Source organism: Stenella coeruleoalba (assembly GCF_951394435.1).
Source record: "Stenella coeruleoalba genome assembly, chromosome: 15".
NCBI classification, from domain to species: Eukaryota; Metazoa; Chordata; class Mammalia; order Artiodactyla; family Delphinidae; genus Stenella; species Stenella coeruleoalba.
In genome coordinates, this window is record NC_137161.1 from 4572109 (window position 1) to 4643090 (window position 70982).

Genomic DNA, 70982 nt, shown 5'->3' on the forward strand with positions numbered 1-70982 from the left:
CGAGCAGAGGCTCTACACTCCCGCACCAGCACCCTCATTAGTTCTAACACCCATCATTTCGAAGGGGGTTGTTGTCTCCCAATTTAAAAACAAAACTAAACAAAAACATCAGGCAGCAGGGTTCGAGGTGGCACCTGGGTGGTGCAGGGAACTTGGAGAGAGGAAACTAGGAGTTTTTAAAGGGCTCACACACACAGGGATCTACGCCTCGGGCCCACATGTCCCCGTGTGCACAGCGCTGAGTTTCAGTGTAGCTAACATCAAACAAACCGAGTGTGCCCCTCTAAGTCTTAGGAGGAGAGGACACTTAGGATAACCAGACGATGAATTAGCACCACCCCATCCTCCCTACACCCGACTAATGAGTGTCCGATCTGCGGAGACAGCGAGCCAGTTTCTCTGCATGGGTCCCACATTTGACTAGAACAGGGGGTCCTGATGACCAGAGTTAATAAGCCAGCAAGTAGAGAAACACGCTACCCAATAAATGCAGAAGCAGATGATGGCAGGCTGGGTGGGTCGTTCTGCTGTGGCTACACAGGTGTGACGGACAAACCAGGCGGGATTCTAGGCTGCTCCGACTCCAGGTTACCATCACAGCTCTGAGAAGGCGCTCAGGACACTGACAGGGGCAACTACTCGCAGCCTGTCCTCCTACCGTCAGTGTGTGTCCCTGAGAGGAACCACCCAACGGCCCACACGCGACACAGTCACGCCTGAGGGTCGGCACCCAAGGAGCTCTCTGCCCAGCAGGCAGTGTTTCCAATCACTGTACCTGCGCGTACCTGGAGCACCACCTCAAGAGAAGGCCACCAAAACCTCAGCGGGAACACGACCCACGAGGCTACCGCTCAAGGAACACACGCGTCCGGCAGAGCCCACGCGTGTGGCCGCTTCTACCGTGGCCCCATCAGGATGGAGCGTTTCTTCGGTGTGTATCCTTGGAGAGTGGACTTGATCGTGGACAGAGCCAATGGCTGATAAGCAAGCTGGGGGGCTGTGGTTCTAGTCCAAAGACAAGGTGAGCGCACAGGAAGAGGAGGTTGCTTCTTCCGTGTGGATCAGCGGGCTCCAAAGACACCGTGTTGCCTGGGGCACCAGCGACCTCCAAGGACTGAATGCCTGGCGCCCAAGGAGACCGCCTGCAGAGTCAGCTCCCGCTTCCATGTGTGCGGACCCTGGGGTGCAGCTAAGAAGACACACGCCCGGCGCGCCCCGATGGCATCTCTCGCCAGGCATACGTGGGTGAGAGTCAGCGATGAGTTTACAGAGAACCATCCCGGCCTTGGAGGAGCCCAGGACGTTCGAGGGGAAATACGGTCCTGGCTTTGAGTTCGACTGGCAAACACCACCTCTGAAATTTTCGGATTAATAGGATGGGAAACGTTCAAAATCATTTAGAAGTTCAAGTCTCCCGGAGCCCTTGTGTACGAATTACTTCTCAAAAAGGCACACGTAACTACAGTTTTATCTAAGATCTCCAGTGTTTCTTGGTATGTATAGAAAGCATACATTTTCATAAGGAAAGTAATTATCTGTCTTTTTGTATAGTGGATAGCAAATCGATTGGTCCCCTTGAAAGCATCCATTAGACAGAAAGATGGACTCTCAGACACTGAGACAAAGGCCTCGGCACAAAACAAACAGTCATCAGCCCAAACGATCACAGAACAGGCCAGGCTCTCCCGAAACACAGACGCACATGAAGAAAACATGCACCCCATCGTTAAAATTAATACTAGGATAGCAGGATGTTCTTTAATCTGCACGACTGCTTTATTGTACAAAAAGTTTCCAGTAACAGTAAATTAGTTTTTAAAAAAGGACAAAAAAAGTCATTTTAGATAGAAGCGCTTCACTAATTGCTTTATTTAAGCACACAAGAAAAAAAGTCTTATCTGACCAATTAGGTTGGAAGGGTTTTATTACTTTTAAGAAGCCATTAGCCAGGATAAAACACTGAAAGCGCTTGTGTCAAAACAAATAAATAATGCTTTCTCAGTTAGCAGAGAACGCAGTAAATTCGTTAAATTAGAGACGTATGCGGCTTCACACCCATGGTGGGCGAGCCAGCACCTCCCCGCAACCCCAAATTAATAAAACAAGAGACAGTAGCTTTCAGTTACGATCTCCTGGGAAAGATCAGGAGCTTTGGGGAACTGACAGTCAATGTCTACGTTTCCCCTCTCCAGCCCTGGTCAACAGAGCCACCCAGGGCACGTTAACAGGGGGCAGGGGTCCGGGCTGCGCCCAGGGGAGCCCTCCCTGTGGGTCCTCTTCTCGGGGCGCACTCCAGGCGAGGGGAGAAACTGGGCAGGCCATCACCGCCACCGGAGCTGCCGGCAGGAAAAGGAGGGCGGGAAGGACCCTCAGGTGCCGGGATGCTGAGTACTAACGTGCTACCCGCAACGCTGCCGCGCTTTCCGCAAGTGAAGGCTCAGCAGAGCAGGACAGCGCTTTGCGGTGCGTGGGCTCAGGGCCACTTCCCCACCTGGGGCCGCAGTGGTGGCAGCGGACGGCTGGCCTTTAGCTGGCACTGCACCGGATCCGGCCAGCTGCCCGGATCCCACACAGGATCCTTCAAACCATTCCTAGTCAGATTCATACTTTTACCCCAATGAGTTGGGTAAAAAACCCAACTCTAGTCACCCTATTCACTGAAAATAAATACAAATGAAGAGTGATCCTTTCTTAATGGGTCACTTTCCTTCCAACTTGCAAAGCCTCAGCAGTAACCCATATCACCACCGCAGACCGTCTGGGAGGGAAGCCCCTCATCTCGACAGCCCCACTCCTAGCAGCAGCTTGACTCCATGAGGTCAAAACCGTTGAGACGAAAGACGCCTACAGCTACTCTCGAGGACCGCAGAAGCCCCCCGTTTCAGGGGCGATCGAGGAGCGGCTGGCCTCTTATCCCCTGACCTTCTTTCCCAATAAATAACTGTCAGGGAATGCCGTGCTATTTCCTGAAGTGCCAGGGGCACCTTTAGATCCTCCTACAGCCACATCAGTAATAAGAAAACCAGTGACTGCCCGGCGTCGTAAACCACTTGGGAAGGGAAGGCTGGGGCAGGGGTCTGGGTTTTAAGCCCATGATCTGTTTGGACAACTTGAATCTCGGGACTTGAGTTTAAATTTCTGGAAATGACTTCAAAGTCAATCCTAGAGAGACATTTTATGTGACTGGTCCAACTAAACGGCAGCACATTTAATGAGATCATGCTCTTTTAAAACACTTTAAGAAAGGTAAAAATCATGGAAAGCCATTGAAAATGATGCAAAGACCATTAAAACAATACTGGTGTCTCAAGACCAATTAAAACATGAACAACTTCAGTTTTCAAAGTTATCATCACTTTCCACATTATTCCACAGGTCCAGGGATATATTCAAGCACCATATTGATAATAGGTAAGTAAACAACGAAGTCCTACGTTGGCGATCTGATTCACGCGCACACAAACGAGGGGCTTTTCTAGGCAGGATTTTCACAAATTGCAAGAATAGGCCCACTTTCGGGGCATGGTAAGTGGCAATGGAAAGGCCAATAAATCAAACCACTGGCGGAATATTTTACTTTGAAATGGAGTGATGTGTGGTTAATAATTTGAGACCCACTAATCCTATATGGGGTGACCCATTTAGAATGGCCTCTGTGTAAATTCACAGTTCATTAAATGGTGTCTGGTTTGAACAGGTCATTAAGTAGTGAGTACATAAGCAGTGCGTTGAGCAAGGATGGCTGGGGACGAGCACAGGGACACACCGGCTGCTTCTGGCGACTTTCACAACACTACCGGGCTTCCTCTCAATGTGAGGTTATTTCAAATCACCAACTTTTAAATTTAGGCGGTTTTGCTTAGTAACCCCTTTTGCTTACAGGAGAACATGCCGTGCACAAATTTTAGATGAGGAATACTCCATTTACAATTAATTTAAACTTATAAAGCTGTTTTAACTGGCCCATCTAAATGTGTTAATTAACATCAATGATGGTTTCTTATTTTTCACACTTTGTTACTCTGATCATTAACAGTGATGGAAAAGCTAAATTAAGTTAATGGGGAATGGATTATAAATTCTTAAAGGACTTCTCAGTTTGTTTTCAACTGGAAAATATATCGAGAAAAATGAAGAGGCATTTTTGCCTTTACTCATAAATTTTTGGTACCAAATTTCTTAAAAACCAGATGGTTTAAAAAAAATTTTTCCAAAAATTATTTTAACATGCTGCTCAGACGTGACTGCTAAAAAAAATAGCACATACAGATATAATATATTGAACAGCGTGAGGAGGCCTGTGAACCTTCAACTCGTTTTCTCTTTCTAAAAAAAAAATATATTATAACTGAAGAGAGAACTCATCTCTAATCTGCAGCAGTATCCAAGGTCCTTCAAGTGTTGACAGTGAAGGAAAACCAGAAGCCCCTTCCCCTCGCGTGAGCACGACTGTGCGGCCGAGTCCATGGAAACGCTCGTGGCCCCGACGGGCCCGGGGCCGCGCCTCCGCAGGAACCCGCGGGCGCCGGGCGCGCGCACCCGGGTCCACGCGGGCCTCACACACCGACCCCACGCTGCTCAGTGCGACTTCACGCCGACGAGGACAACAATGAGGACAATGATGATGACAAATAATATTAAAATCACAAGCATCTTCCGATTCTTCTTTTGATACTGCTCTGCCTACAGAGAGAGGAGGGAAAAAAGGCCGTCATTTTCCCCAAAATCCCAAATCGTGTCTCGCTCACTTCCAGTCCTAGGCCTCTGGCTGCACCCACACACCCGACACCTCTGCCACCGGCTCCATCACCACGATCCCTGCCATCAGCTCCCGCGGGTTCAATCCACGCGAGTCCCAAGACCCCGGAGCTCCCTATTTACCCGGCTTCGCTAACGCCCGCGCTGGGGACCCGCCATCACACGGAGGCCGCCGGAGAGGCAGAAGGCTCTGCTTTCAGATCCCTGTGGGCCGCTTCTCCTTACTTCTCCTTCCACTGACCGCAAGGACCCACTCTTTCAACAGAAGCCTCTCACTTCCGGACACAGTTCTCTGGATAAACGCACAGCTCCTTCACTAAGAAATCGAACACCTGGCTAAAGTTACCACAGCCAGCAGGGATGGAACCGAGGGTCCCAAAGAAGCTTGTTTTCTACCTCCTCTGAATTTGGGAACAAGAAGAAATTCAACCTTTGAAGTAGAAACAGGAAAGTTGGCCCTGTGGTATCAAGCGCAGAAACAACCCACCGAGTCCAGTGCTGTGCGTCCGGTGACACGCACGCCCGTGGTGCAGAATGTGACCCACAGAAAGGAGAGGGGAGGAGAGAGTCGTGAGGGGGTCACTGCCCACGTCGGGGAGAGCACGTCCTGCCCTTCCGTGGACAGTGCTGCTTCACAGTGAAGGTGAAAGCAAGGAGACAGCCTGAGGGCCGTACCTGCTCAGAACGTGCAGCCTCCTCTGCCCTACTTCCCCGTCCCCACCAACCTTCTGACCAGGACGTCTGTTTCCTAAGCGAGCCTGCCCGCCCACCAGGAGCCACTCAGCCACAGGAGGAAACCTCAGCGCAGACAGGTTCACCCGTCTGGAGAGCCCGGCCCGTGTGGAGCAGCTCCCAAGGCTCCATCAGCCTCAGATGAGCCGACCGCCAAGGCAACGGCCAGCCGTGCCTGGAGAAAGAGGACGGCGCGTGCTTAGTTTTCTAATAAGTAACCTGCAACACCACGGAAGCTGACACCAAATGGTATACTTCGAAACCTCTCAAAACGGTTTATAAAGCAGAACCTTAAACAAAATTTTTAGTTCCCACTAGATTTGTACACTTGCGCGGAGAAAGCTTTTTCCCTTTATCTGTGTTATATCAAAAAACAAGTTTCGCTAGTTTTTATTTAAGAAACTTCAAAACCGATGCGTAATTCAACAGCATATGAAAGGCCGGGCATTACAGAGTGACAAACTAAAGTTAGTTTTCACTCTTTTAATATACAAAGCTTGGCAACCGAATGAACCCAACGCTTAAAAAGCCCTCTGCATGTACAAGGCCAGCCTCTTTTTCCTCAGTCTATGCTGGAGCGCCATTCCCCGTCCGGCATGTGGTGACAAAAGCACGTGGAAGAGGCAGTGAAGGGCTTCTGGTCAGACCTATGCGAGGTCTTTCTGTAAACCTGACACTACCGTCAGATACGGCCATCTCTGCCACAGGAAGTGGCTGGCTTCAGAAAGGTGATAGAGAAGTACATTAGTGAATGTACTAGGAAAAATGACCATTATATACGGCTAGGAATACTGCTAGGTCTCAAAGACATGAGGAAATGGACACAATTTATTTTATTTGTGAAGTATCACATTCCTTTTAAAGAAAACATGCACCCAATTATATATGAGAGTCACTCAGCAGCGTATGTGTATGTTTCTCATAACTCATTACAGGATTTTTAAGATGTTTTCCATCTATTTTTAACAAATATCATGAAAAACATTCCTGAAACAGCCACTTTACTATTAGCCAAGAATCAGAGAGCTAGTACTCTCACTTCAACAAACTACTCTTTCCTCAAGGTAGTACACAGATACACTGCGGTAATTAAAAGGGAAAATTAGATTTTTATCTCCTCCAGAATGAATCCCCACCAGCAATTTATCAGAAAAGTATCACAACAAAGAGAGGCCTGAGTCAGCAGCAACAAGCAGATAGAATGCTCAACACATATTTTAACAAATACCCACTCAAGTCGATTTCCTAAAACAAGAAGACCTAAACAAGGAATAAAACACTTTCTAAAAGGGAGAAAACCCCAATTCCTTCAGAATTCCCTGTCACGAAAGGGGATTCTCGGCAATTTCAGACCTGCGTGTGAGGTACACCCGGAATCATTAACTGCAGGAAAATGGCAACAGTGCACGTGGTCGGCTCTGAATAAAACGACATGGTGCATTTTTACAGTCCTATCTCGAGCCGACGGCAGACGAGAATGCCGAAGACAGTTATGATGGAAGAGAAGCCTCTCATGAATTCTTGATATCTCATAATAGTTCTTCAAATTCTCAACCACTGAAAGATATGGCATTACCTTGTGAAGCTGTTTCAAGCCATCTTCAGTTTTGATACAGGACTGTTCAACATTATAGTCGATTCTATCAAGGACGGTACCCTGAGTAATAAATGACAGTTACAGACGATCAACAACCACAACTGGGAAAACGGAACTTCAAAGATAAGAGATGCAAATTGCAGACATCATTATCCACAGAATTATCTGTTTTACTTAACTGTGATGAAAAGGTACACACTGCCAGGTCTGGAATCCATCACCGTGCGATATTAGGCACTCAGTGGCAGGCTGCTGCACTAGTTGCAATCAAAGTCTAGCTCAGGAGAAAGAGATACTGACAAATTGAGGTTTCTTTTTTGGATTTAGCCACTGCAGGATATGCCATATTCAGACTTACTGGGGCTTTAAAAAATATACGGTTCAGTGGAAATAGGCTCTGAGTGGTGAAGGGCTTGCGTCTGTGCCCGTTTGTTGCTTAAATACTTGGATTCAAGCAAGCAGAGAGGGCCAGTTAAGCCAGGCCTGGTTACGATGAGGTCTGGAAATTGACTATCATGTCCATAAACGTCAGTCACCATGTGGCTCCACGGGTCAGAACAAACACGGTGGGCTCCAAGCCACATGTAAAATTACACACTCGCCTCAGGGAGAATTTTGTTTTTAATTGTTTAATCTCTTGGTTCAAACAGGAAGAAGGGACACTGGGCTACGCAGAAGGACAGGGCTGTGAATGGAAACGTGCTGTGTTAGGAGACGACAGCAAGAGCAGTTCCGTGGGAGCCTCGGGAGTAATTAATGTAACTAGATCTCCCAGAGCCTCGCCACTCCATTCTGAGGCTGGTTTCAGGGGGATCAGGACCCAAATCCCTGCTGGCAAGATAATAAAATACCCTAATCAGATTGCAACAGCGAACAAACAATTTAATTCTACTCAAGAGCTAGTGGTTCCAGTTGCCATTACACAATAACCTGCCAAAATTAGAAGGGAAACCTTATCTATTGGCAGAATCACTGCTGAGCATGGGCAGACCAACCAGGCCCCCACCGTGGGGTGCTCCCATAAGCACCCTTGGGGTAGAGGCAGAGACTAGGAGAACTGTCACTGACATTTGTTTTTTATCTAAAAAAAAGTTTATTAGTGTTTTTATGGGGAACGATAGCAGTATTTGTACACAATCCTTCCACACACATATACATACGTTAGGGGAGTAGGTTCAAATCGCTTTCCTGACGGAAGTGCAGAACCAGAAAAGTCTGGAGAAGGACTAGATACTATGGCAGGAAAGCCCGGTGGGGAGGCAGGTAAGTTCACGTACCTGTTCTGCAATCATGGCCCCTAGGTCCCTAAATATCTCGTTTAGGTCGCAAATAGACTGCACGATGCGGCCAACCTCCCGCTCCCGCGCGTCCACCATCAGCGTGCTCTGCCCCACCAGCGCCAACTGGTCATCTGTGAAACCCTAGCAAAACAAAAAGGACGAAATGTGTGCGTTAGCTTCCACTCCCCTCAGGAAAGCTACAGTGTACCATTTCAGATGTCGCTGAAAGGAGATAAATTCTGAAACTAGTGCTATAAAGCACATAAACCACAGATAAGCGCTTATTCTTCCCTAACAGGAAAGCTCCGAGTTCCCCAAACAGGCGGGCTCTAAAGCGCCAGCGGCCAAAGCAGGGGACACAGAGAACCCCGCGTTTGCAGCTACCCAAGGGCTAAGGAGCAAAGCCACCGGGGAGAAGCCTGCGCACCTCTGGGTTCTTCCCAGGAGTGGGGTGGGCAGACTGCTTTCCGGAAGGTTCTGGAAGGCAGATGACAAGGTCTCCCTGCAGCCTTTGGAAAGGAAGAAACAGTATGGCCCCCATGACCGTTCTTCCGCCGGCTGCAAAAGCCACTTGATGGATGTGCACGTCACGCAGGGCTGATCCATTTGCATCGCATGGAAGTTAAAGGTCCACGAAGAGAAGGAAAACAGACCGGCGCGCAAACGCACAGCAGTCAATTCTGCAGCCCCTCACGTACCCGATCATAAAGAGTATTATCGTCTCCATCGTCCATCAGTGGTACTGATGTATCAAAAAAATGCTGGGATCTTTCCTCTCGATTCTTCAGGCCTATCATGGATAGGAATTCACTTTACTTGAATACGTAAACCATCCTGGTTACTGTCCCACCATTAAAAAGGGGAAATCTAGAGTAAAACTCAACAGTCAAAATGGAGACATTCTTAGCAGCTTTAAAAGAGCCCTATCTCACCTCCAACAGAGGTGGGGGGGACAGTAAAGGACTACAAACATGCAACAGTATGGAGTACTTGGGGTTATCTAAGACAAAAGTCACACCGTAAATGTGTATAACTCACTGGATGCCAAGTGAATGACAAAATGACACAACCATGTGAGAATCTCTAAGAGAAGCAGAAATATTTAATCTAACTGCTGTTACAAAACATTAAAAAAAAATCAACATCTCTCCCTAAAACCATCTCTAGTAGAATTCCAAATGGCCCTAGTCAAATTTTAGAAATAGTAAAATTAAAACACAAATATGCCAGTTGTCAGGAGGAGGGAGAACTAGTTTTGGGGGAGCATGTGGGGATACTATTGATTACAATGGCAATAAAGGAAAAACCAGTTTATAGGGTAATCAGAATGAGGGTGTAGCTGAAGGCTGACTTGGCACTATTCAGGAAGGAAGGGAGGCCGAGTGAATCACTGTGCCTGGGGAGAAAACGTTTGTTTAAACTACTCCCAGGAAAGGTGTTGAGACGCTCTCTCAAATACTTCTTGTTGTGCAAATACGAAGCTTTAACATGATTACAACTGTTCTTTACCTACTTAGCAGCAGCTCTTCCACCCCTAACATCTAGAAAGCTACAAGCTTTTAAAATGTGCCAGACTGATTTTCAAATACTTTAAACTTGACACGGCCTATGTTTCTGTTTTGTTCTTTTTTAGATGAGAACGATTAGACACCCTGTCGCCGTGGTTTCAACCTGGGCATGGTTTCCCATTGGGGGCGGAAGGCAGCTCCTTTCTGTTCCGTAAGGTGGGAACGTGCTCAAAAGCTAACAACGAAAGGCACAGGACAAAATGGAGACTAGTAGCAAAAGAGAAGGGTAAAAACACCAAGCTGTTGCAGGCTCTAACGCCGGAACCCCCGTTACTCACGAGGCCCTGCACGGGCGGACACTCACGCTTGAGGTAGCCCGACTGCGCGCGCCGGAAGCGGGCGGACAGCTCCTGCAGAGTCTGCGCCAGGGAGCCCACCACGTTGCGAAGCAGCCGCTCTTCCTGCTCCGAGCAGGCCCTGCGGGCCTGGCTGGGCAGTGCCTGCACCGCACGCTGGCACCTGTGGAAGAGCTGGGAGAACAGGTGGCGCTCACAGCAGGCCGGCGGGTGTGTGTGGGGATGGCCCAAGGTGCCCCTCGGCCTCTTCGCTCACCGGCCAGAGTGAGACACACAGCGCTCTGTCCAGACCGGCTGGCTCCGAGAATGGTCAAGAGATCAATGCTGAACCGGACCTGAACAAATGGGGCGTGTGTGCGCGTGCGCGTGCGTGCGTGCGCGCGCACGCTGTGTGCATCACTCCTTACGGGCTTCTTCTCATTTAGTCCCGACAACCACCCTAAGAGGCAGGTATTATTATTATCACTCCCATTTTACAGACGAGAACACTGGAGTCCAAGGGATTAAATGAGAATCATGCCGTTGTTACATCGCTAAAAGCCAGGATCCAAACACTCCAACACCCCAGGGCTTTCCCACCCACCACACCGCTTCTCTGTGCATCAGCCACACAGGAGATTTAACAAATGAAAGATGTAAGTGCTAGTTTACACACTAGTCACATTATTTTAAAATTATTCAAATTTAACATGTTACAAGAAACATTTCTAGGATGCTGAGTTTCTCTAGGATACTAATATACTCAGTCTGGGGCAATAGCTCTCCATCCTTTCAGTTACAACCACCATTTTTTTTAACATGAAGAAATTTTGCACACTAGTATACAATAGAACTTACACATCTTAAAACCAAATGATTGAACTCAATAATGTTCTGAATTTAATTTTCAAATCAATCCACAGTAGCATCTACGAACAAATGAAAAACAGTCCCCACTCCTCCAAGGCATGGCGCAGATGCTGCCACCTGGAGCAGCTCAGGGCCTCCTAGAGTCCCTCTGTGAACCTCCGGTTGGGAAGTGGAACTCTGGGACTAATCTGCAATCTGATTTAGAGCCGGACCGCGTTCTGGATTTTGAGAGGGGGAGAAGGCTGGGAAGCGCAGGCTCCCGCCTGCGGGCCCCTTCCGTCCTCACCTGCGTGATCTCTTGGGTGGTTATTTCGATGGCATGCTCCTGCTCGAGGCTGTCATCCAGGGTGGGTCTGTTTAAGTGCTGGTCATGAAGGCTGGCTAACTCCTTCATCTTCTGTTTAATCCGGCCAACATCGTACTGTATCTAAACAAATGAAATCACAGAACATCACTGCTGCCTGCCAGGTATCTGTCTGCCTGCCTCTGAGACAACTGGCTACACTCACAGTACGGAGCTCAGTCTTCAGCCAACTTGTAGCTGCCTGAGCAACTTTTAATTCAAACGACCAGACATTCAAATAGCACTCCTCCTGGTTACACAGTTCTTCAGTTTATTTCTATAATTCAGGTAGTTAGTACTAAAACCAAAATCACAAGCGTGCACACACACACACACACACACACACACACACACACACACACCCTTTCTTGTGGTATGTGAACAGAATAATCCTAAATCTAACGTACTTCCAGGGACACTCATTCGAGTCTTTCTGGCAGGTATCTTAAAATACGTTAATGTCCTAATTACCTCAATAAATAAGAGAGTGTGAAACCAACATTCAACTTACTTCATCCACTCCATCCACCCATTTAGGAGGTAACCGCTTTGTCACGCCAATTGCTGCTTCTGGGTCTAAGCTAATGCCCGACACCAGAGCCATGCGATCATCAGCAAGCTACAGGGAAATAAAGGGACATTAAAAAATTATTCAAATTCAATTTAGATAAGCACAGTCTTACTCCCTTTTACTGCTGCTCCCTAAGAAGATTCAGAAATGGAGGAATAAATGCACTTCCCTGTGTTACAAACTTGCTTCTGATACTGCTAGGGTATGCAATGGTTTTCCTGTCTCTTCATGCACCACTTCTTAATTTCCTTGGGCATACTTGTGAACATGCATTTGACTTGCTCTGGCTATGGAAATGTAATGAAAAAGTCAACAAAAGATCCTTACAAGAAAAACCTTAGTACTATACTATGATGGGATGGCATGAACCTCAGCAATTAATTTGATCAGACAGATGCAAGTTAAAAAAAAATTCTAGGCTGTAAATGGAACTAACACAAAAAGGTCACAGTTTACTTACATACACTTAGCTTATTTTGTAAATAGGGCTGATCTAGTTATCTTAGTCACAAGATCATTAACCATGTGTTAAACTGTGTGAAAGAATTGCCTAAAACAGTCAGCAAATTATCCACCATTTGGCAAAAGCAATCCTTAAAATTTCAAGGCACTCTTACACTGTCCTTTCCTTTCTTTGGTTAAATGTCCACGGGCAACATTTTCACTTATTTTGAAATGATCTCGATAGTTCTTGTTTACTTTACCTATATAATACCCTGCCGGAGGAAGCTTTTAAGAATGGGAGGGAAATCATGGGTTCAGCATGCTGAAGCTGCCCTCTGGCCTGGAGGCAGTAAATGCTGAAAGGGTCCCGAGGTACCCTCTGGAGCCCAGCGCTTACAAATGCCAGTTTCAAAAGATGCAAATGATGATCAAAATAGAACGGAAAACAGCACATGAAAGTCCTTTACAGGTAACACTTTGTAAATTTTCTAAATCACACTGCAGAATTGGGTGAAGAATTTATATTGCTTTTCTCCCCACCTCTGCATTTATCTAAATTTATTGTTTTTCATTCATTCGGCAAATACCTGTTTGCTTTTCTAACAATAAAGGAACAAGGCAAAATGTTTAACATCCTCAGACGAAGGGGAAGATAAATCACATAAGGAAAAGCCTAAATTAAAAGAACTCTTCAAGTAATAAGCCCTAAATCCCGAGCAGAGAGATTGTAGCAAAATCCCTAAAAGCAAATGAGAGTCCTGCGTCTGCCACCCGTCATGCCTGGGGTGGCGCTGCCCCCACTGGCTCAGGGGACCAGCAGCCCCAGCAGTGCTCCCAGAGTGTCTGAGTCGTGATCAGGGCCAGCGCATTCCGCCGCCGCGTGGACCCTGCAGGGCCGGTGTCATTTCAGGTCTTAAAGAAATGGTGCGTCATCCCACCTGCACTATCTGGGGCTCTGCGTCTGTGACATGGTAATTCTCAACCAGAGCCACCTCGTCTGTTTTTAAGAGTTCACTAACAGGAAGTTTACATTCTCTTTATTATTTTAATCCTCACAAAAGCTAGGTGAGCTAGGAACTATTATTCCAATCTATAAATGAGGAAATTGAAACTCAGGAAAGTTAACTAGCTTGCCCAAGGTCACAGCGTATTATGTGACAGATTAAAACCTGGATCGGCTACTCCAGGAGCACCGTCCACCCGGATTGGCAGGCGCGTGAAATATAACTGTAACTTGCTAAACGCACCAGGACAACAAGCCCTCAGACTTAAACGATAACACCAGACACGGTCCTCGGATCCACTCCCTACCAACTACACCAGGGACTACGGGACAGGCTCTGGCTGAGCACAGAGGCATCCACAGAGCAGCCTCTCTCGAGGACCAGCTGCAGATGCAGCCCCAAGGTGCAGACCTCACTCCACACAGAGCTGTGTATTCCTCAGAAGTCCTGCCCCAAAGTCACCAAGAGCTATGCAACTTTGTGGAGGGCACGAGGACCAAAACGGAAGGGACAAATCACACATCAGCACCCAGCGTCTGCCAGCTATACAGCAGGCACTGTAGAGTTGCCCGAGAGCAGAACTTGATCTTTAATCTCCAGCTGTTCATACAAAGCCACACCTACGGGTCATAGTTTCTACTACGCCAGTTGATCACCTAACCCACTATGTTCTACTATGACACCGTATCTCAATAAAGTAATAATAGGAATTTGTTTTATTTCGAGTTTTTAAACTCACGGTTTTGAACTGCTGTTACGGTTTACTAATATACATTAAACTAAAAAGGATACAGAGATGGCATTCACCTGAATTTATCTGCACGATAATTGGTATCAACTTCTCTGAAACAAATAAGAAATTATAAACCACATATGAAAAGTCAGTTGAAGTGGATTCAACTCTTTTTTAAGCAGTACTTGATTTTACACCATAGATGCGTTCCCCCAAAAAACGCATGTAAAAGAGTGTGCGAACACACCCTCTTCAAGTGTCCTAAGGAGGCTTGCTAATCGAGAGATGCCCACGTGAGGGGGACAGATGCCAGCCCATCTAGCTGGCCCTGGCTTTCCCACATGCTGTATCACGATGTTGCCAATAAGACAGAAGAGCTGATTCTTTGAGACTGAGAGCTTTAAACAGGGAAGAATTTGTCCCCTTTATGGTATAATCTGCAGCAATAGCTCATCATGATAAAGAAATGCAGCCCGACTCAGAAGAAAAGTGGCACTTATTTTATCAGTACGGATTTGCAATATATTTCACAGTATGTACTATTTTTTTTTTAAGACTGTTTTGGGAAGGGAAAACCTAATTGAAGATAAATGTCCCTTAAAAATGGGAACAAATATGGACATTAAAAAAATACATCTTAAATGCAAAACAATCACCCTTTCAACTTCAGAAACCTCACTGCCAATCTCAACACGTTTTCTCATTTTTAAGATCCAGAATGTATCAGTTTTCAAGTTGCCATCCAAGTCGGTTCAGACCTTAAAAAGCTGCCAGACTTCATTCTCTTTACTTGTCCCTACTCCATTCGGTGTCCCCCTCCCAAATAGATGGTGTTGGTCATTAAAGCTTTTCTTAATGAACTTGTGCTTCTGAAGTAAAAAAAAAAATCTTTCTTACTTTTTAAATAAGAACATTTTTTTTAATAAAATTGTATTTATGAGGATTAAGAATTCTTGTCTCTTTGATTTGTAACTCTTGTCCTCCAAGAACTCTAGGGTGCACGACCACAACCCAGTCATCCAGCTCAACTCCATCAAGGCAGGAAGATTGAAATGGGTGCTCACAATGGCGCACCCAAAGGCTTCTTGTTCAGCTCATCAAAATTACCTTCTGTTCCTGGTCCACTTTAGACACTGACAACTGTCCCTTTAAAGAGTACCAGACAGTATGCACGAGTGCTTGATCTATGGACGGAACACACACACACACACACACGAGCACAGTCTTGTAAATCTTGCTGTCCCAAACGTACAGCCTTCCTCCTCTTAGCGAACCCTGCCTTTACGAGAAGGCTGATTTGGTGTACCGTAAGATTACGGAAATGGCAGGGCCCCTGCAGGGACTAGGAAAGTCAAACACAGCCCCTCCCACCCCCCCGCCACACACCCATGTAAAAAAACACACCAAGTTCAGCCATAAGGCCCTGGTAATAAGAACCAGTACTGACAATTCTGGACTTTTTAAATGTTCTGTGGCAACGAACGTTTAAAAACAGTCCAGAAGGGACGTGGACAATTACAGCCTGGCAGCTCTGGTTTCCACCTGAGACAGTGTGGGAGTGTGTATGATGCAGTCAGACCACAAGCGTAACTCACTGGGCTCGGAAGGCTAATTGAGACAATTAGGCTGAAGAAATCTCAGTTCTTTGAGGGAGTGAATAAGCCTGCTGTAGAAAAGAGAATCAGGGACTGTCAGCCCTACAGTTCTGTTTTCTTTTAATCTGTGATAGTTTTAAAAGTGTTTACTTTCTCTGATTATGAAACAATAAATGTTCAAAATTGACACTTCTTTAAATGTGCAACACATATAGAAATTTTAAAAATCTGACAATCACACCACCCAGATACAGTGTTACTAGTTTCACTGATTTTCCTTTTTTTCTCAACTCTTATATACATCCTAAAAAAAAAAAAAAAGTAGGGAGCAACAATTACCTGCGCTCTGTTGGTACTGGACCCCCACTGACTTGGTCATTTTAGTCCCAACAACAAAAGTGCAGAGGGGACTGCTCCCTGTTCTACAAATACAGACACCGAGGGGCTCACAGACTTTCCTTCTCAATGCTGCCCTCAGCAGGGGGACCAGTGAGCCAGCCTGTGGCCCCCACGTCCCTGCTACTTCACCCTGCCCTTCCCAGGCTATATGGTTTGGGAGCCTGATTTTACACCTTGTTATTTTTTAATAGTTCCTCCTATGAATTTTAAAACCCAACAACTTGGGAGATGACTTTGTCCTAGGCAGGGAGTAGATGAGAGCAGAGAGCAGAGGACAGGGCCGTACACTGGGCAAAAGGGTGAACGGTGGGTGGGCTTTCTCCCTGGGCACACCTTACTTAGTATTCCTGGAGAACACAGCCTGCTATCCCCAAGGTGCAGCAGATTTTCGAATTGGTTTGAGTAGGATAAACGACAAACCAATGTGAACACACTGCAGGAGGCCACCCGTGACGCAGTCAGGACAGTGTGCTCAGGCCTCACCTACCCAGGGGTGGGCTTCCATCAGACCCAGGCCAGGATCGATTCGAAACTCTACCGCAGCCTTGGCAAGGTGAGGCTCTGGACACCGTTCCTAACACAGCCCCAGCTCCTCGGCCAGTGCCTAGCACTTCGCGGTAATAAACACGCAATTATAATTAGCTGCGTGAGACAACAGTAAATGGAATGAATGAATGAAGTCAATAAAAGACAGGTCACATACAATTCACTTCACTGATACAATGGTTCTGGACAAAGGACAAGAAGGGGAAGTGAGTGGCTCGGGTGGCCGAAGGGCCACGTGGCCCCGGAATGGAAAGGCTTGGAGCTCAGAGGGCCTCTTGGCACGTGAGGTGCGTGTGGCTGGGAAGAAGCTCTCCACTCGGGGTCTCTGCTAGAGATCGTGGCAGAGAGAATTTCTGCGGGGGGAGCCAGTGTCTGGAACTTGCTGCCTGAAGAGGAAGTAGGAGAGACTGGAAATAGGTTCAGACGGCGGAGCCCTCAGGAAAGACGACCCTTGACAGGCCCGGTGGGAGAAGTGTTCAAACTTAAGCTGTTCTGCTGTTTGTTTTTTCCCCACGGCCCACTTCCTTTTTGGGGCCACAAGTCCCACATTTCCAAACCGTTCAGTAAGCGGTAGCATCCATTCTTAGATGGATGGGTTTGGTTTTAAATACTAATTGTTTTTTAATGACTCAAGTAATAGATACACATGGTTTAAAAATATATATCCAACCTACGGAAAGGGTTTGCAACAGAAAGGCAGTTTCCCTTCCATCCCAGACTTTTCCTGGAAGGTATCCACTGTTAATAGTTTCTTCTGTCTCTTTTCAGAAATCTAAGTACACACAAGCCTGAATGTTAGTTATTTTTCTTAAAAAAATAAATATTTTTTTTTTTTTTTTTTTAAGAGTAGGAATCGCGGTGTCCAGTGTTTCGCATCAGGCTTCTCCCCCACTTGGCCATGTGTCTGGGAGCTCATTCCCTGCAGCCCTCAGAGACCGGCTGCACTCTTTTTAACAGGTACAGTACAGGGAATTAGAGTTGCTATATAATTTATTTAACCAGTTCTCCACGAAGGACCTTTAGGTTGTTTCCCATCTGTTGTTATTATCAACTAGTAAGGGACCCCACTGGTTTTGAAGACAGTGGCCCTAACCCCACCTCACCGTTCATACTTCTAAAATTAAAACAAAAACCAATGACACTCTCCCACCCCCAATTTTAAAAGGACTCTTTTAAAAAGGTCTACCTTTAGGAAAAATATTTTCAACCCCTTCATGGCTGAAAAGATAACAGAAACACAAAACCAACAATCACAGTTCAATCCCCTTTTTCCTCAACGCTTTTATTCACACGACTAGAATAAAGTGCTGTGAACACGTACCCTCTCCATCTTCTGGGAGAATTGCTAATAAGTGATGAAAAGGCCAAAATCGTGCTGCTAGGAAGTCGGGGGGGGCACGTAACGATTAGTCAGTCAGCACAACCGGAGGGCCACTCGCTCGGGGCCAGGGACACCTCAGCAGACATCTCAACAGGTCTAGTGGCTCCGGGTCCTGCTTCCTTAGGGCTTTTGCCAGACATCACGTCCTTCTACACCTCTGAGCAACCTCACTGCACAGTCTCAGGAATCAAGGGAGCTGCACGCATAATCCTAAAAACAGTCTGGCTTATTTTAAGTGCAAGAAATTTTACTGCTTCCAAAGTTGAGACACTTTCCCGACAGTAGTAAATAATGTTCCTAAGCCCTTCCCTAGATCATCAATTCACCTGGCGTGAAAATACATTAAATAAATCCTAAGTATTAAATTGTAAAACACGACAATTAGAAGTAATCAAAACAAATGCTAAAATATGTGTACACTCTTAGCATTTTACATATGACCAAAGATTTCAGAAAAACAGGCATAATTTTATAAACTAACATACAAAAATAGTCAAAACACAATACCTCATCCAGCTCCTGAGAGATATGTTGTTCCCATCAGCCCATCCAGTTAGGGATAGCAAAAAAAAAAGAGGGATGGGGACAGACAGACAGATAAGGGATGGTCAGTTGAGAAAACACTGAGATTTTACGCAACTGTAAAGTTGACTAAAAATAAAGATCCACTAACCAAAGCATTTAAAAAAATCTCCCCCTTCTGATTCTTCCTTTTTTTAAAAAAAAAAAAAAAGCTACGTCAATATTTACCTTATTATGTTTTTTATTTTTATTTACCATGATTGTTGTTTTGGTAAATGAGATAGGATACAAACAATAAATAGTTGTAAAAATTAAAATACAATAGAGACAAATAAAACACACTTGCTTTAGTTTCAATAAAATATAATGGTACTGTTTCATAAATATCAAATATCATACACAAGATTCTAAATTTCCCTGAGGAAGATAAAATCGAGAGAGCAAAGCTGAAATGTAATTTTACCATGTCAAATAAATGTAAATTTTAACATGTAAATCAGCCCTGCAGATGCAGCAAAATTAGAAAATGAAAACCCCCCAAATTGTCTATGGCCGAATTCAGATAATATTCGAGTGACCACATATGCAAGGGCTCTACAGATTAAATCCCGAAGACACGGCTTTCTCCGTGGTAATAAGCAAGCCGAGAAACCACTCTTCCCCGGAGAGAGACACAGGTGGTAAAAGAAAAGAAAAACTCTTCCCATTTGCTTCGCATGCATTATTATTAGTCTAGAAGGCACACAGTTATTTATTATTAGTCTAGAAGGCACATAGTTATTTATTAGGCTATTATAAAGGAAAGTAAAACAAAACAAAAGGTAAGGAGAGGGGTTTTTTTTGCTGTTGTTGTTTTGGTTTTTAAAGGAGGAGTAGAAAGGAAGCAGCACAGGCAGGCAGAAGATTAAGTTTCAATTTAAAACCAAAGGTTCTTTTTTCGATCAAAGTGGAACTCTATCTTCTGAACAGACATTTACTAATGACAGATAATCTGAACAACTAGGTCTTTTTTTTTTTTTTTACAGTATTGATCACTGAAATAATTAGTGGTGAATTTCAATAATCAACTGTTGATTTTTTTTTATGCTGAGCAGTCAATTTAGAAAATAAAAAACCATAACTTCTTTCTTTAAAAATTAAGTGCAAATGAAACTGGTCTATCAGGGCCAAAATATTATTAAACAATGACAGCAATAACAGTGTAACCACAACATTCCTCCATGTAAAAATCCAATCAGCTGACACTATAGAAAGTGCTCTTCATTCCTTCTACACTTTGCCATGAGAGCAAGAGAACTATATTTCTATACACACCCTGCCATAACAGTAGTACTACAAGATATTAATAGAGAAGATAGTGTCAAATGGAAATCTGATTTAATTACCTTTTACTTTAAAAAGAAAACCTCTTTATTTTTTTAAAAGCTTAACATTTTCAGCAAGAAAGCATGGAAGTGATTTTGTTAATAAAACAAGACACAAAGCAAAACCCCTAATTCAGTATCTCAGTCTGCACATCTGCCTGTTCTGCAGTGGCTCCTTGGCATCCAATCTTTGGATAAAGCATTACTGCAAACCCTGGTTAAGATCTCTGCTGCACATGAGCCTGGCCTCTTGGATTATCAACCAAGCACACACCCTGATCTTTTGGTTTCTACAATTATTAGTTGACAAGAGGTGAAATCAGAATCATGGGCTAGATACGACTCTTTTTTTTTTTTTTTTTTTAACAAATAGGAAAATCAAGCTTCGGAATATATAAATCCATTTCCCCAAAGTCACAGGGCTGAGATGGGGACAGACCCAGGTGTTCAGGCCTCTTTCCACCCCACCTTCCAGTTTCTCTAATTTTATTAACAATTCAGGGAGTTACTAGTGATGGGCAGCTACTACCATGCCACATTGGGAATTAAATTCAGGAGGTCATCTTTTTGAAGAGCATTATCCCCTCCCATTTTGCTACTTAAAAACAGAAGGCCTTTCAAAACTCCCCCTGCCACCAATTTACCAGAAAATGTTGTCAAGACCTGAATTAAAACATTTAGAATTACCATCAGGAAAAACCAAAATACAGCCAAATGAAAACACGGTACTGCATACCATCACCTTCTAAATCTTTATAACGTCTACATCTAGGTTTCTGACCTGCCAATGGCATACAATCGAGCAAATACTGAAAACTCCAAGTAGCATGTGGAATTTATTGTCTAAAGAACTTTCTACATAAAACTGAAAAATAAGTGGAAACCCATCTGTGTTTACTCAGGAAGTCTGGAAGAGTTGAGCAAAATGAGTTGGAAATACAGGTCTATGCTATAGTGATACTTACTTTATTTCTGTTACTACCAAAGTAAAAGTTTGCTTCACTTTTATCCAACAAAGTACCCTTATTCTCAAGTATGCCTCTCTGCTCAAATGGAATCTTTAGAAGCAGAAAAGCAAATAGATCTAAAGAGAAATATACAATGATTTCATACTTGGATTGTAAAGACAGAGAACTAACTTTCCAACAGACTCAGCATGGACTAAAACATAGAACTTTCAATATGCAAGTCAAAATGGACTTGCATGGTTGAAAAATGAGATAAAGATGCAATCCCATCGTAAGAAAAAAAAAAGATTTTTTTTAATGGGTTCTTCCATTCTCCGGGACCTGCAGCACAAGTCCGGGAAAAGCACCCAGCACTCCTGCGGCCCAGCAGGTAATACAGGGCTCCGGGCCAGGTCTGCCTGAGTTCCCATTCCAGTTCCCTGGCTCACTAGGTGGGCAATACTGAGCAAGTTTCCTAACTCCTCTAAGCCTTAGTTTCCAGATCTGTATCATGAGAAAACAACACCACCTATTTGATGGAGCTCTGTGAGGATGAAGTAGGGTTACACCTGGAGAGGGCTAAGCCCAGTGCCAGGCACATAGTAAGCTCTCAATAAATCTTGGCTAATATTATAGTCAAGACTGAAGAAGGACCTCAGTTTTCTTAAAACCACAGTTAATCCTCAGTTGTTTTTTTCCCCAAAGCACACCATGTTTTATTAAAAATAATGTGCTACTTTCAAACTAATCTAAGACCAATTATCTCCAGCTTCCATTTATAGATTGTGCATTATTCTGAAACAGAGAGTACATGAAGCAGTAAACACTAACAAAGTAGCTCAAATCCCTCTATAAGATCTGTTTCAGGAGATCAAAGGAAATCACACAAGTCACACATCACCTCATCGGATCAGAACAGCAACTCAACATCTACTTATCATTCATTCAAGACTTTACACGTTGTTTTGAACGATTATTTAATGCTGTAAATTCATTCCAGCTCCTTAAAGCTAAGCTGCCTGTAACTACCTGAACGAGGTGCTGCCTTAAACCTGCACTTGGCAGACAGAACGTTAAAGCTTCTTCTCCACAGTATTGGAGCTACTTTTGAGGATTTTTGAGGTAGCATCGGGCTGATGAGCAGGGCAATGCTGTTGACTGTGATTTCCTCCTTTTCAGGTTAAAGCTAAGGATGCAAGCCTTGGTCAGGAGAGACAATGTATGGAAACAGAATCTGAGAAAGCACTGCTGAATCCACAGGGCCATTAGAAATCACCTAACTCAAACCCTCCATTTATAATTAAGGCAAAAGATGTCAGAAGAGATTAAAAGCTTGCAGGAAGACCTACATTCTGGTCAGCCACAGAGTGAAACTTAGCCCTAAATTCCCAGGTTTAAACTCCAGGGCTCTTCCCTTTATTTCACGCTGCCCTGAGGCATAACCGTGATGGGGCATCCAAAACTGAGACCAAAACAGAATGAATGGGAAATGCCAACAGCTGCATTTTTGCTGACAGTCTAAAAATTAAACCCCTGGTCTATTTTTAACAATTAGTTTTACTAATATCAACACAACCGAGAATACAATTAAGTAGAATTTTGTTCCGTTCTGGGTGCTGAACTTTAAAAAGCACACAGAAAAACTAGACTTCATTCATAGGCAAGAAAACTTAACGTCTCTGCCTGAGCCGGGACTGCTGAGCTAGAGAAAGCTCCGGGGCACCAGCAAGCTGCAGGGTTATCTCTCCTGCAGGAGAAGGAAGAGGCTTCCTGTGTCAGAGACCCGGGGGCCAGAAGCAGAGCTAGGATCACAGGATGCAAGACACAGACAGAGATGGGGTTAATAGAGGCAAGGACTTTTTTTTCCGCAGTGAAAGAGGTAGGGGTGACGGCTGCTGGAATTTCCTATCCCCATCACATAATGCGGTCAAGGAAGGCAGGCAGAGGGGTTATCACAGAGGGGATGTTGGGTCAAACGACCTTTAGGTCCCTTCTGGCCCTTGGGACGTTTTGTTTGTTTTGTCACCGCACATCCTCCTTAAATTCCTGCTTAGCTGTGACACATCTGCCTGAATGCGGCGCAAACCTGTTTTATATGCGTGTATAGGGACACACATATACCCACCACCACCAACCACCAACTTCTACTTTTTTCCTCCAACTAGGATGCAAAAAAATGCCTGTTTAAATTCTTTGAATGATAGGGCTTTAAGTGCCCTTTGTTTTGAGGTGTGTAATACACACACGCACGCACAAACACCACTTGACAATCAATTTCCACAACTTTCACCTAAAATAAGGATGTGCAAATTCAGATTTAAAACTAAAAAAAAAAAAAAAAAATTATTTCAGATGTGATTTATTTCTAATTGTGAGATAATCTGCACACCCCAAAATCAAGGTCTACAGCTTTTTCTTCTAACTAGGAAGTAGAAATTTCAGTTTATGATTTTTTTAATTAAGTTACACTCTAGAATTTAGTTACTTCCTTTTTAAATTACCTGAGTTTTAGATAAATATATACAAATTGCCTTTTAATTGTTTTACTTGTGTTTTTAACATGCCAGGTATTTGTTGTTTTTATTTATGATTTTTTCAAACATATAGAAAACTATGTAAAATGGCACAGCCTCTCCCCACATATCCATCAGTAGACTTAACAATTTGTTACACTCTGCCTTATTTGTTTCCTTTATGGGGGGGGGGTTAAGTATATAAACTAGGTGATGTTTTGACATTTCAATACGAAACATTTCAGGAGACCCCTCTAATAGAGCTAACAAATTTATTTGATTAGTTTAATTAACTAACAATTTCTTAATACCTCCTAAAACCCAGTCCATATTCAAATTTTATAGCATTAATTTTGTTTGATTTGCTACATGATTTTGAAATTTACAACTCAGAAATGAGGTTTAAAAATTTTTATGAGCTAGCTATGCAGTGAAAAATATCAGATCAGTTATTTAATAAAGTTTTAAAAATTGTGTTAGACATAGTTTTCCCCAAAATGTTTATAACATTTTTCCAACTTCCAGAAAAACTGAAAATATTGTACCCTCTATGTAGTCATGCTAACATCTTGACATATTTAATTTTGCGTGTCTGTGTGTGTGTATAAATGGTTTCTGTAGAATCAACTGTGAGCAAGCTGAAAATATAATAATTCACCCCTAAACACTTCGGAAATTTATGACATGCCATGTTTTTTAATGCACACAATTAAAATATATAAACGTGTGACTTCTATTTAATTCTAACTTAGGCAAACCATCTTTGTTTAACTGCAAAAATCTATATTTTAGATAGTCTTAATTGACTACAAGGATCTTTTAAATGATCTAATTGCTCATAATGATCTGAGAAAGATTTTAAATAGTCAAACCAATATACGTAACATTTTAAATGGTGTAATATGTAAAAAACACTTCTTACCGCTCTGACTTAGGCATGTATTTTTAGTCTGACTTAGAAATCTATTTTCAAGAAAATGTCTGAGTTAGCTAAATATACCTGTACATTTTCTGACATATCTATTTTTCCAAATTGTACAGTTTAGCTATATATTTGAAAATATTTGACTTAGTTTATATATATATTTAAATTTACCTAACTTCGAAAAGCATTTTAAAAATAGATTTGACTTAGAGATGCACTTTTAAAAAGCTGCCTATCTCAGACACCAGGTTTTTAAACCGTCTGACCAAATGATTATAAAAAAAAAGTCTCATGTTATCCTATGGTTCTGTGTATTCTGAACCTTACATGATTAAAAATTTTAAAGCAAACATTATGTTTTAAAATCAGTTAAAGACTGACATCTTAGAAAACATTAACGGGAGTTTTAGTTCTGTTTTTTTCTCCCCACGAGGTAGCATAAAATCAAGTCATTTAAGGAACATGCAATTTTTACATCTTATTTAGCAAAACTAAAGTTTCATGGAGGATCTTTTTTTTTTTTTTCCACCCACTTCTACTCTCTATTTCTTGGCTTATTTCAGAACATTCTTTTCCAAATTAGCGCTGGAATTAGCCCGTTCCCATTTTGCACTTACTTCAGTATAATACGACTTCTTTCAGTTTACAAACGTAAAAAACCTTCAAATTCTTAAGTAAATGAAAAGCTAAACACACTCTGTCCCTCTGTTTTCTATGCTTTTTGACCTAAGTTTACTGTGACTTTATTCCTAAAACTGCTCACAGTTTACAATATCTTTTCTATATACGCAAGCTGACCAAATACATTTTCCTCTTGTGATTTTTACAAAAAGGAAGAACTGTCTTTGTAGACTCTCTGTCAATAATCAAGACAGATGGCCTGATTTTTGTGACGCATTTAGATCAAGCCATAAAGAAAAAATGTAAAGGGAATACAGTCCCTAACAGGTGAAATAAATGTGAGATTCCCCAAACTGTATATGTCAAGTATAACCTCCAAGAACCTGGTCTTGGGGTGACTTTATTCTCTCCTCCTCCAATGCTGCTTCTATTCAAACCCAGCCCGTCTACAGCAAGGACCCCCCACGACCACCACCACAAACTAGTTTCATAACTTCACTTTTCCATTTAGGCTACCACAGAGCTCATCTTCCTCCTCCTGTTTAGATCATGCACACACACCCCCTTATTCAACAGAGCAGGAAACTGAGGCTCAGGAAGAGAAAGGAGCCCCTTAAACAAACAGAAAAGCAACAGCAATCTTTCCAGGCTCTCCCAGTAAAAGATTCTACTGCTGGGCTAAAGAAAGTTTCAGGTTAATTAAATCAAAAACCGTGGGCTATTTGGGGGGGTTGATTTTCACATACACACCATGTTCTTTTTAAAAAGTTCGAATGGAGGGGAAAGCTTAATTTCCTGTCTGGGAAATGGAAAACGAAGAAGCTAGCACCTTACAGCCTCACAAACGAGAGCCCCCAGGAAAAACAGCGAAGCAATTATTCACAGGGAACACGAAACACAGAGGGCTGCGAGGCCATTAAAAGAAAACGGACGAAAAAAAAAAACCAAAACAACAACTCCTTCCTCTTTGGGGGAAGGGCATCGTGCATTTGCAAGGATTTGGGTCTGCGAGCCTGCAACCCGACCAGCAGAACCGAAGTGAGGCTCAGTCTGCGGGGGCGGAGTGGGGGAGGGGAGCTTAAAACAAAACGGAACGAAAAGGCTTCAGAAAGGCCCAAAGCTTCCAAACCTTAGTGCTAAAACATATGTAAATTGGAGGCTGCGGGTCGCGCAGGGACGGCCGGCGGGGAGGCGGGGAGGGGGGGTGGGGGACTGGGAGGGATGCGGAAGTGAGGAGAGAGTGCAAGGCAGAGGTGGAGCAGGGGCCTAGCACTGGTTCTTCCCCAGCCAGGGTGATCGATGCTCTCGGACCCCAGCCAAGAGACCCTGCGTTTCCGTACTAGTCTTATCTTCTTTTTTAAACAGAGAGACAGACAGAGACAGACAAACAGGCAGAGCCGCAGTGCACACGGTGCGTGTGTCGGAGAGGCCGCCGGGAGACTCACCGCAGCGATACTACGTGAATGCAGAGGGCTGCAGGTGGTGTGACTACTCACTTGCTCAGCTAACAGCTGCCGGTTTTGGATGGAATTATTCCGCAACAACAAGAAAGCGTCCGTTAAACGCCTGGTGGCCATGTCTCACCCTTTGTGACCCCCGCTCAGGGGCCCCCCGCCCACTTCGATTCCAGATTTATTCACTTTCTTTCTCTTGGCCTGGCCTAGTCTAGCCCACCCTTCACAGGAGCTTCTCTTGACGAGGCCTCAGGCCTTCAGCTGAGCAGCCGCTGCTCTGCGCTTCGTCTAAGTGCAAAGACCCCTCCCCAAATAACCACCTAGGCTTTCCGATTGTCTGACTCCCCCTACCCAAGACCTGCCTTCGATCTCTAAGCACTTAAATCCCCCCAATCCTTGCGTTGCTAGCCAACTTCCCAGAGACCCCTCCCCAATCCAACCCTGGATCTACAAGCGTCTAACTCGCCAATCCGGCTCTGGACTGGGAGGCCCTGAAGCCCCCTACCACATTAGTCTCTGACACCCCCTAGGGCCTTAGCCGGCTCTGCCTAACTTGACACACAGGCGTCTGGGCCGGGCCCTCAGGCCTGTCTCCAGCTCAGTTTCCCCACCAGGGGCCTGGGAGGCCTGCTTGAGGTCCCCTTTGGACAACCCGAGCCAGGCCTGGGCCCTGAACTCCTGCTGCTGCCTTCTGGGGCCTGGTCTGAGCCTGCTAAGGCCGAGGCCCGACCTCCTGACCCCTTCCCTTTGTGGGCGGCCTGGTCCTGCACTGCCACAGCAGGCTGCCGGCCTGCAGGAGGGCAGCAGGGCCTGCCTCCCCGGCCTCCTCACTCCTCTTCTCCGGCTCCCTCCATCCCGGGATCTGACTCCTGCTCAGCCCCGGGCCGTTTCCGTGCTACGGTCCCGGGTTCTGGCGTCCCCCCTGGCCCTCTTCCTGTCCGTCTCTCGCGAGTGCCCCCCTGCGACGTTCATAAGCCTTGCTCGCAACGTTCCGGGCGCGGGAGATCCCTACCCCCCCCCCCTCCCTGCCCCGGGGCACGGGAGCGCTCCGCCCTCTCCCGGGGTGCTCCCGCGACGCTCGGTTTCCCCTTCCCAACTGGGCCCAGGCACCGGGAGCGGGCCGCCGGGCGGGCCTGAGCCTCGAGAGCGTGGCCCCCACGTTGCAAACAACCGCCAGGGGCCTTGGCGCGCTTATTAGAGTGGAGTCGAGCGGCAGGCAAATTTGGGCTCCTGCAGAGCCGTAGTTTGAGGCGCGCGGAGTTGGGGCGGGAGAGGAAAAGTTGGAGACGACTGCCTCTGGAGGCCGAGCACGCTCCACTGCAGGCGGAGGCTCACGCTCGCTTTTTTTCTTTTTCTTTCTTTTTTTTTTTTTTTTCGATTCTAAAAAAAAAAAAAAGATGTATCAGAAAAACAACCAGGAGGGAAAAAAAAAAAAAAAAAAAGCAAAAGCAAAATCTGCAGCTAGAGCTCCAGGCCGCCTGGGCCGCGCCGCCGCTTGTGGTCGGGGGTCGTGGGGGGTGCCCGCCCTCCCCGGCTGCCGCTTTCTGTAGGGGGCACTGCAGGGTTGTAGAATCTCAAGTGGAAAAGTTCCCCGAAACTTTGACAGCCCCCCCCCCCCCGCCCCCAGCAACTTTTCCCTGCCTAGTGGGCCCACGCGCCGGCGTGCCAAGCCTGGCCCCGCGCCCCCCGCGCCCCCGGCCCGCTTTCCGGCTCTGGAGTCGGGTCGGGGAGCCCCTCACGACCGCGGCTGGAGGTTGGGGACCCGGGTGGCCGGGATTCGGGCAGGGGCTCCGCCGGGAAGCGTTGGGATCGAGCCGCCCGAGCCCGAGCGCGCGAGCAGGGACTAGGCGGTCGCCCCGAGAGGTGTCCAGCCCGGGGCCACACCACGGGCCGCACGAGGCCACCCCACCGGCGGCACGAGGTCACCCCCTGGGCGACCCGAGGCCGAAGCCCGAGCCAGAAACGGCCTGGGCCGGGCGCGCGGGCCCGAGGGGGTCGGGGTCGCGGAGCCAGGCGGCCGCGCCTCCCCCGGGCCCGGGCCCGGGGCTGTGCAGGCTTCCCCTCCCCGGGCGAGCCGGGGCCGCCGTGCCACGCTCGCGACTGAGGTCTTAACAAAGGAAAATCGCCCCGGCACTCGGGAACGGCCCCCATCCCCGCAATTGGTCCTGCATTAAACAAACTTTACACACACGTGTGTATTTTCCGAGCGTTTCCCGCGTGCTAAGCTCCGGGTTTGCAAAAAAGAAGGAAAGCAAAACGGGAAACACAAAGCCGGTGTCGGCGCTCACAAAGGGCGGCCGCCCAGGCGGCGCGGAGACCCGCGCGCGGCTCTCAGCTGCACCCGCTGGGCGCTCGGCGGAGTCCCGCCGGGGATCCGCCGGGCAGCTGGCGACCCGCTAGATAGAAATATATCATTTTTCTTTCCTAAAGGAGAATGTTTCTGTGCATCGGTTGTGTAACTAAAAATTGTTGTGAAACATATCTTTGGGAAGGATATATCAAAATGCATAAAAGAAAAAGAACCGGGAGAGCCAGCGAGCAGGGCTGGCGCGTTCGTTTCGAGGAAGGGGCTGTGGTTTCCGGAGCCAGGCGGCGGGAGAGGGAGATGCGCGGGTTAGCGGCGCTCGTTCGCGGGCTTTCGCGGGCGGTGGACGATGCTCGGGGGAGACAAAACCTCGCAACCGTCTCGCCGCCGCGTGTCTCCGCGGACAGCGAGCTGCCTGCCTCTCCGAGCGGGAGGCTGCGGCGGGAGAAAGCCGCTGCTCCAAAGGCAGGGACCCCGCTTATCTCGTGGAGGGAAATTCGGGGAACCTGTGTGCGGACCCCCGGCAAGCTCGGCACCCCGGGAGATATGTGCCTGTTTGCCGAAAGAGGGAGAGAACTGTCCCCACACCGCGTGCGATCCCCGCAGTGAGACCTGACCCGGGGCGCACGGCTAAGCCCCCTGCTCCCCCCTTCGGGGGACAGATATTGTAAATAACAACCGAGCCGGTGTTCGGCAAGACATCAGATTAGAAACGTGGTCCGCACCCTGTTCCTTTCTTTTGAGCACTCATCACCTTGCAAAGCGGGGACGTGTTTATCCCTGGCTTTCTCCCCCAGGCTAGAACGTGATCTTCCTGTGCAGGCACCGTGTTTTATTCATCTTTGTACCCTCTGCCATTTCATCTATTTGGGGCCAGGCTCCAGATAAATGTTTTGTTTTGATGTGCATGCATGAATTAGAGACCCGCGATACCCTCCACAAACTCTCTGACCTCCCTCAAGTGACTTTAAGCCTTTAGAGCCCTTATCGGTTAGGAAGGGGAAAATGTGGGGTTTTAAAAATCCGTATAATCCGTGCCCTGTCTACCTCTCGGGGCTATTGTGAAGATCCAATGAGATAAGTGAAAACCTTTGTCAACTATCAGGTACTGAGCAGATATTATATAGGATGGTTATTCATTCATTCCCTTCACTGGGAAAGCTTAACAAAGTAATTCCTGGGCTTGTGTTTCAGCAGATGGTGGTCACCCTTCCTGGTCAGTCTTAAATATTTATTGCAGGACAATCTCGTTCTTACATTTAGGAAATCAATCAAGCTTCCATTTCTTTGAGAGAGATGAACGGGCGCTTGCCCACATAAATAATGGAAGAAAAATCCCTGTATTCTCCAAACAGCCACCTCAAGCAACCCGAGAGCCCAAGAGCAGGGAAATCATGAAGAATCCGTGAGACTGGCATAGCAACCCAAAGATGGCAGCGTGCAGTTATAACCTGGCTGCGTCCAGGCACAAGATCATGTGCGTGAAACAGTGTTAAGTGAAATGGAAGCCCTGGCCAGGGCATGCACACTGGTGGAGACCGTGTCCAGTCCGTGTACGCCCTGACCCATACTGGAAGGGAGGTGGGTTGGGGGGAGAGGGAGGATGTAAATCATTACATTTGAATGTTCCTTGGCTGTTTTATTTTCCTGTCAAGTGGCTCAAGACTGATTTTTTTTTTTTCAAGCATTCCCTCATGGCCAAGTATGTGTTTCCTTGGAATTGAAATCTAGGTTGATGGTTTTATATTTTAAAAGCTTTCATTGTGACTCATTCTTGGCCTGGGATAGGATTCTGTAATACTCCCCAAGCTCAAAGAGCCTGGGTGTCCTGTTTCTTGGGCTTTGTACCCACTTTCTAACATTTTGCCAGTGGATGCAAGAAGTCACTTTGGGAGACAAGTGTTTCATTGTCTTCTTGTCATCTTAATCAGTGCGGAAGGGAACCATAAACATGGACTTTCCTGGCTGAAGCCAGACAATGGCAGGGGCAGGAGAAGGTTTTCAAGTGCAGATAGGTCAGTGGTTAGACAAAATGGGTCAGCAGCGCCAGACCCACACCCTTCAGGGAAGGAGTTTAGATGAGATAGGGCTCATGGAGCCCTCATCTGGGGCCAGCGCGTACTAAGTGTGCCGACCGTGGCCACGTGTTTTATTTCAGGAGCCGTCTTGCTGACACAAAGCTCACGTAGGCTGGACTCTCCCTGGAAGGCTTCACGGCAAACTCCAAATAGTAGGTCATGGTGGTGGGAACTGGGTACTCCCTGAATACATTTCAAAATTCTTATTCTGTGTCTTAGGAACCCAGATGTGTCTAAACAGGTGGAAAAGGGGTTTAAACAGTCTCAAATGGACACCTTTTACCTTGGGCCTTCCTACCTAGCGCCTTTTGGAAGACAGATGGTCATTCTTTTATCAGGATGAGCAGCAGAAGCCCCTGAGCCTCATGAATGTCTCCTCTGCACAGATCCGACGTAACAGGCAGATTCTGACCAGATTTAGGAAACAGGAGCTTTGTGATCTGTCTCCCCAAATAGCTCCTCAAAACCTTGAGTATTTCCAACCTCTGGAAACTCCCTAGCTCTGTCTGCCTTCAGCCACGATGCCTCTCGTGAGCAGAGAGATGCCAGAGAGAGGCAAGTTTTGTTTTGTCCAGACTCCATTAGGTTTTTATAGCAGACAATTCAATTCAGGAAGCATTTCTAAAAAATCTCGCAGTGGCTCTGCCTAGCTCTTGCCAGGCGCTGCTAAAACGGCTGAACCAGAGCAAACCTCTGGCCTTCAAGGAATGCAGCCTCCACTGTTCTGCCCAAATGCTGCTTCTCATCATGTGTGTTTCTCCAACAGCCTAACACACACTCTCTCTTTCCCTCCATCCATCCTCTACCCTGCAGCCGTGGTGACCTTTCCAAAGCGCGACTCTCATCATGTTACTGCCTGATTGAGGCTCTGAAACAGCTCCCTCTGGCCCACACCAGCGACGCTCAGCAGAAAACAGGTGTTCTCCAAGCCGGGCCATCACTAATAGTAACTAATGACGGTCTTTTCTTGGTTGGCAGAAACAGATTAAGCTAATTGATGGAATAGTCTCCATCTTAAGTGTTTCTCCCCTCACTGTTCCTTAAGCCTTTGTTCACTGCTACCCCTTGGCTGAAAATAGTGTAAGATTATATCTGACTGATCCCAGGATCACGAATTTCACTGACACATTTTTTTCACGTATCAACATTTCCTGGCGTTCTGCACGTGGGCGTTCTGTATGGTGGGGGGTCTGCGGGGAGGGAGGCCAGGCATTCAAGACCGTTCCCAACAGCCCTCCACCCCAAACAGCGAGCTCTTCCCTTTCCAGGCCTTGGATCAGGTGGTTTTCTCTGCCTAGATTGTGGGTCTTTCCCCTTTTGCTTTGTGAACTCTTCCTTCAATTCTTAGTGCCACCCATTGTCTACATGTCGTAAATGTTTATGGACTAGATGAATGACAGATGGAAAGATGAGAGGAAATATATTAAGGACCAGCATATGCCAGCAGGTCAAGGCCTCTGGTCCTCTTTCCCCACTTCCTCCTCACGGTGCTCCAGCTCCACTGGCCCTCCTACTACTTCTCAGACCGCCTTAGAACTTGCCGCTCCTGCCTACTTAGTCTATTCACACGACTGGCTCCTTCTCACGACTCAGGACTCAGATCACCCCACGTAAAATAGTCCCCCAACCTCGTCTGTGCCATTGGGAAACGAACATCCTCTCCTGGGGCCCTGGGCCATCATACCATGTGGCTGTGTTTGATCAACTTCAAGACTGAGATATCTAACCTCATGGCTTTTGATCTTTGAGGTCCCCAAAGAAACCTCTTAAGTAACAGCTCATGCCAGCAAAGCATGCATTCTATTCTCTTCTGTGCTCTGTTTTCTTCTGTGGGGTGATGTTGACACATGTGTCCTCAAATAAATCAACCTTCACATCTTAACCATCTTCCTTGGCAAGATCAATTGGTCGAAGTGCCGAGGCGGGGCTGACCTGGATGACTCAACCCTTGAAAAATATAAAGGAAATCATTGTGTTTTCACGTTAACAGGCGTTGAGACACAGCCAGCTCATCTATTTCTATTTTTTTTTTCCCGTGGCGGCAACCACTGGCCTGTCCATGGTATTCTGAGTGTTGTTGTCAAGTACAGACCTGGACCCAGTCTTCTCCAGATGCCACCCTGGTGACCAGCAGCCTCTCATTAGCCACGTGGCCTAGTAGGAGTCAAGACTCCTTGGGCTGCAAGGGACAGAACCCAAATCAAATTGGTTTCAGCTTAAAAGCAAATGTATTGGCCCAAATAACTAAAAAAAAAAAAAAAAAAGAAAGAAAAAAAAAGGAAAGAAAAATCTAGGCAGAGCTGGATCCAGAGGGGAAATGCTATTCACAAGAGTCTATCTCTCAGCTCTTCCTTCCTCTGCGTGGGTTTCATGCTCGGGCTAGCTCTCCCCAGGAGGTGGCAAATTGATACCTGGAAGCCCAGCCCTGGTGTCTCTTGGCATAGCAACCCCAGTAGAAAGGACGCTTGTCTTTCTCAATAACTTCAACAAAAGGCTAGAACTGACTCTCACTGGCCTGTCTTAGTTCCATCCTCATCCCTGGACCCTAAACACCAAACTGTGGCCAGAAAGTAGTGATCATCTGATTGGTCGGGCTTAGGTCCTGTGACCACTTCTGGACTCAGGAAGGTGAGGGCGGCTGGGTCTGAGCTACCCAAACAAAATGTACTGCAAGTTCGCCCTTTCTGAAATCAGTGTGTTGGACCCAAGAAAAGGGACACTGGGTACTCGCATGCAGCAGGTTTCTGCCTCAAGCCAGTTTTCAATCCTTACTCTGTGCCCTTCACACGTGGCCATCTGCCTCTCCTTGAAACTCACTCCTTCGTAGTCTGTCTGTGGCCCAGTCCCCAGATGTTTGGTTCTTGCTTTTCTTATCTTACCCTTTACCTACCCGTGGTTTCAGGGACCACCTAGCGAGAGGTTCTCTCCACAGACTCCACCGTGTCCAACAGCACAGAGCCTCCTGGATGTCCTCCCCGTCCCACAGTGAACCCCTGGCTTCCCCCCGACTCCTCCTCCTGGATTCCTGATCATCAGTGGTACCACCAGTCAGCCGAGCCCCTAAGCAGAGCCTTTGCCATCATCCACCATCCTAGATCCTCCTTGCCTGAGCCAACGTACCATCCACAACCAGAATGCAAAAGATTCCTCCTCCTACGTATGGGCGGTCCTTCTGCCCCTCTGCGCCCACGACCGCTCCACTGGTCTCGTCCCTTTTGCCGGGAAAATCACAACAGCGGCCTCTCAGCCTTGTCTCCACGCGTCTAATGCTGGTCCCTGATGCAGGATGTTCTCTAAACCGTCACCTTCCCAAAAAGATCAATCTGGTCGTGCTTCTCTCCTGATTAGACGCCTGCTCTGTCATCCTACTGCATGTGGAGAAAAAATGAACGCCTTAACTTTGCCTCTAAATGCCTGTAGTGCCCATGCCTCTCGAGCCACGCCCACGGGGAATCCTACGCCTGGTGGAACATTCTCCGCACCCTCCGTGTTGACCATTTCTGTGCCTTTTGACATCTGATAGCTTCTGCCTTGGGTTTTTTCCTTCACTCCCACCCCCTCCTCCTGGAAGGCTCACTCACCTTTCAAGATCAGGTTCCAATGTCACCGGTGAGCCTGTCCCCAGCCCCGCAGGCAACATCCGTCACTTCCCCTTCTTGGAGCACAAAGCACCATGTCCATTCATGGCCTGGAGGACACGCCACGCTGTCTCGTGTTGGTCTGTTTCCACGTCTGTCTTCTCCACTCGTTGGGGGCCGTGGGGAGGGCAGGCACTGCCGGGGGAAGTACTTGCTCATTGAGCGTGACTGGATGAATGACATTTGAGCACTGCTGATGGGGGATGTGGAATGAGGCAGCTTATAGCACATCACAGTGGGAAGATGGATCCTTGTTTTACAACCAAAGCCCAGGGTTTGGGATGTGAGGTTTGTGAGGCCAGGCCGGACCAAGCGAAGTCCAGGTAGATGTCTTTAGGGCCAGCTACCTGTGATCAGGAGGCATCCGTAAGCCCGAATGGCTCGAGGTGTATTGGGGCTAAGGAGAAGTTTGTATAAACTGAGGACAGAGGGAGAAAAATCCAGCTGAATTCTGCGTCTCCAATTGGCAGATCTCCTCTGAAAGTCCGGCTCATCCTTAGCCAGAGTCTAAACCAATTTGAGCCTCAAGGTTGGATTGTCAGGGGTAAACACATGCCTCTGGTACCCACCCTCTTTCTCTGTTTTTGCTTCCAAAGTTCAGTTACAAACCTAGTTAAGTGTTTCCTTTGGCTCTATTAGATGTGACTCACCTATTCTCCCCTGATGGGATCAACGGTGTGCTTCATGTCTTTTTGGTGGAAATAGAGGCTGAGTGAGTCAGACTGGAGTCAAATTATCTGTGGAAATATGACTGGGCATGAGTCTGAGTGAAACTCATTCAATTCTCTGTAGGTGCCCTCTTTCCCCCAAGGAGCCAGGGAAGCAGGGCGTGTGCCACTTGCAACATTCAGTGGAGAGCTGTGTGCAGGCCCATGGGGACCACAGAGTGACACGACTTGATGTAACTGGGACTCACTCTTGCCGAAGACCCAGTCTAAGCAGGGTGGGATAGAGGTCTAGGGAGGGGCCAAGCTCCCACAGACTTTTCTACATGGGTCGCATCTCCTACTTCAAAGGTTACCAGGACTGAGATGTTTAGCACCTCCTTGGTGCTCTGAGCACCATTTCCAGCCATCGGCATTGAGATCCCACTCAGTCCATGAAGGCACCAACTGCTTTCCCAATACGGAAGTATTGAACAGCTACCATGAACACAGCATCATGGAGCCTCTGGGGTCATGGAAGACGCTCTGCTCTCAAAGAACTCACTGTCTAGCTGGGGACACAAAGCCAACAGACGGGAAAAAATTAGTGAGCATTGGAGCTTGAAAAAATATGCCAAAGTGACTATAAAGGCAGCAGCGGTTCAGAAAAGGGAGAGATTGATATTTCAGCGAAAGCTTCCTCATGAAGGAAGCAGAGGAGGACCTCTTCCTGGAACGATGGGAAAGGGCTTCAGAAGGGGGAGGACATTCCAGAGAGGGGGAAGCAGCATGGGCGGAGCTGAAGAAGCAGGGCTCAGAAGAAGGTGGGCGAGGGACCAGGAGAGAGCCCCACTGAGCTCCGTAAACACTGGGAGGTGACCATGCAGAAGGAGCGAGATCTGGAGTCCCCTGAAGGTCAGGGGTTTAAATGTGACATTCGTTCAATTCATAAGCACTTATCTCATGCCTACTCTGTGTCAGGCACTGTGGATTGTGCCGGAGGTTCAGAGATGAACCAGACACAAGGAAAGTCAGACCCTTCAATAAATATCTTCCAGTAAGTGTTACAGGGGACATACCCACCAGCTGCCTGGAAGCCAGAGAGGGGCAGCTGGCCTCACTTAATGAAGGTTAATGGGGGCTTCTCAGAGGGAATCTCATAGAGCATCAGAAGTTGTCCAGGTGGGGAAGGGGCAGAAGCATGACATGGTCATGTACAAAGATGTTCACTGCAGTGTTGTTTATCAGAGTGAAAACGGGCAGACAATCTGAATTCCCAGCGAAAAGCCACTGATGCAATAGGTTATGGTCCATCCATATGGAATCCTGTAGAGCAGTTAAAAAGGATAAAGCAGGGCTTCCCTGGTGGCGCAGTGGTTGAGAATCCGCCTGCCGAGGCAGGGGTCATGGGTTCGTGCCCCCGTCCGGGAAGATCCCACATGCCGCGGAATGGCTGGGCCCGTGAGTCATGGCTGCTGAGCCTGTGCTCTGCAATGGGAGAGGCCACAACAGTGAGAGGCCCGCAAAAAAAAAAAAAAAAAAAAAAAAAAGATAAAGCAGTTCAGTATATATTGATTTGGAAAGGTCTCCAAGATACAGTGTTAAGAGAAAAAAAAAAAAAAAAAGCAAGATCCAGAAAAAAAATACTGTATGCTCTATTTCACATGAGGAAAAATTATATATGTGTTTTGCTGGCAAATGACTAGACATCTCTAGAAAGAGATGCAAGAGATATGGAACAATGGTGGCTTCCAGGGAGGAGAGCCAGCAGGGGAGCACAGAGGAAGGCTGTGACTCAGCCTTGGTGTAAAATGACTCCAAAAGGAGCCATCGCTTGAAGCTTGAATCTTAAAAGGTGCTGAGGGCCAGCCAATGGATGGGTGAAGAGCAGTATTCTGGGGGACGGGACGCTCAGACGAGCCTGGGTGTTCCTAGACCCTTAAAGATGGTTGGGAGGACGCTGGGCAGGTAGAAGATGCACCCTGATGCACCATAAGGAGAATGATGTTCCAGCCTAAGGAGTTCACACCTTAATCCAAAACCACTCACTCACTCCATCAGTCAATACTGATTCAGGATGGCTCTCCGATATGCTAACTTGGTATCTCGGTTGCCCGGTTCAGTCCAGACAGGCTGCTAGAACAAAATGCCTCAGACTAGCTTATAAACAACAGAAATTTACTCCTCACAGACCTGGAGGCTGGGAAGACCCAAGATCAAGGTGCCAGCAAGGTCGACCACTGGTGAGGGCCCTCGTCCTGGTGAATCACTGGTGTCTTCTCACCCGGTGGAAGGGGGCGAGGGAGCTCGACGGGTCCTCCTTTATAAGGGCACTAATTCCATTCATGAGGGCTCCACCCTCGTGACCCAGTCATCTCCCAGAGGCCCCACCTCCTAATACCATCACCTTGGGGGTTAGGATTTCAACACAGGAGTTTCGGGGTGCAGTGGGGGGAAACAAGCATTCAGACCATAGCACTTGGCCAGGCTGAACGACATTTCCTAGAATCCCCTTTCTTCCATGTTTGTAGTCGGGATGGGCCACAAGGAGATTCTTGCAAGTTTCCGGAGGCATCGTTCCTGACTTGGGGCACAGGATGGACAAACCAGTGTGCTGCCTGTCCTCCGACAGCTCCCTTGCCAGGAGGAAGAATCAGAAAATAAACAGCAAATAAATAATGCGATCTCAGAAAGCAAGGATTCGCCAGCAGAAAACTAAAAAAAAGTGGCCTGCTTTAGACCAGGGATGTTTCAGGGAAGGCCTCTCAGAACAAGCGACCTTGATCTGAAGGACAGCAGGGAAGGCCAGTCGTAGAGGCTCAGACTGAAGGTCGAGGTCAAGGGCTCCGAGGTGGGCCAAGCCAGAGCCTTTGGGGAACAGGTAGGAGCCGACAGGCTGGCGGGTCGTGAAGGAGGGGAGAGCGTGAGGGGTGAGGTCAGAGCCGAGGGCCTCGTTGGCCTTGGAAGTCGGGCGTTTGGATTTTATTCTAGAAGCGTCCTGGAGTCAAGGTATCTTTCAAAGTTGGCCACGTGAGAGGCCACACACAGCTTTTCCTTTGAGAAGTGGGGATAAACCGTGGTCTTGCTGTGTGTGTGTCAGAGAGGGAGGGAGAGGTGCGTGTGTGTCAGAGAGGGAGGGAGAGAAATTTCACGTCTTGGTCTTTGCCTCAGGCTGACTTGCAGATCTCGCCACCCTGCGCCTGTGCTGGGAGGGCCCGGCTCCCTGCTGGTCTCACCAGAATTCCATCTTTCCAAGGAAATCAGACTTCCTCCTGCCAAGGAGTTCTTTCCAGGCCCCTGATAAAAGCATTATGTGAAGCCGAATAACTCACACGGTTTTACGTTTCATTACCCCGGGATGCCATTAGCAACGCGGAGCCCTTCTGCCTTTTTTCAACAGAATTTCCTACCCTGCTCTTCCTGGAACAGAAGAAAAACGAAAGGGGAGAAACGGTCTCGGGGAATTGGGCCCCCTTTCAGCAGAGGGAGGACCTCTCAGAACACAACAGATGGCAGCCACCTTCCCAAGGGTCATTGCTCCATGTCTCTGGCTCCTGTTCCAAGCCTCCTGGCCTCAGCATTTCTATCTAATTGATTTAGAAATAATGAATTTATTAGACAGATACTTAGAGATCACGGAGGCCGCAGGAGGGAAGCCATTTGGCCAAGGTCACGTACTGCCCAGTGGCAGGATTTGGCCTTGAACCCAGCTCGACCCCCACCATGGCCTTCAGCACACTAGAGTCCCTCTGAGAAGAATTAGGACCTTCCCTGGGTTCCCGACGAAGACCAGCATCTCCTCTGTGTGGGTCTCTGGGAGAGTGGGTCTCCCTTCTCACTAAATCACTTAGATCGTGGCCTGTTCCCGAGCAGGAAGTGGGCTGGGGGTGCAGGTCAGAGGGGACGGAAGCAGGGAACCACTTACATGCTGGGGAAAGGACTCGGACCCTTCAGCAAAGCCATCCACAGGCTTAGAACACAGCCAGCTTCTCTTGGGTCGGAAGATGACTGGTCACCTCGTGGGAGGGCTGGCTGCACTCACTTCTCTCCCATCATTTAAGACCCGAAGCTCTACCTTCAAAAAGCCTTCCTGGATTGATGGAAGACGAATGGATTCTTTGGCCTCGACCAGCGTTTCTGGACTCATTGGTCATTCCAGTAAAGGTCCCAGAACTGAGCCTCATTGGTCAGAGTTAGGTCACCTGCCTCTTCATCCCAGAAACAATCAATCTTTATCCCTGGGGGAGGGAGGGTCTGTGTGGCCTGGCCTGGTTCACCCACAAGGGCTGAGGCAGGTGTGGGGAGGCCTTCCCAAGGAAAATCAGGGTGTTGTTAGTGGAAGAAGGGAAAGTCGATGCTGGGCCGGCAGAAGGAACAGCGAGCCCCAGAGACCGCAAACAAGGATTTCCCTGTGTCCATTTCAGAACCACAAAGAGCTGCGGGACCACAGATTCATTTCTATATTACGCTCGGGCAGAGTGAGGGCTTTGTAAACATTTGTGGAGTGAATGAAAGAATAAATGAATAGTAAGTGAATGATGGACCTCCTGGGAGAGAGAGGCAGTCCCCACGGTGGGAATAGAACAGGGGACGGACCCCACGTTTGGCTCCTGGAGAGCGCACGAGGCCCCGGCAGGCTGACTGCACCCCTGCCAAAGGCGCCTGGGCTTGAGGCTAAGCCGGAGGCTGCGTGAGCTGGCATGCTGGCGGCAGGGCTACGGGCTCAGGGTGCAGCTCCGTGTGAAATGAGGGCGTTCTGCCCCCTGTGTCAGCCTTGGCCAATGGCCCTGGTCCTGGAGGAACTTTCCAAGCGACAGATGGATCCAGAGTGACAGGAGGGAGCCCCCAGGCCTGATGATTTCCTCGCTCCTGGGAAGCCAGCCGTCACCAGCCCAGAATGAAGAATCGTCGATGGGCTTGTCTCCTGAGCTGGGGGGTGGATTGCCGGGGGGGCCTGGACAGTATCCCGAAGAGATGGCGGGGCAGCATCCCTTCCCCAGAGGCTGGTCTGGCTGGAGCAGGGCTCCCTGGGCCCCTGACAGTAATGCTGGGCATGGGCAACGGTGACTGAACAGACAGCCCCTTTGTTTCCAGCGCAGGAGGCTCTGATGGGCCATCTTTAACACCTGGGAAGGGTACTGGGGAGGGGCCATGCATGTCTGGATGCTAAACAAGGCTGCTTTGGGATGCTTTTCATGCAAATCCCATGATTGAGTTCCCCATGTGTGGGAGCAGTCTTTTCACAGCTCCTTGTTCTTAAAATCGAGGCACACAGAGGCTGGAAAGATTTGGCGGCCCCCAAAGGACCTACTGGGAAAGAAACATCCCCAGGCTCTCGGCTCACGAAGAAAAAGCATCCCATTTTTCAAGAAACTCTGCCTAACCGTGCTTCTCCTTGCGGGGAGGAGGTGCTGTGCTACATCTGTGCTCAGCACCCGATCCGAGTCATCTCAAATAACCCTCCAAACAGTCCTAGGGGCCAGCGTTCCTGAGGTCACGGCGAGGCAGAGCCAAGATGGAACTCAGGTCCGGCTGGCTCCAGGGCCCACACCCAGCCCCTCAATCACGTTGTAAATTTTGCGGGAATCTACGAATGCCACCCACGATGACCTTGGTTAAGCCCACCCAGCCAAGAGCACCTTGTAAGCAAGTCCTCCGAGGACAGCCGTAGCAGAGCCCCCAGGGACAGGGGTGGGACAGACACTGAGAGTGTGCCAGGCACAGAGCCGGCTGCTGTGGATGCCGTGGCCGGCAAGACGCAAGGTCCCTGCCTCAGGGCAGACAGCAGAACCACATGAAGGGTGATCCGGGAAGGCCTCTAGGAGGAGGTGACACTGGAGCAGAGAAACTGTCTGGGGAAGAGTGTCTCAGGGAGAGGGAATAGCAGCACCTGTGATGTCGCCCGAAGGACTTGGGGTTTGGCTGAATCTAATCGGGCTGTTGCCCTTTCCTCGAGTCTTTACTTGTGGGCCACCTCTGCGTCTCCCTCTCCAGTTCTGAAACGCTTTGTGCCCCTAAGGGCTGTGGTCTGAGAGCAGTAGTTCCTCTGGCCTGGAAGCCCCCATCCAGTCCCTGCAAGCTACAGCCACAGAGGAGGTTCTGAGTCGGCCTTTCCTTTCCACGCTGGGTCTGGCGGGCTTCCACCGGCTGGGTGGTCTCATTCCCCCATCCCTGTGGTCGCCTGCCCTGGCCGTCACCTGAAATGGAAGGATTCCGAGGCCCTTCTCCCAAAACTTCTCCAGAACGTCTCCATGTGACACAAGGGCTGGCCAGCACTTTCTTCTCTGCTCCAGGGAGATTCACCATTAAGAACATTTTCTTTCTTTCTGATTTGTTTTTGTCTTTTAACAACCACGATCTCCAGCTGGCTTCACGTTCTTTCCTCTGGTGGAAAAGGTTGCAGGAATGTTTCTGGCGCTCTCGCTCTCACTTGATTTTAAAGGTGCAACAGGCCACCATCAAAGAACCGAGTAGGACAGAGTGAGGGAGGTGGGGAGGGGCGGGAACAGCTGTCCAATGACTGTCCCTGGCCTTCAAGGAGGTCACTTCCCCACCGGACTCCTCAGTCTGTCCGCTCCTCAGGTGAGCACATATATTCTTGACCCACAGGAGAGTCCTGAGAGACAGAAGGAGGAGTTTCCACGTGGCTGCAAGCATTCGAAAGAAAGGAAGCTGGAGAGAAATCTCTCTAGATCAGGTCCCCAACCTGGGGGCTGGTTGGTTCTCTGCTGGGAGGCTGACCAGCTTTCCTGGTCCACACCCATGAGAGGCCAGTATAAAACCTGAACTGTAACAACCAAAAATGTCTCCAGACACTGTCAGACACCCCCAGTTGAGATCCACTGCTGTTTATGTCCCAAGGCCCTGGATGGTGTCCCCAAGGCTGGTAGCTGTCAGGACTTGGCGGCCTTCAAGGGGAAGGCTCTTGCTGCCTCAAGGACTGGGGCACATTGACACTGTTGGGAACCGGGAAAGACTTGGACCCCAAGCTGGTGCGAGGCAACCCCTCACCTGGACCGGGACACATCACCGCCTAGGAGGCCCTTCTCTTGGGAAAAGATGTCACTTCCTCTGAGTGCTCAGAAAGGCCCGCAGGGTGCAGAGGATCCTCCCAAAGGCCCCGTGTTCCTGCTGCTCTGTGACCTACAGGAGCATCAGCCCCATTTCGGTGGGAGATGTGTTCCCGAGTTGCGGGGAGAGAGGGGTCTGCGGCCCTCCAGCACGTCAGATTCCAACAAGGAAGGCCAGGTGGGGCCTGGCGTTTCTTTGAGAACCTCCCTTACACAGCTCCCCAAACTGGGGTGGGTATGGCCTAAGCTTTACTTTTCTTACACTTTCATTTTTAATTTTTTTCCCTTGGTTCTTGGCTCCGGAAAAAGTGGAAAAAGGTATACAGTGACCATACTGTTGGTGTCTTGTTCAGAGAGGAGGAAAGATTTCACAGTTACTCAGAGAAAACACTGGCTGACGTGTGGCTTAATAAATCACGCCCACATGTATGCATTTGAGGGGGGGTGGGTCTCAATGGCATTTCTCCTTTCTCAAGAAGAAAATGTAAGCTCCAGACTCTGACACGCGGCCCCATTAAATAGGGCCTTTCTCCCTCCTGCCTGCCGAGGGCTGCTTTCATAAGAGTGTTTGTCAAACAGCACAGATCCCCACTCCCCCTCCGTAGGGAGTGCGGAGACTCCCACACCGGCCCAGCATCTCAGCCCTGAGGACCTGGCCTTGGGAGAGGCAAGCAGGGTTTCCCCGGTATCGAGTTCATGAAACTAGAGACAGGAAGGTGCCTTCCTGAGCGGGGACCACGGCACTTCCAACATCCAGGACAGCGCCAGGCACGTCGTCTGTACCTAGTAGGTGTAGAAGAATGACTCCTTTACACCCAGACTGGCGAGATCTTGGTCTTCGGCACATCCCCCCGCCCAGTGTCCTCTCCAGCACACAGATCCTCCCAGCCCCTCAGGCTCTTCTCCCCCTCGCTTATTCTAGCTTGTAGTCACTAGGCTATATAACGACTGTTGAATAAACTATCGATCAAATAACAAATATTTTTAACATCTATCATGTATATACCACTGGGTTAAGACCTAGACAATATATGGGGCTTTGGGGAGGGGGAATGAGGCTCTCAGTGATGAAGGATGGCGAATACATGGTATGCCTGCCCGTCTCTTCCCTCCCGTGCTCCTAGCAGACATCGCTAATCATTCACTGCACGTGTCGCTCCAGAATTCTGTTTGACGTAGAGCTCTGGGCTGCTCCTCCTTGGGAAGTCTCTCAGTATGTAGCTCTGGGAGATAAGGGGTCGCCCACTTGGCCAGCCAGATGTGTCACATCTATCCTGGTGATCAGTGGAGTAACAGATGTCTTGTCACCCTATCCTGTGTATCTTGGGAGGATTAGACACCCATCCGTCATAAAGCAAAGACCCTTAGGAGGCAGAGCCATGAGTGCCGATGGCCAGATGAGGCCATGGCAGAAGGCCTAGGCTTCCTGAGGGGCTACTGCTCACCTCCACCATGGCCAGCCTGAAAGACTTCCTAGAGAAGGTGGCATGCCAGTGTGTTGGCTGTCTCACTAGGGCATTTGTCTCTGATCACACGGCAATCCTGCATCCCTGCTCCTCAGTGGAACCCACTGCTATGCAGCCATGGGAGCCTTGGATACATTCTTAGAACTGGCCAAGCCTTCCCCTCCCCAGGGCCTTTGCATCTGCTGTTCTTTCTGCCTAAACTGCTCTTGTCCTAGCTCCTCCCATGGCTGGCTCCTTCCTCACCTCCAAGTCCCAGCTCAAATGACTCCCCCTCAGAGAAGTCCTCTGGCTGCACCCTCCTGCTGGGTCTTCCCATAAGTCTCTATCTCAGCACCTTGTGTTGTCCACTAGATGTGAGCTGGCCTGCAGGATATAGAAGCAACCCAAGTGTCCATCAACAGATGAATGGATAAAGAAGATGTGGCACATATATACAATGGAATATTACTCAGCCATCATAAAGAAGGAAAGTTTGCCATTTGCAATAACATGGATAGACTCAGAGGGTATATGCTAAGTGAAATAAGTCAGACAGAGAAAGCCAAATACTGTATGATGTCACTTATATGTGGAATCTAAAAAATACAACAAACTACGGAACATAACAAAAAAGAAGCAGACTCACAGATATAGAGAACAAACCAGTGGTTACCAGTGGGGAGAGGGAAGGGGGAGGGGCAGGATGGGGTAGGGGATTGAGAGGTACAAATTATCACGTATAAAATAAGCTACAAGAATATATTGCACAACACAGGGACTATAGCCAATATTCTATAATAGCTATAAATGGAGGATAACCTTTAAAAATTGTGAGTCACTCTTGTATACCTGTGACTTATATAATATTGTACATCAACTGTACTTCAATAAAACAAAAATAAATGAATGACTACATTGAATGCCTGCATGAATGAATAAAAATTTTTTAATGGTTAAAAAAATAAATAAAAATAAACGCTATGAAAAAGGTTAAAAAAAAAAAAAAAAAGGATCTGAGTTGGCCTGGGCAGCTCATAACTCTGGCCCTAACACAGACGGTCAGGCACACTATAGGTGATCAATAAACATTTGTCCAAAGAAGGAAGAAGGAATGAAGCTCAACTGGTTTCGTGGAAGGTGCAAGGGACAAGGAGGCCTTTGCAAAGCCTGTCTAGAAAGCAACAAACCACATTGCACATCTCATGGAACCCTGGTCACTACCCTGAAGTTGCCGTTAACGCTTCTGCTGCGGAAACCCGTATAGCAACCCCGTCCCCTGAAGTGAGCTCACTGGTCCTCCGAGAAGCTGGCTTCTGCACAACATTCCCACATGAATTGCGGGTGGGGTGAGCATTGGGGGCAAGCAATGGTGCGGCCAACCCATTGGCTGATGGAAAACAATGGAGAAATTGTCCCTTAGCACGGGATAAGATGAACAGAAGCCCTAATGCCCATGCACCTGGCCCGGGCCCTGTGCTAAGAGTCCCCCAGCCAAGTTCCTTTCAGTCCTTCTAACAACCCAGTACCTCCATTTTATAGATGGGGAAACTGAGGCTCAGAGAGGCTTGGCCAACATTTTAAAGAGGGGGAGAGAGGAGCTCAGAGAAGTGAAGTTGCTTGTTCAAGGCTGCGCAGCTAGTAAGCAAGAGAGCCAGGGCTCAAACCTGGACGGCATTACCCTCTCAGGCCCTGGTACTCTTTATTCAGAGATCCTGCAGCAAAGGGTCTCAGAAGGGGAGGCAGGTGGGGCCTGGCCAGAGTCAAGGCGTTGGCCCCCCACGTGGGCTCAGGGCTGAGGGACTCTCCCTTGGTTGGGAGGAACCCCGAGAAGGTCTGCTGCTGCCCCTGGCCACAGCCATCCCAGGGCCTCTGGTCTGAAGTGGGAAGCCAGGTCAGACACAGACCTGGAGCCCAGCCCACGTCTGGAGAAGGCCCGAGGGCCCTGGCCCACCATCTTGGATGGTCTCTAGGCTACCCATTTCTTCCCCACCTTTCTGGCTATCAGAGCCCCATGCAGCCTGGAACAGCCTCCACAGCCCAGTCCCCCATCTTTTGTGCAGCTTCCCATCCAGGTTTCTTTGGTTTCTGCAACTGTCTTCCCACCCAGACTCCAGTTCAACCTCCTTTGGGTTGTATCAGTGTCTTGGGGCTGCTGAAACAAAGTGTCACAAACTGGGTGACTTAAAACAACAGGAATCTAATCTCTCCCGGTTCTGGAGGCCAGACATCTGAAATCAAGGTGTGGGCAAGGCCGTACTCCCTCTGCAGGCTCTAGGGGAGGATCCTTTCCTGGCCTCTTCCAGCTTCTGGTGGTCGACTTGTGGCTGCATCCCTCCAATCTCTGCCTCTGTCTTCACATCATCCTCTCCCCTCTGCCTCTGTCTTCTCCTTTCCTCTTCTTTTCTTTTGGCTGCATTGGGTCTCTGTTGCTGCGCGCAGGCTTTCTCTAGTTGTGGCGAGCGGGGGCTACTCTTCGTTGTGGTGCACGGGCTTCTCATTGTGGTGGCTTCTCTTGTTGCAGAGCACGGGCTCGAGGCGAGTGGGCTTCAGTAGTTGTGGCGGGTGGGCTCAGTAGTTGAGGCCCGCGGGCTCAGTAGTTGTGGCTCGTGGGCTCTGGAGCACAGGCTCGTAGTTGTGGCGAATGGGTTTAGTTGCTCCACGGCATGTGGCATCTTCCCGGACCAGGGATCGAACCTGTCTCCCCTGCATTGGTAGGCGGATTCTTAACCACTGTACCACCAGGGAAGTCCCCTCTCCTCTTCTTATAAGGACACCAGTCATTGGATTTAGGGCCCACCTGACTAATAATTTAGGGCCCACCAATAACTTCATCTCAAGATCCTTAACTAGGTACATCTGCGAAGATCTTCCTTCCGAATAAGGCCACTGAGGTTCTAGATAGATGTGAAATTTGGGGGAGACACAATTCGGTCCACGCCAGGGGTGATCAGGACAGCGGCTGGATGTGGACAGCAGCCCCTGGGCATCCAGAGCTGTCCTCAGATCCAGACGCCCCAGAGCTGAAGGCAACATTAACAGTCAGAGCTGCCCTCTGGCTTGTTGCCCTGGTGGGTACCACCTCCCACCTCCCACCCCCCCTCAGCGCCAAGCCCCCTCAGTGGGGTCTACGCAGCCCCGTTTGCCAGGATGACTTCAGGAAGGGCCTGCGTTGCCTTCTTTCTTTAGGGCCAGGATGGAGCTCGGGTCATCCCGCCCCTTGGATTCCATCATCACTGATTTTTACTTTGTTTTCTGGAGTGGTATGTTTTTAACTTGTTTTGTTTCTTAAAAAGCAAGCCGGGGCCACGGAAGAGCCTTTAAGTCCTAGTAACATCACCACAGGCTAACAGAGGGCCCATTGTCCCCTGGGCCAGGGGCCCTCCGGGGAGATGTGGGTCTCTCTCCTCCTGGGCCTGAGGCTGGTCCCAGCTGTCCCTGAATCCCGCTTTTGCTGGAAAGTGGGTGGTAGAGTGGACCCCGTGAGAGTCGTAAACCCCAGGCAGGAATGCAGCATGGCTGGAAAGGCTAGGCTTTGAATGGAATAATATACAGCCTGGGAGCTAAGCCTCCTCTTATTCCAGGGCCCGGGTGCTGTAACAAAGCCCACAGGTGGATTCCTGGGAAGATCTGAACCAGGAAAAGAGACCTAAGGACTGGCCTGCCTGCCTTCCAGTGTTCAGAGGCAGTCAAACCAGAGTGACTGCCCTCAGGGAGCCCCCTGTTCGTGGCGGAGACCAACACACAGGCAGGGTGCTGGGGGAAGGGGGAGGAAAGCCAGGTGTGGGGTTCAGGAAGGCGGGTTTGGAACACACCGGCTTCTCTCCATCTGGTCCCGCCTGGTCCCCCCGCTGCCTCCCTGCTCCATGACATCATGACAGGTCCCCTCGCTGGGCTCCCAGGTTTCCACACAGGAACCAGAGGGACTTTTATAAACCAGATGAGGGAGCTGGCGTAGGCAGAGGTAGGTAGAGCGCTCCTGGATGGTCCAACGATAACCATTTTATTGAAAATGACAAGGAAGTAGTTTCTATATGTACCAGGGGTCCCCAGCCCCCGGGCCACGGCCTGTTAGGAGCCGGGCTGCACGGCAGGAGGTGAGCGAGCGAGGCATCACCTGCCGCTCTCCATCGCTCGCATCACCGCCTGAGCCATTCCCCGCCACCCAGCCCCCCGTCTGCGGAAAAATTGTCTTCCACGAAACCGGTCCCTGGTGCCAAAACGGTTGGGGACCGCTGCTCTATACACACACATTCCCCCAGCCTCCTGTGCTTTTTTACCCTCTCCCTTGTCCAGGAAGGGTTGTTGCTGGGACACGGATAAGTATCTCCGGCCACAGTGAGCACGGGCCTCTCTGAGCCCCTGCCACACCAGCGATGCCCCCTATGCAGCAAGTCCCCCCTTGTGGCCGTTTCCTGACTTCTCTGGGGAAGAAGTTGATGAGGATCTGCCTACAAACCCTCTATTCTTTGAAAATCACACACAGCTCTTGAGACCAAAACAACCACCTTTGCCCAGACTTGAAGGGTCCTTGACACAAACCGAGGGCCTTGGAGGAAAGACAAGTTCTCACCCGGGGGATAAATGCATCCTCTCAGTAGGGAATAGTGCCTAGAGTTTCCAACTGGATTCCAGAGGGCCTCAGGGAAATCCACGGGCACCGTCTTCGGGTGGTTTCAGAAGCACCTGGCATATGGTAGGTGCTGGATGCCTATCTGAGTAAAGCAAATAGCAATACTACTACCAGTAATGTTAACCCAAAGGCTCTCGAGCGCTTACGAGTAACCATTCTCTGTGCTAAGCGCTTGACTCTTAACGGGAGACACAGCCCGTCCCCCGATGGGACAAACCAGGCACATTCTGGCTACGGGCAGGGGAGAGAGAGGCGGACGCCTGCCCAGCCCTCTGGAAGCCCACGTCTGGTTAGAAAGACAAGATATCGGAAACTTCACCACTGATAAGGGTTAAATGCTGTTCAATACAACAGCAGAAGACATGTTCAAGGCAGCACATGATTAATTGCCCCATGAATCGTAGGGATGATAAATGTTTTAGCAACTCAGGGGAGGGAGCCATTTGTCCAAGGCTGGCAGAAGAGACAGACACCTGGGTCTGGGGGGAAGATAGTGCCCTTTCAAAGGGGGCCCGTAGGGCTACTGTCTGAGGGGGTCATTGTCCGAGGGATCCACAATGGTGGGATGTGGGGGGATAGCATTTCTTGTTTTTTTTTTTCAAGGAGTAGGTCTTATATTTAGCTGTCCACTTGCTCTAGTTTCCCCACGCTGGAGTCTTTAGAAGAACAGCTAGTTCGAGGCAACTGGGAGTTAATGAAAGTTTAATATTTATCTCCCTTCTATCTGTTTAAACTTCTCGAGGACAAGCCACCCATCTAAAATCTTTCCTCTAGAAACTGGTATTGGGATTTTGTGTGTGCATTATGTGAAACAAGGGTGAAGATGCTGGCTTTAAGCCCCCAAGGCAGCTGGGGCATCTCTCCCTTGGCAAATGGGTTCCACATAATATTAGAAAAACACATCATTTTCACGGTAGTGATAAGACTGACAAGTGTTTGGATTTTGCCTGAAATTTCAATAGGCTAGAGCTGAGGAGTTTCTCTGAAGCTCTCGGAGCTCTGGATGGCGTTCGGTTTGGGTATCTCTTAAGAAAACAGCCATTTCATCATGGCTAGCACCATACATTGGTTCATGGATGCCCAAGGCTTTAGCTCATTAAATCGTGTCACTCTCTGTAAATGGCATTCAGGCTGTTTCTCTGGGAGCGAGGTTATCTGACTGTTTAGAAACTCTAACCCAGGATGGTGAGAGGCTGCTATCTGCAGACTTGGGTGAGACCAAGCCTCTCCCGGCGTCTCCCAAAATGCAAACCATCCAGGAGCTGCGTCGGGTCAACCTGCAGCTGCCCCCCAGCCCAGTGGGTCCCGCTCTGGGCCCCCGCAGTGAGAAAGCAGATGGCTGACAGTGAATCACAGGCTGTCATCTGCAGGGGTGGCTGGTGACGTGCCAGCTGGGGAGGGGGCTTCTGGAGCCAGGAGAGGCCCGGAGGGAGGTGTGCTAGGCACTGAATTAGCCACAATGACCCCACCCTTCCCTGTCTCTCTCCTTCTCTCTTCCCCCACCCCAAACCTAACTGACTTAAATCCCTCATGACAAAAGGAATCTCAGCAAAAACCCATTTTGTCACTGATGTTAAGTACTCAGAGGGGCCCCTCCCCCAGCTGGGTCTTAAAAGGCAGCCGTGATGGACTCGACACGGGGGCCGGTCCACGGAGGAGGTAGGAGGCCCCGGCTTTGGGGTCAGAGTCCGGGTCAAGTCCCCACTGGACCACTCTATCTATTTGGGCAGGCCGCTCAGCTTCCCTGAGACTGGGCTTTCTCGCCTACAGAATGGGCTTTCAATGAGAACGGTATCAAATAATGCATCTTGGCGGTTAGAAAGTGGCGGGTGTGGAGAAAGAGTCCAGGTAGGCGTTCCTGGCGCTGGCAGCTCCAGGACTTTCTGTGCAGCGCCCAGCTCCACGAGGCTACATCCCCTCGGACTTTTCATCCAGACCCTCCCAAGTCTCTGTTCTCCTTCTCAGACACTGTCTCAAGGGTAGGGAGAGGAGATGCTCAGGGAGAGAGCAACACAGTTTGCTAGCCCAGAGGTCAGGGGGTGATGGGGAGGTGGGAAGGGTCAAGGGTGTCTGTGGGGCTTTTCTGGTCCTTCCAGCGCATTGGCGTGGCCCCCAAAGCCTGGGAAAGTTTGGCCAAGCCAAGGGGGGGTTGGGTGGAGAAGATTTTCCAGGCTGGACACAGTAGCAAAACCCCAGAGGTAGCAACAACCCTGTGTTTCCGGGACAGCCAGGGGCAGTGGCAGGAGGCGGGGGAGGGAGGGGAGGGAGGAGTCTGTTGTTCTCTTAAATTAAAAATAAGTTCCATATATTGATGGTCCCCGGAAAGGTGACCCGGCATGGAAAGCCCTGGCAGCCACTGGAAGACAGGGTCTCTGGGCACAGGCCTTACAGAGGGCATGTCACCAAATATCTCAGCAGTTGTGTGAGCTGCTCGAGGGAAACCATATTCTGACAGCCACCTCCGACCCCCACCCCAGCACACAATGCTGTCAGGACATCAGTGTGGAAGGAAATACAAGGAGGCGAGCCTTCCACAGACCCTAGACAGGAGGCTCCCCAGCAACGAGGCTGCGGAGAGGGACATTCCCAGAAACCGGAACAATACCGGCTACTCCAGAGCCCCCGAGGTCCTTCGCCCCACAGGCCACGAGGGACGAGATGCGCCTTGCCCAGCACAGACTTCCGGGGCTGGTCCCTACCCCACACCACGCCGGGGGAGTCCAAACCCGTAGCTTGGCCTCCGAAGCCCTCAAGAGAGAGGCGGGAAACATGCGGAAAGCACGTGTTTGTTTCTTCTGCCCAGTGGGAATCACGGTGGAAGACACCTCCGTCTAGCCCTCGCGTGAGGACAGAACCCTCTCGTGTGCCGGGCACTCAACAAATGTCTCATGTCATCCCCGTGCGAGGGAATGGGTCTCCCTTTAATTGGTCAGGAAACAGGATCCAAGAGGGGAAGGGGTTTGACCAAGACCACACGGAGCCGCACCCAGGGCCACCCCATTGCCACTTCCACCCAGCGCCATATTGGTTCCCAGCCTGGACCTGCGCTCCTCTCCTCGGCTCCTCTGCTGGCCTTGCCGCCCTCTGCCTCGCACTCAGGCCGGCTGGGACCGTGCCTGGCTTCCTTCCTAGAAAGTGAGCCCCGGGACATAGTTAGCTCCCAGCTACAGGGGAGCTGGGAATCGAACTAGTCTTGTGACTTTGGAGGGCACCACTATGCCGTCCGGTGTGTGTATCTCACAGACTCTTCTAGAAAAGCAACTTCAGCAGATACAACAAGGAACCCAATTCTCAGTATGAGATGGGTCACCAAGGCAAGGGACCCTGACGAGCTCACTCTTGTCCTGTCCTTAAAGTTCCTTGAATTCTACTCAGAGAGGAACAGGGAAGTTGTAAGAAGGAGGAGAGAGAGCGAAAGAGAGGAAGAAGAGGACAAGGAAGCAGGTGGGGAGAGGAGAAAGCCAAGGCAAAGACACGGAAGGAGAGGAGGCAACCAGAGTGTCAGAAGGAAAAGTTTGAGACACAAACAGACATGGAACCAATTTCAACAGATTTGACCTCCACCATCTTGCCAGGTCACCCAAGAAACCTGTCTCGAACCCCAAACTTGAGCCATCCCCGAGCTGGGCACTTGGGAGGCCCAGCAATTTTCTGCAGAGGAGAAAATTGCTAAGGATCCCAGTCAAGGGTGGTGCCAGGCAAAGGGAAGTACGCGTGGCAGGAAGGCCCAAGGCTGCGTGGCTTCAGCCTACAGCCCTGCCAGGACCACAATGCAACATGAAATAGCCAAAACCCAAATCTCGAGCCCTCCCGCCACTATAGCGCGCTTTCCGTCATCAGTGGTAACAAACTGATCTATAAATGGTTTGGAAAGTGCTACACGTCACTTCTCCAGTCCCCGAAGTCAAGCTCATTGGGGAAAGTCAAGCTGATTGCATTGCTCTCTGCAAATCTGGGTGTTTGGATGTGGTTCGTAGACTGAGCTCACCCAGGCAGCGCCCAGTGCTGGGTGGGCACCGCCGGGAGCGGGGTGAATGGAGAGCCCAGTGGGGGGCGTCCCTCGGGGGCTGCCTGGCCGTCCTCCACCGCCGCCTCCTCCCCTTCTGGGTGGGCAAGGCTGGGGCAGGCACAGGGTCCAGCCCTGACTGAGGGGTGTGTGCTCAGGACACAAATAAACGTGGACGACGTCTCAGGCGGTCCTAACACCTGCGAAGGAACACAGAGCAGCCCTCTCGCCGTGCGGTCTGCTCCTTCTTATCTATCTGTCTGTCTGTCTGCTGTCCATCTCTCCTGATGGGCAGGGGCTGCTATGACCTCGACGGTGCCCCCTGCCAGCACATGAGCGGCACCCGAGGGGCTGCTGGGCGGGCGGTCTGGACAGCGCATCTGCCTGCCCTCTGCCCTCTGTGTCTGTCTGGGAAGAGCGTCCTCAGTCTCTGGGGGTGTCACCCTCCCATCCCAGCTCACGAAGTGGCATTTTCGAGACAATGAGGGCCAGAGGCGCCGTGTGGGCGGACCACGCGGCTCAGGCTGAGAACAGGAGGCAGGTGGGGATTCGGTGCCGCAGGGCCCGCACCCCTGCGGCTCTGCCGGGGACTGACTCACCCGGCGGCGGCGAGTTACTGGCGTGAGTCAGCTCGGCCAGAGATGCGCTGCGCACACTGATGAGGCCCAGCAGCAAAACGCACGTGGTGATGGGCGGCCGGCGGGTAGCAGCAGGGACGCCACACACACACACACACACGCACACACACACACACACACACACACACTCGGATGCACACACTCACACCCACCTGTACACACTCGCACAAACATCCCCACCTCGCTCTGACTCACAGCCACATTCACACACACCCTTGCACACAGACCCACACACTCATGCACGCTCACTTATACAACCCACACCACACACGCCCACGTGCACACACCCACAGCCCCTCCCCTCCCTCCCTCCCTCCCCCTCCTTCTTTCCCTCCCCCCGTCCTTCTTTTCTCTCTCCTTCTCCTCCTCACCTTCCTTCCTGGTAAGCCGTGGGCTTTGGAACCAGGGACCTCCTCCCCCAACCCATCACATACCAGCCGCATGCGGCCATGGACGAGTCACTCCACGGCCCTTTCCCCCGTGTCCTCATCTACAAGACATGGAGACGATTAACACCACTTCTCAGGATCACAGTCCGTGGGATGTGCTTAGAATGAGGCCCGGCACATCACAGGTGCTCTGGGTGGGTTTGGGCCCCCGGAGCTGGGACCAGTCGTTGCCTCATGCATGTAACAAGCACCCAGCGCGCAGACGGGGCTCCCCGGCTGTCGCACCATCCCCATCTCTGCAGCCCAAGGTCTGGAGCAGAGACGGCAGGCGAACCACTCAGACATAAGCTTGTGCGTCCTCAGAGCAGCAAGTGAGTTACAGAGCTGGGAACTAAGTGGGGTGGAGGTGAGGGGGACAGGAGGCCTGGGTTTTTAGGAAGAAAAGTGTAGCAGTGATTTGGAGGGAGGACTGAAAACAGGGAGACGGCTCCCAGATCAGTGCGACTCGTTTTAGTTACAGTGGGGGGAGAGGGTCAGTGGGGACTCGAGAGCCATGGACGTGGCCTCTGGCCAGAGGAACCCGAAGGTGATCAGGGCTGTGTGAGAAGAAAACACTCTCCCTGTTTCCCTCGTTTTTGTTCATCTCTGGGAGGAGGTACAGTTTGTCTTCTTGGGTCAGCAATGCTCTTTTGGGTGACAAGAGCAGAAACTCAGTTCAGTGTGGCTCAAGGGAAAACGTGGGGCTTCACTCTCTCATGAAAGCGCCTATCTGGAGGGATAGGGTGGATTGCAGACATGGGGAGACCCAGGCACATTAAAGGTGCTGTAAGTATCTTGCTCTGCTCTGAGCTCTGGTTTCCTCCCTGTTGACTTCTTTCTTAGGCAGTTTCTCCCCACCCAGTGGCTCATGGTGGATCCCAGTTTATAGCTTCCCACCTCAGCCATCCTATAGGAAAGGCTTGCTTCCCTACAGTCCCACCCAAAGCCCATGAGTGCATCTCCTTGACCCACCAGTCACGTGCCCATCCCTAAGCGAGCCATAGTGGGCAGAGAGTGGACTGCTCTGATGGAGTCGCCCTGGGTCATGGACCCCACGAAGACCTCATGGGTTGAAAATAGGGGAAGGATAGCCTCCCACCCCTAAAGGAAAGTCAATGCACCATTACCAGAAGAGGGGGGAACAGATGGCAGGCCATCAGAGGCAACAACGTCCATCTTCTCCAGCAGCAGAGCAAGGAAGTCTGCTCTCTAGAGAACCACAGGGGGCAGAGAGATGGTGGCTGGGGGCCCAGGAGATGGGCTGGATTCACAAGTGGGGGGCACTGGGGAGACAGGAACAGGCCACATCCCCAGCTAGAGACCAGGTTTCAAGGTAGATGAGAGGTTGGGATCTATGGTGGGCTGATGGAGCTCCTTGGGGCGGGTTATTAGATCCAGTAAGGAGGGTGCCTTGGTCTCCTAGGGCTGCCAGAGACTACGCTAAGCTGGGAGGATTCAAACAAGAGAAATGTATGCTCTCCTGGTTCTGGAGGCTGGAAGTCCAAAGTCAAGGTGTGTTGGCAGCCCTGTTCCCTCTGAAGATTGAGGAGATCTGCCGCAGGGCTCTCCCAGATGCTGAGGGCTTCCAGCAATCCCTGGCTTGTAGACGCCTCCGTCTGCACACGACCTTCCCCTCCATGTCTGTCTCTCCTCCTCTTCTGTCTCTTATAAGGACAACTGTCATTAGATTTAGGGTCCTCCCTAATTTAGGACGATCTCATCTCCAGGTTTTACCTTAATTACATCCACCAAAACCCTGATGCCACATGAGGTCATATTCTGAAGCTCCGGGTAGGCATCTCTTTGTAGGGGATACAATTCAACCGCATGCAGTGGCAAGGAGGCTTATTTTTGAGAGGGAATTGACGAAATTCTGCAAGAGACTGGAGTGCTGTGATCAAGTCAGAGGAACGCGTTTGTTTCCTTGCCGATCTATCCTGATGTCGTCAGGCACGAACCGAGTGCTCAGCCCAGGGACGGATGCAGCCGTGAACTCGACAAGGTCCGCATCCCGGTGCTGCCCACTGGCTGGGGGCTGACGGAGGGACCGCAACAGAGCCAATTCCACGCATGCGCACACCTTCCCTGGCGAGGCCAGCAGAGTCCTTGGAGGAGGCGGCGTGGCCAGGGTCAGCTGTGGAGCAGGGGAGAGAGGAAAGTCTGGTGCGTGGATTTGAAGTTGGGTGGCCGGGAGAGGGGATGGTGGTGATACTCCCTGAGAACAGGGGGGCATGAGCAGGTCTGCAGGAGACAATGAGTCCCTCGACGTGTGGGGTGGAGTTCAGACGGTGATGGGTGGGCTTTTGGAGGAGGTGGAGGGAAAGCCAAGACGGGGAGGCTGGAGGCTGGCGTCCGGGGCTGTGATTTCCATGGCAGCAGGAAGCACTGTGCTTAGTTCCAGGCTATGGCAGGGGCCCCCAGAGTTTCAGAAAGTGCTCACCATGGTGCATCTGAGCCAACAGAATGAAACTCTACACCGGGTCAGACCCCCGCGGGACCCCATTCTTCATTTTCTTGGGCTCCAATCTGGTGGGTCTAGTCAGCGTCCAAGACCACCTCATGAAACCAGAAGGCGTGACAGAGGTTTCCTGCAGGGTTCTCAGAAGCCCGGGGCCTCTGCCCCAAGCACCACCCAGCTGGCCTCCCCAGGACGAGGGAGGGAGGCGGGAAGGGGACCCCAACCAGGAGGAGAGGCGCCCAGCAAGGAGGTTCAGAGCCCCAAATGTGCCCCGGGAGATGTCTCCTCAAAGCGTTTTCGTGTTGTCAGATTGTTCTCGCTCGTGTATCCTCTGGGGCTGGAGGGGATAGTTGCTGGGACCACCCAGGAGCGGGCCAGGTTTAGATACTAAATTTATTAAATAAAACAACACACACACACACACACACACACACACACACACACTCACTAAGCATAATTGCTACTCGTGGAAGAAAGACAGTGAGAGAGAAGCAGAAGGAGAAGGGAAGAGAGAAGAAGGAAAGGAGAAAAAGAGAAAAGGAGGAAGGAGAGGAGAGGGGAGGGAGAAGTTGCCAAACCTTCAAGGTCACAAAGAGCCCGCCCGTCCACGTGGGCTTCCCGCTCTTCTTGGGACCCCACTGCTCACCTCTGCCACTGACCCAGCTCAGCCCTCCCCACCCTCTGATGACAAGGAGGCTGCCTTCAAGAGTCCTGGAGCACGTGGGTCCATCCACGCCCAACAAACGGAGCATCCACGTGCCCACGTGCACCCATCTGTGTCCCTCGTCCGGGGTCAGAGTCCACAGAACACCCTCTGCTCAGCCCCCAGCTCCACAGCAAGACCAAAGGCCCGCCGTGGGCGGGGACCAGGGTCCGGGTGGTGCTGTAGGCTGAGCTCGTCCTCCATGTCAGGCAGGGGACACGGAAGCGCCTGCACGTAGTTGGTGCTCAAGAAATAGGACTTGAGTGGACGAGCCACCTGATGAGGTAGATACACATTTTACAGATGAGGAAATCAAGGTGAGAGCGGGCTCCTCGGCCAGGGGCACGCAGATACTGCGCTCTGGAGCCAAGATACGGATACCCAGTTCTGTTCACTCCAAAGCCAGTGGTGTGAGTTTCCTGTTGCTGTTGTAAAAAAAACTACCACGAACTTGGTCGCTTAAACAACACGAATCTGCTGTCTCATGGTCCTGGAGGTCGGAAGACCAAGGTGGGCCTCACGGGGCGAAAGTCAAGGTGTGGGCAGAGCTGGTTCCTTCCGGAGGCTTCAGCGGACAATCCATTTCCTTGTCTTTCCAGATTCTAGCCGCCTCCCGTATTCCTCGGTTCATGGCCCCCTTTCCCCAGCTTCAAAGGCACCCATGTGCATCCCTGACCCTGCTTCTGTTGTCACATTTCTGTCTGACTCCAGCCCGGAAATGTCCCCTGTGTTTAAGGCCCATTGTGATTAGATTGGACGTAACCTGACCATCCCGGAAACTCGCCCCATCTCAAGGTCCATAACTTAATCACGTCTGCAACATCCCTTTCCACAGTTTCCAGGAATTAGGACGTGGATTCTGCCCATCACACAAGTGCTCTGAGCTGCTCCCCCACGAGCCAGGGCCTCTGGGAAGCTCCCTGCAGAGCCCAGCTCTGTTGGCAGGGGCCTCTGCCTAAAGATCCAGGTGGAATTGCCATGAATGGACCCAACGGTGCCACTGACACCCTCCCGGCAAGGCTCTGGGGGCAGATGAGCCAGGTTGAGGAGGAACAGGGATGAAGCTGGCAAAGAGGCTTCAAACATGTTCTGGGTGTGAGTCAGGGGGGCATTTGGGGAGCAGGGAGATCAAGATGGATGAAGAGTAGTAGGCTGTAGAGTTGAGAGGTAGGTGAGAGGGGGTGGCGAGGTCAGTAGAGGCTGGACCATGGCTGCCTGCAGAGAGCTCAGCAGGGAGAGGCGGGTTCCCAGCCATGTCCCAGGAGTCTCGCAAGGCTGAGATGGGAGAGTGCAAACCTGGGAGCTAGGACTCCTCTGGGGTAGCTGAGAGGTGACGGTGGCCACATGTAAGCGGTATCGGTAGGGGTGGAGATGGATGAATGCATTCAAGAGCTACGGGGACACTTCACAAACCCATAGCTGCGAATATACAATTGTTTTTGACTTTTTAATTTTTTAAACTGAATGTGGTTGATTTGCAATGCCGTGTTGGTTTCGGGTATACAGCAAAGTGCTTCACTCCATATATATTTTTCAGATTAGTTTTCCCTTGTTTATATACAAACTGATAGCTAAATGATCTGTTTCTATTCCTTGTCAATTAAAAATGCTTATGTTTTCTAAAAATAAAAAAGAGCTACAGGGAGGGAGAATGGACGGGGCTCAGTGATGAGTCATGTGAGAGCGTGGTCTGGGAGAGAGAGGTCAAGGACTCAGGTGGGAGCTGCCCAAACAAAAATTGATCCGGGGATAGAATGAATGCTTCTCCCTTTTGTAAGTCAGTGAGGTGCAACTCTGCTTGCCCCGGTCCTCCAGACGAGCCAAACCAGCACCTTGGCTCCCAGAACTGGGTCTGGGGAAGCGGTTCCTTATTTGTTGGGTCACCCCTTCCTCGCTCTCTGGGCTGCGTCCATGGGAGGCGCGTTAAGAGGACACACCCTATAACTACATTCTTAAAACTCACTTGCGTTAGTGCTCTGATAGGTGAAAACGTCCTCTGGTCTTGGCTCCAATGTCACGCAGTGTCCCAGTCATGCCCAGTCATTCCTAGGAAGGAGGAGAAGGGGGAAAGGCCAAAAGGATAGATATTTTGTTCCCCAAACTGACCCTAACTCAGCCTGAACCCCGAACGAACACTGACTGTGATCTCGAGCCCAGTGGAAACCTCACTGTAACTCCAGCCAGCCAACGCAACCTCAGTCCCAACCCTACCCCAGCCCTAAACCCGACGCAACCCAACCCGACGCAACTCAGCTTCACTCTTAACTTTGAGCCCAGGCTCGAAGCCAACCCAACAGAACGTTAACCCCAACTCAACCCAACCGAACTCTAATGCAAACTCTCCTCCTAACCCTAACCCTAACTGCACTCCAACCCCTGCCAAACTCAAACTCAACCTGACTATAAGGCCAAGAGGAGGTTCTTAGAGAGCCCTCAGGGGCCTAGAAAGCAGGCTCCTGAAGTGGAGAGGCGCTGCTAGCTGCTCGACCCATTGTCCCAATGGAGAAACAGAAACAAAGTGGCGGTGAGAGCGAGTAACACCGGCAGAACCGAGACTTAAGTTCTGGGCCCCAAGACCAGCGTGGGGGCCACAGCCAGGCCTCCCTGGGCAGAGCTGGGACGGGGCGAGCCGGGGCCTGTGTGCACCTGGGTGGCCTGTGGACTCACACGTCTCCGTTCACTGCCTCGTACAGCCTTCGCTGGCCACGGCAGTTTGCCAGAGGCTGCCTGGGGGAAAATGGGATGACCTTGGACCTGCCTTTGCCTGGAAAGGGAGGCGCAGACGACGAGCTCTGGGAAAGAGGGAGCTAGGACGGAGGAGACGTGAGATCCCCTCGGAAAGGAAGCAAACTGGGCTGCCACCACGACGCTATTACCCCACTTCCTCCAATCTGTTTACTCCTCTGAGTGGGGAGCTGCGGGGGAGGAATTCGTCCCCAAATCAGACACCCAAACCCAGCGCACTTCCCGCTGAGGGAAGCAGACGGCGGGCTCCCGCCCATCCTCGCTCCTCCCAGGCTCTTATCTAATCTCGGCTGCCCAGCGCACACTGGTCCCCGCCCGTCCAGCCACCCCCTCCCAGCCCGCCCGCCCAGGAGCGTGATTCCTCTCTGGGGATGCAGGCCTGGGCTCTGGGGTTTGAGGCGTCCACACTTGCTTGCGGGCAGCCGCCCTGATCTAGCTCATCGTTCCCAAGCCCAGGGACGCACGCCCTGCCATCCCAGGTGTTTTGGGAGCACAGCTGTCCTAGGGTCCCCTGCAAACGTCTCAGCTTCAGTACGGAGCCTGCCCACTGCACCAGGTCCCGTGCCACCGGCTGTTGTGGCATAGGGGAGCCAGGCAGAGAACCCCACCTCTGCCACCAAGTCAGGAATGCATGGGCCTCACCAGGGACTGGCTGGAAAGCTAGGCTTCTCCTGCCCCAACCTCACCCTGGGCAGTAATATGGGCGTGAACAGGATTGGAGCCGAGGCTCCTTTGGAGGGTCCTGTAGGCCAGGCTCTGAGGGGCCTGAGGCTTGGTCTCCGCCCTCAGGGAAGAGTTGGCATCTCTGTGCCTTCACTTCCCAGCTGAAAAGCACTGACTCAGGCATGGCCTCTGCTTGAGAAAATGTTAGTCCTACTTCCACTCTGATCCCAGCCATCTGTACCAACCCTGAGACCAGGGGCAAGTCTCTGGTCCTCTCCATGCCTCATTTTGCTCATCTGCAAAATGGAGATCACAACAGTACTTATTCATACAATTGTTGCCATTGTTAAATAAGTCGATACGTACAAAGACAATACAATAGAATGCCTCCCACACCACCCATTAATCACTCAAAAAATTACTGATTACTGTTAACATCATTATTATTATTGTTGTTGTTGCTTATCCCCTAGAGCTTGGTAAACATGTGGCCGTATCCCGCCACCCTGTCTGAAACGTGTAGACTGTGTTATTATCTGTCATCACATTCTTTTCTTCTCCTCATGGCACGTTGCACATTTGTAATTATATGTTTATGTGCGTGGTTCTTTTGCTTCCTTTGTTTCTTCCACCAGACTGGAAGCTTTGATGGGGCGGGGCTGGGCTTTGCTCCCCGTTGCACATCGGGGGTCCAGCACAGCCCAAGTGAGTGACAGGAGTCAATAAACATTGATTGAAGATCATCACTGGATGACTGAACAGCAGATTCAGTTTAGTAAGTGAGGGGCAGGGTGCCAAGCCGGCTCTGGCTCACTGCACAGGACGGGCCCCGGCCACCTGCTACGTGTCTGACCCTCAGAGGGAGGCCCAGGCAGGGAGCTGTGAGCATCATTACCCAGCCAGCCCCTCAGCTGAGGTGTGGGGGAGCCAGAGCTCCGGGGGCTGCAGGAAGGGCCCTGGCCGAGAGGCTGAGAGGGCTCAGGGCCGACCACGTGTGCTTCGGACGCTCAGGACGGAGCCAGGCTCTGGGCGCCGAGGAGGCTGCTCAGCCTCGTGTCCCCTCCTGTCTGCCGTCCGAGCGGAGACCAGGGAGTGTGAGCTCATCTGGGAGCTGGGGGTCGGGCCCGGTGATTTCCAAAGCTGCTTCTGCCCTGGGAGGCTGCTGACGTCTGGGATGCACCCCAGTCCTTGCCCTGGAACCTTATACCTTTCAGGGCATCTCTCCCTCATTTCCTCTGCTTCTGCTTCTCTCCCAGTGGTACCCTGGAGCCTGGGCAGGTAGATGGGCCCCTCGGCTACTATGGCCGTGAACCCCAGCCCTGGTAGAAGCCTGAACTTGGGGAAGCTTGTCTGCGATCCAGAGTGGACACTGCAAGTAGGGCTCGAGGAGAAAGAACTGCTCAGTCAACACCCCAGCAACCAGGGGCAGAGGGAAAGCATCCCTCAGCTTAGGGACCCCCAGGCACTGTCTCAACTTACACAGCCAGTTTGTCGAAGGCAGGGTAGATCTTGAAATATAATTAGCAAGCTGAGCCCACGCTTCTCTCCTCCCGAGGCCTTTGGACCAGCTGCATGGCTGCAGAGCCCCCCAAAACGGCCTTTATTTTCACATTTCCTGACGGTCACGGTCAGGGCCCTTCCCCTTGCTGACTTGTTCAAGCACCATCTTCTAAAACACAGCCGTTGTCGTTTAAGTGAAAAGGAAAAAAAAGAAAGGGCTTCTCACATCCCTAACACAAAGTAAACAAACCCACTTTTCATTGGGAAGTCCTGACAGAAATAGGGTAGATGCTGAACATCCGGAAAACACATAGATCATGAGCAAAGCCTGAAAGACAGCAGGCAGATGACTGGAGACGTTTGTGCAGTTATTGCAGCCAGACTTTATGTGACGCTCGGGCCCCACCAGGAAACCAGAGGGCGACCTCGGATGGGCGATATGCTTCGTCCAGAGCCCTGAGCTCCCCGCCGAAGGGCAGGAATTGCACCCCAGAGTCCTATGCCCCGGCCCTAACCTGGAGTGAAGAATTGAGACCTTGAACAAGATAATTGCTGCGTCCAGGACAGTTTGTCGTAAGGAACCTGGAAACCCCATCAAATAAGAATCTAAAACTGGGGGAGGGACTTCTGTACGTGGAACTGTTCTCTCAACGGCTGAGGAGCTTCTGTTACCAAGGTGGAAAGCATCAGGATCCTAACATACTACAGAGCTTGGTGCCGCTTGGGCAGACCTAGCCGGGTCCAAAAGGGAACTTTCCATATGAGTGCAGGAGCGATTAGAAGCCCACTGCACGGGCCATTGTGTTTAATGGTTACAAAGGTGCTGGTGGCTGCTTAAGTGTGTCCTGTTGGTCACAAATGTCAGCTGTTCTCATCCCTGTGATTTGCGTGCAATTGTTCTAGACGCAAGCTGGCCTGCAACTTAGGGACCGCTCACATAGCTGGAGGGATTGCGTCAAGATGGAAAATAAGCTTGCCTTCCCCAGGTCCCAGCTTCCTAGCGGGAGGGGCAGAGAGCAGGCATGGTCCCACCTCTGTGCCTTTGGCCTCCGTGTACGATGCCCAGCACACAATCGGTGATGAATAAATAGTTATTAAAAGATGAAAGGAAAGAGTGCTGAGTCTCTTATTCCTCACCCCCTTCCTATAGAAGTCTTCTTGTTCTTCAGGGCCCTCCTCGAAGGACACGACCCCATGGAGTGTTTGTGTCTCTCCCCACACACCCTGCGTCATCAGAGAACACAGCACCTGCTCTCACCTTCCACCCCCGCTACCCGAGGCCGGACCAGGCACACGCACTCAAGACCTGTCGACTGACTCTTAACAACGAAGAAGGAGACTCAGTCTGACCTGCTCGGAGATTCCACTGAAACCTCACGAGTTCTGCTCAGTAGGGTGTCTTGTGATGCAGGGAGAGGGGATTTGGAGGAGGAGGGAAAGGAAGACCACTTCTTTCGTTTGGTAGAGGAGGAAGCAGTATGCTAAAAGTGCTAAGTAAATGCAAACCTAAACCACAGTGAGATACCACATCGCACCCTCTAGGGTGGCTAGAATCAAAAAGACAGACAACAACAAGTGTTGGCGAGGCTGCAGAGAAATCGGAACACCCACATGTTGCTGGTGGGAATGTAAGATGGTGCATCTGCTTTGGAAAACAGCTCGGCAGTTCCTCAAAAAGGTAAACATAGAATTGCCGTACGATCCAGTGAGTCCACACCTAGGCACAGTCCCAAGAGAAATGAAAACGCATGTCCACACCAAAACTCGCACGCAAATGTTCATAGCAGCATTATTCACAAGAGCCAAAATGTGGAAACCACCCAAACGCCCTTCAATTGATGAACTGATAAATAAAGTGTGGTATATCTATAATATTATTCAGCCACAACTGGAAAGGAAGTTTTGGTACACGGTATGATGTAGGTGAACCTTGAAAACGATGCTAAATGAAAGAAGCCAGGCACAAAAGACCACATATTCTATGATTCCATTTATATAAAATGGGCAGAACAGTCAGTCTATAGAGACAGAAAATTGATTTGTGTTTGCTTAGGGCTGGAGGGGGCGTGGGAAGGGGGGTGAATGTCAATGGATACGGGCTTTGGGGGTCATGTTCTAAAACTTAGGTTGTGGTGATGGTCGCACGACTCTGTAGACACACCAAAAGCCACACTGCCTGTGGGCGAACTGTGTGGCTCGTGAATTACATCCCGGTAAAGCTGGTAAGAAACAATGGACGTGGGTTCATACGTTGCGTCGGCCACCTTCTCGCTGCCCGTGTCTAAGCCTGGAGCCCTTCATGGTACAGCCATGGCGCCTCTTCTGGGGGGCTGTCTGCCTCTCCAGCCTCCTGGTTCCGTGGGTCATGGAGATGGTGTCATGGCTGCGCCCTGGCGCCCACCTCGCCTTGCTGATCTTTGTCAGAGGAAACGCGTAAAGCAGAGGAAAAGCGTGTGGACAGCTCCTGATTACTGTTTCCTGTACTTCCAACAAACACGTTCCTCGAACCCAGCCCAGCCCTGGTGATGTCTGTGGCCTGTGGGGCATAGGAACTGCCTGCATCCTGCAGACAGGGGCACCGCCAGGCGGGGAGACGTGTGCGGGGTCCATGACCTCCAGGGAAGCACCCCTGCACTGGCATGGGGCAAGGGGCAGTGGTGGTGGGAAGGAGACACTCTGGGAACACTAGCTGGCCGTGAGATGTTGGGTGACTGCTGGGACCACTCTGAACCTCTGTTTCCTCATCTGTGAAATGCGGACAGCTGTTGTGAGCTCACAGGGAAAAAAGCTGTGCAAAGCAGCTTCACCCAGCGCCCAGCACCCAGAGGACGCTCAGTGTGACAGGTGGCACACGGCCGAGGTGGGCACACAACCACCAGTTGGGGGTGGGGTGTCTACGTCTCCCATTTCACAACAAACGCGAGCACACACTGGGCACTGGGCAGCCCGCACCTGGGCGTCAAGGGACAGGGAGCCGGGACCGGAGGGGAGAGGCAAAGAGCAACGAGCCGGGCGCTGCTCTAAACGCTTCACACGCATTAACCCCCCACGCCCGCCTTGGCTCCGCACGGCAGAGGCTGCCATCAGCCCCATGTGACCGATGAGAAAACTGCGGCTCAGAAAGATTAAGTCATTGCCCAAAGCTGCACAGCTGGGAAGTGGCAGAGAGTAATAGACGCCGTCCCCAGAAGGCAGCCGCAGCGACGCAGCTCCAGGCCCGGTGGGATCACAAGCATGGCGGCTTCGAGGGTGTCATGTGCCCTCGTGTACCTCGGGCTCCTCCCCCCTCCCCCCCCCCTCACTTCTGAGCTGGCCTCCAGGTGGAGGTGACACGGGGCCCCAGCGTCCTTGCTGCTCCCGTGGGCGTCCGCACACCCAGGGGTGCGCAGGCGGGAGGGGTGGGCAGCCCGTGCGACCTCACCTGGGGCGGGAGGGAGGGCGTGTGCCCACCTGTGAGGCGAGGTTGGCGGGGGGCAGAGTGTGACCTCCGGGGCCGGGCACGTGGGCCCGGTGACTCAGGCCGGCCCTGGTGCCGCACAGAGAGGCCAGGAGGGTCGGCTCTGAAGACAGGGCAGCCTTGCGGGGTGACCCCAGGGCCGTGGGGACCTTCCGTGCTCGGGCTGCCAGGATGCAGCTGGCGGGGCTGAGCACCTTTCCCCGGCGGGCCGGTGAGCTCTCAGAAACGCTGGTGTGGGTGTGTGCGTGTGCACGCGTGTTTATGGATGTGGGAGTTCAGGGGACTCAGGACAGATCCCCCCAAGCCCCTCACAAGTCGGCTGGACCACAGAGCAGCTTGTTCTGCTCCCAGGCCCTCTTTCCTATCTCCCCACTGTCCCCTCTGTGCCTGCCTCACCCCTGCCCGTCCCTTTCAAGCTCACAGAGGCCTCCCCATCCCCCAAGACGATCTTAGGTGCTCCATTCTTTGTCTCCCAAGGCACACGATGCTTTCTTCTGGAGCTCGCAGCCTCCTGGCGGGCCTGGGTCCCGTCTCTCTCCCCACCAGACTGTGAACTCCAGGAGCACGAAGGGCGGGGTGTCCCCATCTCCACTGCATCCCCAATGTCTAACACGCCGGCGGTAATCACCGACGAACAGGAGGCAGGGAGGAAGGTTTCCTCTCACGCCAGCCAAGGCAAGTGCCGAGGGGCCCAGCAAGTGTCAATCCAGGAGTCCTCCCTGGAGGACTGGCCAACAAGGCCTGGCCATTCTCTGCTGCCGTTGCCCAAAAAACCCAAACAAGCCCAGAGGCTGTGGCACAGCCTCCGGCTACCGTGACCTAGGAGAACCGGGCCAGCCTTGGAGGCCCACCTCACCTGACTCACGGGGCATTGGCGGAAGAACAAATTCCCGGTGTCTTGGGCGGCAGGCTGCTGGCAGCCGTGCTTCTCCATCTGCCCAGGGGCACAGCATTCAATTCGGTGGCGGGGCAGCATAATTGGCATGAGGTCATGGTGGTGGCCACTGCACCAGGGGACAGGTCCGTCAGGCTCCCACGTACCTGAAGCCCAGGCCTTATTTAATTTTGTCCCCTTCAATTAAAATCAGCTCTCCCGCCCTTCTGCAGGGCAGAGGCTCAGACAAACACGGAGCAGGTTTCATTCCAAGACCTTTTCTTCCCTCCTCTTTTCCTGACTGTGTATTTCAACCTTTCCTCCTGAGAATTTTAGGGTCTCTGCTCCAGGAAGCTCCCACCTACCCTCCCCTTTGTTTCTCTCTTCCTTTTTCCTTTTTATTTTATCTTCTTCTAGGAAGTGACCGGTGACTGCATGAACCTCAGAGAGTAGGAAGGGGGAAGACGGTCCTGAACATCATCGATACAAGTTCATACATTTGGAGCTGCGGGGACCCAGCGCCATCCCAATGGTGTCTCGTGTTAAAGTAACAGAGGAAAAGTGAAAAAACAAAAAACCTTTCCACGCCTGCCTCCCTCCCAACCCTCGTTTAAAGGAGAAAAAAAGGTTTCTGTCCACTCAGATTCCCACGGTGATATAACGTAAGTTTTTCAAACAACACGAACATTTACTTTGGCGGGTGGCCCGTGGAAAGAATAGGCATTATCCACACAACGCAGTGGCTTTAGAAACGGCGAGATGCCCGAGGAAGCTCAGCGCGGGGAGTCTTTGCAGTCTCTCCACGAGGCGCCAGACCAAACCAGCCCCAGGCCCGTGCGGCTCCTGCAGGCCCCAGCCCCCGAGGGGAGTCCCCGTCTGCCCCCCGTCCAGGTCGCAGGTGGAAGGCTGTGCAGGGCGGGCCTCGGCCAGGCATGGGCGCCCGCTGCACCGGGGTCCCCCCAGGAACTCACAGCCTAGGGGGCGTGGGGCAGCCAGTGGAAAATGTGAGCTGACCGGTTGAGTAGGAAGGAGGGACGGAGGACTCCTGGGAACGGGATGAAGGGACCACACGACTGAAGAGAGGAGGGAACAGGCACCGAGGGAGGGAGGTTTCCTCTCCAGCTGCCTGGGGGTCTCAAGCCAAGAAGAATGAAGGCCGGGTGCACAGAGCACAGGCTCTGGAGCCCAGCGTGGGTCCGTATCCCGGCCCCACCCCCAGCGCGGCCTCTGTTTCTACATCTGTAAAGTGAGAGCCAAGGACACGGCCTGGTTTCTGGGGCTGCTGGGAGGCTGAAGGGGCTACTGCGTGTGAACATGTCTGCAGCTCAGTGCCAGACCCCAGGGGAGTGGAGGGAGGATGGCGGGAGGCCGTCCAGAGCAGCGGGCTGCGGGAAGCCCATCAGAGCGTTCCCAGGTGGGCAGGGCAGGCAGGTGGCTCCAGGTGAGATCAGAGGGGGACCCAGGGCCAGGGAATAGCCCAGGCTCCAGCTTGCAGGGCGGATGTATATTCTCTTTCAGACCCTGGGAGAGCCCCGCCCCTGGGGTGAGACCAGGCCAGGCCAGAGCATGGCCCCTGGGCCAGTGGCTTTCAGAGATGGAGAAACTGAGGCCCAGAGAAGTTTAAATCACCTGGCCAGTTCAAGCTCGTCGTCCCCACTGGCCAGAGACAGGGCCAGCCTGGCAGCACTTTCCTTCGTGACACCTGCACCGACGGCCCAGGAGCACCCAGGGGTGGCCTCTGTGGCCCATGAGTGTCCCTCCCCTGACAGCTCCCCGGCAGGGGAGAGTGCCGGCTTGTAGCCATCCTTCCAAGCCGGGAAGAAGGAAGTTTCCATGCAGGTGCCCTGAGCTCACAAAGCCCGGGGCCCTCACAGGCCCCATCTGAGTGTCAGCTTTGATTAGTGCCACCCGTCCTGTTTGTCCGAATCTTTCTGCCTAATCGAATTCCAGGTCCCTCCACAGCCCTGCTCACGCATCCAGAGGCGACAGGAAAATTTTAGGAAAATGCTCCTTTAGGGGAAATGGAAAAGCTGGGGCCCGGATCCCATTCTTGTAGCCTCTGAAACCTCCCTTTCAGCTTACCCTTTCCCTGGGTCCTGGGCAGGGATTCTGGAACCTTCCCTGAGATACCACACACACACAAGGAATCCCTACCTTAAGTGTTCACATCTGTAAAATGGGATGGCAACTGGAGTTAATGACCATGGCAGTGAAAGGCCTTGGTTGGCCTTTCACTGCCCACACCAAGCAGATCCTATGGGCCTCCCGGGCCCAGCCCTGGACCAGGTGTTGGCGGGAGGATAAAGCCCCTGCCCTGTGGTGCCTGTCATCTCACACAGGGAGAAGCACAAGAAAAAAGTACACAAATAAAGAAACAGAAATGTTGTTCATGATTAAAAGCAATAAAAAAATGAATTCAAGAAAGACTGGGGACGGGCAGTGTGGGGAGTCCACTTCAGACTGGGTGGTCTGGGAAGGTCTGTCTCTCTGGGAAAGGGACTGTGGGGCAGTGACTTGGAGGCTGAGAAGGACACAGACGTGGGAAGAGAGTTCCAGGCAGTAGAGCAACATATGCAAAGGCCCTGAGGCAGGATGGGCTTGACATGTCCAGGAGCAGCAGGTGGCCAGTGGGCTGGGGCCCACTCAGGGAGGAGGGTGGGCGAGGAGGTGGGAGAGAAAGGCAGGGCTGGACCGCAGGGGGCCTTGTGAGACCTTCCTGGTATCCTGAGTCAGTGAGTCTTCACCCAGCTCAGGGGTCCAGATCAGGAAAGTGAGGGCTTACCATCCGCCTGGGAAGTCCTGTGAAGGTACAAACCCCTCCGTCCCTCCTCAGCCGGGCCAAAGAATGGGGAGGGTTGCGGTGGCCAAAAGGCTGGAGACAGTGATCCCTGGCTTCTGCATGTGACGGCTGGTTTACACACCCAGGACCCCTTGCTCCGAGGCAGACACAGCTGTTCCCTGGGTACGTGCGATGCACATCCAGGAATTGCACCAGGATGCAAAGGCCTTCACCTTACTGACATCAGATTGGGTGCTGCGTTACTGCTCCCCTTCCCCCTGTTGCCAACCAGCCCCTCCTCAGTGCCAAGGGCGGACCCTGGTGGTTGAGGCTGGAACCAGATGCCCAGGAGAAGGAACAAGCTCTTTGGGGTCCAACCTTGAACCACACCATCTCTTATGGTTTTCCCCCACTTAGAACCATTGGCTCCCAAGTCCCTGTGCATGTAGTAATAATATTAAGAATTTCAATAATAAATAATAGTAATAGCTCACATTTATTGTGTGATTACCGTTCACCAGGCACTGAACTACGCATGTTACATTAATCAGCTCAACCTACACAATAACTACTTGAAAGAGGTCTGAAAACCAAAGCACAGAGAAGTCAAGCAACTTGCCCAAGGTCACACAGCTGGAAAGTGGCAGAGCTCCCAGATTCCTCTCTGACACCTGCTGTCAGTAATAGTCATTGTAAAGCAGCTCGTTTATTGAGCACATACTGTGTTCCAGGCACCACCCCTGCTTCATTCTCCACATCAGCCCTTGTAAGCATCGTTCGTCAGCGTCCCCCTAAGGAGCACCTTTAGACAATTTTTCCTAATCGCCCCTTCCCATGAAAATTTTCATACCCCAGATAAACTGGGCATCTCTTCACGGACCTGTGCTTTATACGTACAGTTTTGCCCACCCCCCCAGAAGTACGGGGTGGGGAGGGACACCAGCCCTTGGAGAACGTGAGCTCTGCCTTGAACTCGTGGATTCAAGGTGTCACTGTTATACCTGTTTTGTGAGGAGCCTGAGGCTCTAAGATGTTCAAGACCCTGTCCATGGTCACACGGCGGAGCCAGGGTCAAAGGCGGCCTGTGCTGATGACGACAACGGAACCATCTGCGAGACTGCAGACACCCCAGAATTGTCCCATCTGGCCCGGGACCTCCCCGAAATCCAACGCGTGAGCGTTTGCACGTGCCTCTTCATGAGGGAGCCGACCTCGGTGGTCCCCGACCCCGAGCGCGAGCTTTGGAGAGAGCACTTGACTGGGAGTCAGGGGCTGAACGTGGGGGGGCCATGAGCCCCGTCACCAGGCTCCGTCCTGGGGCAACCCTCTCGATCTGGGGTTTCTGGATACTCAGGGGTCCACGGTGGGGGGCCCTGAAATTGCAGAGATGCCCCAGAGGGGACAGGCGTGTCCGGGAACAGCAGAGGCCCCGTGGTGGCCCCAGAGGGCGGAAGGCGCAGTCACCCGAGGCCCCCCGGCCTGGCCTTGCACTGCCGCCCAGCCCTCCCTTCTTTGGAGAGGAAGCGGGAACACTGTGGGAAATGAGGCCCATGGGACTGATTTACCCCCCAGGCTGGGCCCACTGACCTTTCTCCTGAGAAAAATGCTGGTAGCAAGCAAATGCACGCCTTCCCCGGCACCCGAAATAGCTGGCATCTCCGGCCCGGGCCTCCACGTCCTGAGGAAGCTCCTTGCAGCGGCGGAGACAATGAGGCATTGTGCGCCCGGGGCCTCCCAGACAGGAAGCTGGGCCCCGCAGCGCCCTCGGCAGCGACCCCCTCCGCCCCGGGCCCACACGTGCACCCAGATGCCAGGTGTGGCCTGGCTTCCTTCGCCTGGAGCAGGGGAAGGAGAGGAAGGGCAGGAAGCGCCAGATGGCCTTCTCACCCCTGCAGCGCGGGGCCGGGGTAGAAGCTCGGAGGGCCACTGAGCAAGCAGAGGCATGAACGGACAGACAGACAGACAGGGAATTATGCCAAACCCTTCCGGGACCCTGGCCGGGACGTCCCCCCAGGAAGCCCATCCTGAGGCCAACAGTTGGCAAGTGTTTCCTCTGTGCCAAAGACCGTGTGCCTCGTGGGTCAGACTTCGAGTCACCTCGCGTCCCTGCTCCCCACTCCAGCTGCTCTCGTCCCTTATCATTCCTTGAACGCACTGTGCGTGCTTGTGCCCCAGGGCCTTTGCACTCGCCGTTCCACCCCCGGACGCTCTTCTTCCAGCTCGGTGTATGTTCGGCTCCGATGTTGCCTCCCCAGAGAGGCTTCCCTGACCAGCGTGCCTCGCAGATGCGTCCTGGCGGTGCTTGTCAGCTGCTGCAGGGCAGGCAAGGGTGTTGCAGGCCGCTGTTGTCTTCCCGTGTCTGCACCCTGGAGGGGCTCAGGTGGCATTGTCAAATGAACAGATTAGCATATCAGTTCCATTTATACGGTGGTCACCTTCGCCCCCTCTTAAAGATGAACAAGCTCCTGCCACCACATAG

General features: G+C 50.9%; 1 protein-coding gene across 4 annotated transcripts; it reads right to left on the reverse strand.

Annotated features, from left to right (window-relative positions):
- Positions 1–1487: 1487 nt before the first annotated feature.
- Positions 1488–27323, reverse strand: STX16 (syntaxin 16). 4 transcript variants are annotated; one of them, XM_079943730.1, is made up of 8 exons: positions 26434–27323; positions 11935–12042; positions 11367–11507; positions 10240–10405; positions 9066–9157; positions 8365–8508; positions 7067–7147; positions 1488–4683 (listed from the first exon to the last, which is right to left on the reverse strand). In XM_079943730.1, the coding sequence occupies exons 1-8, from the start codon at positions 26563–26565 to the stop codon at positions 4579–4581; spliced, it is 969 nt and encodes a 322-aa protein (XP_079799856.1). In that variant the 5' UTR covers positions 26566–27323; the 3' UTR covers positions 1488–4578. The 4 variants fall into 4 exon arrangements, with proteins under 4 accessions (XP_079799856.1, XP_079799857.1, XP_079799855.1 ...); XM_079943731.1 differs by having other exon boundaries at positions 1489–4683; positions 26485–27323; XM_079943729.1 differs by lacking the exon at positions 1488–4683 and having other exon boundaries at positions 5398–7147; positions 26485–27323.
- Between the last annotated feature and the right edge of the window lie 43659 nt (positions 27324–70982).

What these genes read in the sequence shown, in the direction of transcription:
- STX16 (XM_079943728.1), bottom strand. Translation starts at nt 26,565, where the DNA reads ATGGCCACCAGGCGTTTAACGGACGCTTTCTTGTTGTTGCGGAATAAT. An exon ending in ATTCACGTAGTATCGCTGCG is followed by an intron (nt 12,043 to 26,433) that starts GTGAGTCTCCCG and finishes ATTTCCCTGTAG; the next exon opens with CTTGCTGATGATCGCATGGC. An exon ending in GGGCCATGATTGCAGAACAG is followed by an intron (nt 7,148 to 8,364) that starts GTACGTGAACTT and finishes TTTATTACTCAG; the next exon opens with GGTACCGTCCTTGATAGAAT.